Source organism: Gossypium hirsutum, chromosome A11, assembly GCF_007990345.1.
Source record: "Gossypium hirsutum isolate 1008001.06 chromosome A11, Gossypium_hirsutum_v2.1, whole genome shotgun sequence".
NCBI classification, from domain to species: domain Eukaryota; kingdom Viridiplantae; phylum Streptophyta; class Magnoliopsida; order Malvales; family Malvaceae; genus Gossypium; species Gossypium hirsutum.
In genome coordinates this window covers 82,690,810-82,762,898 of record NC_053434.1, presented here as the reverse complement: position 1 = coordinate 82,762,898, position 72,089 = coordinate 82,690,810, and the positions used below count along the sequence as shown (strand labels likewise).

Genomic DNA, 72,089 nt, shown 5'->3' with positions numbered 1-72,089 from the left:
ATGTCCCAGATAGGATCTTACATGAATCCAATATGATGCCAATGTCCCAGACATGGTCTTACACGTAACCACATATATCGATGCCAACGTCCCGACATGGTCTTACACGAAAACACATATAAAAAATCTTATGTCATGACATATGTATCCTAGCTGTTCCTAAGGTTCGTAAGGGGCTTTCAGATGTCTTAACTCGGTCAAAACGAATTCGTAAAATATCTCCCAAGCTTATTCACATTCGACAAACACATATATATTTCCACATAGTTTATTTCAGCATATAACTCGTATTTAATCAAATAAATAACATTTATTTTCTTATTAACTTACCTCGGGTGATGAAAATCGAAATGGGATGGCTAATCAATAACTTTAGTTTTTCCCCGATCCAAATCTTATTTTTTTGGTTCTTTATCTTGATTGAGCTTAACAAAATGGCTGAACCCTAAGCTTTGTTTCTTTCTTTTTTTTATATGTTTCGGTCAAAAAAAAATATGAACATTAACATGGCTTTAAATTATGTTATAACATATCATATTATTATTTACTATTTTACATATTTAACCTTTAAAATTTAATTAGAAAACCATATAAAACATGTCCAAAACTGTCCACTCATATAATCAATGGCCTTATTACAACATAAGTACTTCATATTATAAAGACAACATCAATTCGGGCCCTTTGACATTTAACCATTGAATTTTCATTTTACGCGATTTAATGCTTTTTATTAAATTAAGCACTCAAATGATAAATTAAAATATGAAAATTTCACACATATAAATTCAAACATAATAAACAAAGAAAATAAATTTAAAATATTTTTCTAACTCGAATTCGTGGTCATGAAATCGCCGTTCCGAATAGGGTCTAAATCAGGCTGTTACATTTTCTCTGCCGAGTGTTTTTCCCATATCATTTTTTCCATTTTCTTTTGCTTTTCTTCCCCACTTACTACCGTTTTTCTCCCTTAACCCCTTTGTTACTGTCAAAATTCCAATTGGTATTATTTCTTCTCCTTGCTGAAAAGTCTTTAACATTCTTCTCATCTTTTTCTCTGGCCAAATCTTATTTTTTTTCCCAAATTTCGGCTGCTACTTCTTTTCTCTGCTTGGACACCCCTTCCTGAAGTGCTGTCAAGATATTGTTCTATTTTGCTCAGTGCAAAAATTTCCCTTTTTCTTCTTTATCTTCTCCCCCTCTCGAATTTATCTCCCCATCCCACGGCAGTAGTACTTTCTGCCTTTCCTTATCGATTCTTCGCCTGGTTTCGGTAAGCAAGTTTTTGGTGTTTGGTAAAATTGTGTTCATAAGGGTTCCGATTAGTATTCTTTTATCTTGTTGGACAGCAGCAGATCTTGGAGAAAAAGATCAGTTGCGAGGGGAACCTTAGTCGAAGTGTTCGAAGTGTCGAGGGTAAGTTGGATGTTACGTAATAAGATGAATGCTTCAATTCAAATCGGTTTGAATGCATATCAAGGGATGAATCTAGTGTTTATCGATCAATTGATAGGTATTGGAGTGCTCAGGAGTACAATCGCATCGAAAATTATTCTAGTGTGTAAACACAACTCAGAAAATTAAAATCGGTGAAAAGCTAAAAAGTGTGATTGTCGATGCCACACGGGCGTGTGGGTCATCCGTGCGGTTGCCGTGTGATCGAATGGGCTTGTGATCGCTGAGGCTAGTTGTGTGAAATACACTGGCCAAGGCCATTTTGGGCTGTATGGGCCACACGGGCAGGTGGGCCCACACGGGTAAACATTATGGGCTTGTGGGTCCATTTTTACTGTTAGATTGCTAAGGTTGAACGAGTTGCCAGAGTCAATTGTGGACTTACTGTAGGGTCGGTAAGCTTACCTAGAACCCTAACTAACTGAAATAACTGTATGACTGATATGAATAAGTATGATGATGTTCCACTGATTTGATATTGTATGCCCTAATAACATTCATGATATTATGGTATAGCATGTCATATTTGTATATTGTATTGGATTGGATTGAGGGATTATATTATTCAGAGGAAGTGTACTGAAAGGCCTCGAGCCTAATTTACTGGCAGCTCACCTGCAACCTATTATTTAGTGTCGTATTCTGTACTTTTTATAGTGTAGGGATGTGTGGGTTGATTATATCCCCACATAGAGTGTAGGGTTTGACGGAGTTAGAGTGTAGAGGCTGGCTGGGTAGGATTTGATATTGCATATCTATTACTGTACTGAATATTGATACTGTAATGGGCCAAGGCCCAAATGCATGACTGCTTTTATATTGTAATGAGCTAAGGCTCTAACTGAAACTTAAACTGTTACTGAAAAGGGCTTAGGCCTAGAATATGATTTTATTCTGTTTGCTTGTTTATATGGGAAATACAGACTGAGTTTTCATAAACTCACCCTTCTATTTTATCTGTACAGGTAATCCCTAGACTTAGGCGGATCGGTCGGTGGCCACACAACCTATTTCATTCTATTTAGTACTTAATTAAGATTTTGATTCTATCTTGGGGCATTTTACTGTAACATGGCCTCTTTGGTGTTTTTATTTTAATTTGGGATTTTTATTGTTTTGGTTTATAATTGCTAGTGGTAGGAGTAGTCGAGTTTTCAAAAAAATCAATCGTTTTAACAAAATATGCACAAATACGCAAACCATTTTAATAACTTCCACATAGAATAAACGTTTTGAAACTTTCAACTGAGTAATTAACAAGACTTTAGAATTAATAAGTAATAATAAAAGGTTTTTAAGTGGAAAATGTTTTAAGCAAAGTTATAGTTTTCCAACACAAGCTACGGTTTTCAAACACACTATCATGTGACATCGTCAGATTCAGCCATAATGTCTAGGCCGGGTTTGGGGTGTTACATTTGTAGTATCAGAGCCAAGTTACAAAACTCGGCTGGGGATTTGAGTTTTTATGATCTAATTTTCTATGAACTGATTTCTAATGATTTGAAATGTTTTTACAGAATGTGTGGTACACCGAGTCTTTAGCGCTGATCCCGTAAGTTCTTTAAACTATTATCTATTTATAAACTAAAATTGCTATAGATAGTATGTACTGAAACTACTACAGACAGACTGTACTGAAAACACTTAAGTTAGTGTATACTGATACTGTAGTAAGATGGTAGACATAGATTGACACTGCAATGTACGAAACAAACTATACACTTCTGATACTGTTTTCATAAAATATCTATTAATAAACACTGGAACAGTAAACTGATGCATAAAACTGTTAATAAAAATAAAACGCGAATAGACAATGAGCACAAAATGTACTCACGGACGGGGTACAAGAGGCTGTAGAGGTGCTCGAGCTAAGTCCTCATCATCTGGCAATCTGCCTAATTTCGATATTGGTGAGACACTGACTCCACCTAGGACTGAGATGGTCTCATGATCAAGTGGCTAGGGACGAAGCACTATCCCAGGCTATGTTACGGATTCTAAAAAGTGTCACTGGGCCCAATACTGGAGCTGAAGGCCACGGGTCGGTTACGGAATGACTCCGGTCTGATGAAGTTGAGCTTTTTAGGGGTATTGTTAGAGTTGCCCCTAATGTGGCTAAGTATTGGATAGAGGCCATAGAGAGGATTATGGATGATCTGGACTGCACCCCCGAGCAGAAATTAAAGGGTGCTATATTGCTGTTGCGTGATGAGGCATATCAGTGGTGGCTCACTATTAAGGAGGGCAATCAGCCCGATCGACTGACCTGAGAGTTCTTTAAGATCGTTTTCCAGGGGAAGTATGTAGGGGCCAGTTATGCGGATGCTCACAGGAGAGAGTTCCTGAATTTGACCTAGGGTGATAGATCAGTGGCCAAGTATGAGGCCGAATTTCTGTGACTGAGCCACTATGCGCGAGGTATGTTAGTGACTGAGTATGAGTGATGTGTTCACTTTGAGGATGGCCTCAGGAATGATTTGAGCATTCTGATAGCTCCACAGAAGGAGTGAGACTTTGCTGCACTATTGATAAGGTAAAGATCGCTGAGGAAGTAAAGAGCACTGAGCGCCAGAACTGAGAGAGAGGTAAGAGCAAGATGGAGTCGGAGCCCTCAAGTTTCATTCAGAGGCCTAAGAAAAATGCCATAGTTGATGGGCCAATCGGAGTTGGGGCTCCTAATGCTGCTACTGGACAGCCGCCGTGTACTGACTGTGGTAGAAGCCATTAGGGGGAGTGTTGGAAAAGAACTAGAGCTTGTTTGAGGTGCGGTTCATTAGAGCACTGTATTAGAGAGTGTCCGTAGAGGTTCGATCAGATGCAAGCTTCTGGAATGGGTACTACACCACAACGAAGGGTAGTTCAGCAGCCACTGAGAGGCCGTGGTCAGGCCAGAGGTAGAAATGGTTTGGGCCGTAGTCAGAGAGCACCGAGCAGAGGTGCTAGACATACTGAGGTGAGGTAGCCGACTCTAGTTTATACTACACGTCGCTGAGAGGATGGAGATGCTCTAGACGTCATTACAGGTATGTTCTTTATTTATAATGTACCTTATACTACACTAATAGATATTGGATCCACTCACTCTTATATAGCTTGTACCGTATCTGAAAACTTGGGTATACTGGTTGAGAGAACTTCAAGTGAGGTCATTGTACTAAGTCTGTTAGGGTAGTTAATAAGGGTTAACAAACTGTTTAGAGATGCTCCTCTAGAGGTTCAAAGGGCTATCTTTCTGGCTGATCTGATGGAACTACTTTTTGGAGAGTTTGATCTGATACTGGGAATGGACTGGTTGATCAAGCACTGAGTGAGCTTAGATTGTGCCACAAAAAGGGTTGTACTGAGAACTGAGGAGGATAGCAAGGTAGTCGTAATTAGGAAACGTCAGAACTACTTATTGAATGTGATTTCTGCATTGAGGGCAGAAAAGTTGGTTCACAAGGGATGTGAGGCGTGTCTGGCCTACATCATTGTTTTAGATTTTGGGGATTCTTCGGTTAAGGATATTAGGACAGTTAAAAATTTTTCAGACATTTTTCCAGAAGAGCTGTAGCACCCCAAACCCGGCCCAGACGTTAAGGCCGAATCCGATGTGCCACTTTGAAGTCAAAAACCCGTGTTCCCTTTTTAGTGTTTTAAAAAAGCTGAATTTTGTCAAACTAACCAAGTGAATGGAAGCTGGGCACCAAGTAGGTATCCATAACGGAGGAGGTGAGCCATGAAGGCTGCTTAAATACCAAGCTCTCCGATTGGATCCAATCCTAGACATGTCCACATCCATTGCCACACTTGGTTATAACAAGTTGAAATTTCTTTAAGTGGTTATCTTTGGTAAATTGAATATTCGTGTCATCGTGTTATTTAAAAAAATATCGTTTTGAAATCGTGCCCTAAGTCTAGCCCATTTGAATTATTATTATCCATCAATTTAAAGTTGTTTAAAATAATATAATCCCAGAAAATCAAAGAAGAAAATAAAGTTAAAATGGCCTTATTACAACCCAAAACTTAAATAGTAATTAAAAATAACTTAAGAAAACCAGTCTCTGTTTCAAACCCAAGTCACCCAGATCAAGACTCACCTGCAAGGTTAAAGAAGGGGTGAGTTTGGGGAAACTCAGTGTGTAAGGAAAACCCATTCAAAGCCCAAGTCAGCTCAAGCCCATTGGGCCTAAGCCCATTCAAGTAACAGTGGTACTGGGCCAAGCCCTTTTCAGATTACAATAAACTGGGCCTTAGCCCCTTATTTAGATAACAGTATGGCCCATAGGCCCATTTCAAAATACATGCAACATCAGTAAACATATGCAAGCCCATTTGGGGAGACTACTCAACCCACCAACTACTACACTCCACCCGTACCAGCCATACACTCCATGTGAGGAATAGCTCAACCCACCCAGCCCAACACTCCACAGTTGCAGCCTTGCTGCTCAGTTAACAGTAAATTGAGGCAAAGCCTCCAGTACGTGGACAAGCCACTTTCAGTACTTCCTCCGTCAATATCCCAGTCCCATGCATCAGATAATAACAACATGGCATGCAGTAAATAACAACAGTCAAACATGCATTTAGGTCAATTTAATCCTAGGGGTATTTCGGTAATTTATCTCCCAGGGGTAAAACTGTAAATTTTCCACTTTTAAAGGTATTTCAATAATTTATCTATTTTAGGGTTTTTCATGCATATTCCTACCTTTCACGTACCAACAGAATCACTATCGAGGGTTCTTACTGAATTGGGCCCGTTGGCCCATCATTCCAATTTTGGCCCATTAAGCCCAAAAATATCGAGGGCACAGAAATCATGCACTTTGCAGTCCAAACATTGCAGCTTACCAAAAACATTAATCGATTTACCTCACAGGCATTCGCACACTCACAAATCTACAAAATACCGATTTTCGGCATTTCGGCTTTTCGGCTTTTGCCAATCTAGACTAAGAAAGAGGGTGTTAGTTACACACCTGTTTGCGACGATATGTTAACGAGATCCACACACGAACCGCCTACAATTGGATTACTAACACGTTAATCTAACTATTCAAATACAAACTACATATTAACCCCTTACAATATTCGGCCAACCACACCTACAGATCATAGTGAGCTTATAAGAAATTAATAAGCAACTTATTAACAAATTTTTGTCAATGTTTACCACATAATCATAATTTCACTGCAAGCTGTCTTCCTGAGCAACAGTCACTAAATCATTTATAACTCGAGCTACGAAACTCCAAATCAAGTGCCATTAATATTCCCTGAAAATAGACTCATATATCTTCTATCTATAAAATTTTCAGAATTTTTGGTTTAGCCAATAAATACCAGATTTTTCTCAAAGTTTCCCATGTTTCACTGTTTGACTAATCTGACCACTCGTCATTACGAATCAAATTTCTCACTGTACAGAATTCAAAATATGTTCTAGTTTATTTCATTTGAAACTACGCTCATTAAGATTTAATTACATAATTTATTCAGCTTCTAATTCATCTCCCACAATTTATGGTGATTTTCCAAAGTCACGTTACTGCTGCTGTGCCAAGCAGATTTATTACCAAATCACTCTTTCACACCTAACTTGCATGCTTGTTATTTAAACATGTATATCACCAATCAATCATCACATATCTATGATTTTACTTAAGTATAATCTCCATTTCATCATTTTAAAGCACAACATGTTAGCCGATTTTTCCCTTTAGCATCTAAGGCACATGCATGCTCATTTGTTTGGCTCAACTTCACCTATCTTCCATTTTTCATCAAAAGAACATGAAACAACAACCAAAAACTAAAATATGCTTCATGAGTTAGGGTAGAATCAAGAAGAACTCATGAACATCAAGATAGAAGCAAAGTACCAAGAACTTACCTTCAATTTTTCCTCCTCCTAGTGACCGAATATTCAAGGGTTTCCTCCCCTATTTGCTCTCTCTCAAATTCAGCTATGGAGAACAAAGAATGAACAACAACCTTCCTTTACTTCCTTTTGTTATTCTTGTCACTCAACATTTTATGACACATAAATGATATACTAATATTTGTGCCATACTCATGCCATAATTCCAATAAAAATATGCCCATAATGCTTATCATGCCCATCATCCATTAACTATTAAAATGCTAATGCCCATCATTCATTAACTATTAAAATGCTAATGCCCATCATCCATTAACTATTAAAATGCTAAAATGCATACATTATCAACTATCCATCACCTTGGCTGGCCACTACATTAAAAGTGGGGAATTTGACATGCAAATCCTCCTATTTTGCACTCCTATTTATTTGGCCACTACAAATTAGCCTATAGCATTTTCAAACATTTTCACATAGGTCCTATTTCATAATTTCACTCCCTTTTTCTTATGGAACAAAAATTAACTAAAATTACCAGGTTCTATCTTAAGCTTGGGCCTTCTAGAGGGCCACTAACATAATTAAACCTATGCCAACATTCACAGAATTCCCGAAAATTGGGCCTTACAAGAGCTACCTGAGTTACCTCCAAATTGTGAAGTAGAGTTTGGGATTGAGCTCCTTCTTGGGACAGATCCAGTGTCCATTGCCCCTTATAGAATGGCACCGAAGGAGCTTATGGAGCTTACGGCTCAGATTCAATAACTTTTGGATCATAGGTTCATCCATCCTAGTATGTCTCCGTAGGGAGAACCAGTTCTGTTCGTCAAAAAGAAGGATGGATCCATGCGTATGTGCATTGACTACCGACAATTGAACAAACTGACCATAAAGAATAACTAGCCCCTTGTAACACCCCGAACCCGAAACCGACACCGGAGTCGGACACGAGGTGTTAACTGACTTTAACCCCTTGTAAAATTTATTTTCCAGACACTGCCCAATCTGTGTACTAGTCGTTTTAAAAATCATATCTTGAGTTTCGTAACTTGAAAATCAGTTTCGTGATTTTTCCCAGAAACTAGACTCATTTGGCCATCTATGTCTTTTTTTCTAGAATTTTTGGTCGGGCCAATTAGTACAGTTTATTAGTCAAAGTCTCCCATGTTGCAGGGGTCGACTACACTGACCTTTGCCCATTAAGACTTGGATATCTCCCTGCACGGGGCTTCAATACTGATGCCGTTTGTTTCTATGGAAACTAGACTCAGAGAGGAATCTGTACATATATGGTACGACCCCTAATTATCTCTGGTTAATTTATAATGAATTTCCAAAGTCGGATCAGGAAATCCAGAAACCGTTCTGGCCCTGTCCGACAAAAATCTGACTATCTCTTAATATACTGTCCATATGATCTTTTCGTTACTTCCTCATGAAAACAGACTCATCGAGCTTCGATGACATAATTTATTCATCAATTAATTCCACTCCTACTATTTTTAGTGATTTTTCAATCTCATGACACTGCTGCTGCCAGCATCTGTTACGAAAGTAACTAGGTCCATTTCATGCCTACCCTTGATCCAACTCAATCGAACATTCGTGCCATTTTCGCATGGCTTAAAGTTTACATGCCAAAGTTCAAACACAACGTAATAGCTTATACATGCCAAAATGTTCTTCTAAGCCAACTAAGAAGAAAGTACCAAAACTTGCTATCCGGTGTGATGACTTCGATGACGGCCTGACCCCGCAAAAATAGATGAGTCCAAGCAACCTATAATGGGTGACAAGGAAACACCGAGTGAGTTTATAACTCAGTAAGTCATAAGCAATGCACTACCATCCATCAATAACATTATCACAAGAGGAAACAAAATGGAACGAGACAATTTACTCCATCCATACCGAACCATACCATAGTTCCTCCAACCTATCGATTCAGTTTCATATCAATTCATGCATTCACATTCCATATACTCATCAATAGGACATTGAAGCATTTTCATAAATCAATTTATTTTCGTTACAATCAAAAGACTAAACGGCCTTTCACCCATCCTACGATAAATTTTATGTACGTGACTTCAAGTATATTTGTCACATAGGTTCAAACTTACCGAGCTCAACACCAAGTATAAGCATAGCACCTATTAGCCATGTACTCAAGACACTTACCCGATCCGCTGTCCGCGATCGACTCAATAGTGTCGCACACATAGTGTCCATAATGATTCACGAATGTATATTGAGTCCGCACACTCAGTGCTATATAATCAACTCGCACACTTAGTGCTACGTAATCAAGTCGCACACTTAGTGCTACATAGTCAAACTCGCACACTTAGTGCCGCATGGTCAATTCACACACTTAGTGCATCATATTCATTTCGCACACTTAGTGCAACATAGTCAAATCGCACACTTAGTGCTGTACAATTTAATCCCGCGCACTTAGCGCCAATCTCATGGTCATAAATGGTTATACCCGCACGTTTAGTGCCGAGATCAACAACTCAGTACATCTTACCTCTTTTCTTTTCATTCAACAATTTCATCATCACATACGTACATGCATATATATATGTATATTTATTCATTCCATTCAGCATCAATACATAAACATTATGACCATTTGAAATAATACCAACTACATGCTTAATGACTTACCTTGTGTTGGGTAAGACGGTTCCAACTCGGCTACTCAGTGATCTTTTCTTTGCCTTTGCTTGATTCTCCTCCTTTAGCTCCTTGAGCTTAATCAATAATTCACTAGTTTAACCATCTTGTTAAACATTCATAATTCAATTACACATGCTTATGTATGTTTGTATATTCGGCAACCCTCCTCACTAATTACTCATGTTGATGGCCGAATGGATGTATGTGTGTACAATGTCAACTATAACATCATGTAATTCCACATATGACTACATTTCTTAAGTTCCACAACTTAATGCCCATTATACATAATCAAATTTAACATCATATATATATATTTACTCATGTGGCCGAATATACATACTCCCATATAATATCAAGTACTCACTTTAAGTATATTGCCGAATATACTTAATCATACACACACCTAACCAAAATAATTTCTAAAATCTTTATATCATTTATAACACATCTAATTATCCTTTTTCACATTATCAACTCAAATCACATACATTATTTACTATAACATCTTTACATTCGGCATTGGTGTCAACCATAGTAGCCGATTCTTCCTACTTTGTACCCATGCATCTATTAATCCTTAGTTGGTTCAAACACTTCACACACTAGGATTCATCAAATTTTTAACAAGAAATAAAATCTCTAATCCTCAAACTACCATGGTCGAACCTTCATGGAGTTGCTAAGACTCCTCATTTCTACTTCTCACACACTCTCACATCCAAACCCTTTTATTAAACACCCAAAGTCAACCATCTCCTTACCTCATCACCAAAGACATCAAAATGCCAACCAAGAACGTAACATTCATGGCCGAATGTCATCTCCATCATTTAACAAAGTTTGAACCATGGCTAGGTAGATTTTGAACTTACAACTTAAAATATACATGAATCTCAAAGAATAACATTAAACATACCTCAATCTAGTTACATGCATGGCCAAACTTCCTCCTAATCCTCTTCCTTAGGATTTTCGGTCAAAAGAGGTTGAAAAAGGATGAACAAAACCTTTCTTTTCCTTCCTTTAGCTCACGGCAATGGGGTGTATGCATGAGACCATTATTATTATTTTTTTCTTTTTTTTTCATCACCCTTCCTTTCATTATTTAATTATCATGCTTATTATTTTATTTTCCTTACCATACATCACTAACACAACATGTTGGTGACATGTTTCCACCCATAGCATGGCCGGCCACTACATATTAGGGAGGGGGAATTTGACATGCAAGTCCCCTTTTTCTTCCACATGCACTAATAGGTCCTCATGCATTGACCTATCACATTTTAAAATTTTCTCATATAAGTCCTATTGACTAAATTCACATGCAAACGACTAAATCGAAGCTTGAAATTTTCACACATTCATGATTACATATTCTAGACAATAAACATCACATTCGAACCTTTCGGTGACTCGGTTTAGCGGTCCCGAAACCACTTCCCGACTAGGGTCAATTTTGGGCTGTCACAACTCTCCCTCACTTAAGAAATTTTCGTCCTCGAAAATCTTACCGGTAAATAGGTTTGGATATCGTTCTTTCATCGAGCTCTCGGGTTCCCAGGTTGCTTCCTCGATCCCGTGTTTGAGCCACAACACCTTAACCAACGGAACCCTTTTATTTCGCAACTCTTTCACTTCACGAGCTAGGATACGAATCGGTTCTTCTTCATAGCTCAAGTTAGATTGAATTTCAACTTCTGAGGGATTAATCACATGTGACGGATCGGATCTATAACGTCGAAGCATTGAAACATGGAAGACATCGTGCATCCTTTCAAGTTCAGGGGGCAAAATCAATCTATATGCAACCGGCCCCACTCGTTCGGGAATTTCGTACGGCCCAATGAATCTCGGGCTCAACTTGCCTTTACGGCCAAATCTGAGTACCTTCTTCCAAGGTGACACTTTAAGAAACACTTTATCTCCCACCTGATATTCAATGTCCTTTCGTTTTAAATCCGCATACGATTTTTGACGATCTGTGGCTACCTTCAGACTTTCGCGGATTACCTTTACTTTTTGTTCGGCATCTTTAATCAAATCAACTCCGAAAATTTTACTTTCACCAAGCTCGGTCCAAAACAATGGCGTACGGCATTTACGACCGTACAAAGCCTCATAAGGTGCCATCTTAATACTTGATTGAAAACTATTGTTGTAAGCGAATTCAATCAAAGGTAAATACCGTTCCCATGAACTACTGAACTCGAGGATGCAACATCTCAACATATCCTCAAGTATTTGAATTATCCGCTCGGATTGACCATCGGTTTGGGGGTGAAAAACGGTGCTAAAATGCAGCTTGGTACCCAAAGCTTCTTGCAATTTCTTCCAAAATCGTGAGGTGAATCTCGGATCTCTATCCGACACGATAGAAATAGGTACTCCATGTAATCTCACAATCTGAGAGACATACAATTCGGCTAGTTTATCCAATGAAAGATCCGTACGCACGGGGATAAAGTGAGCCGACTTAGTCAGCCTATCAACAACAACCCAAATCGCATCCTTCTTACTTGCGGACAATGGCAGTCCGGACACAAAGTCCATTGTGACTCGGTCCCATTTCCACTCGGGTATCATGATCGGCTGAAGTAACCCTGAAGGCACTTGATGTTCCGCTTTCACTTGTTGACATATTAAACATCTCGAAACAAAGTCGAAGATGTCTCGTTTCATATCATGCCACCAAAATCGACGTTTCAAGTCGTTGTACATTTTCGTGCTCCCCGGGTGAATTGACATTCGGCTACAATGGGCTTCGTTCAGAATCATCGGAATGAGTTCCGAATTCCTTGGAACACACAAACGACTTCTAAACCTCAAACAACCATCATCATCAATCTGAAACTCCGATTTCTTGTTCGGAACACACTCAGCTCGTTTTGCAACCAATTCATCATCGACTTTCTGAGCTTCACGAATTTGATGAGTCAATAATGGTTTGGCTTTTAATTCAGCTACTAACACATTATCAGGTAGAACAGACAAGTGTACATTCATCGCTCGCAAAGCAAACAGTGATTTCCGGCTTAAGGCGTCCGCAACCACATTAGCCTTTCCCGGGTGGTAATCAATGACAAGCTCGTAATCTTTCAACAACTCAAGCCAACGTCTTTGTCGCAGATTCAATTCTCGTTGAGTCATCAAATATTTGAGACTTTTGTGATCCGAAAACACATGGCACTTCTCACCGAACAAATAATGTCGCCATATTTTCAATGCAAACACAATGGCGGCTAGTTCGAGATCATGGGTCGGATAATTTCTCTCGTGTGGCTTCAATTGTCTCGACGCATAGGCCACAACTCGACCTTCTTGCATCAATACGCAACCCAACCCAAGTAGGGATGTGTCACTATAAATGACAAACTCTTTACCCGATTCGGGTTACACCAAAATTGGAGCTTCAGTCAAATGAGTTTTCAGTTGATCGAAGCTTTTCTAACATTTCTCCGTCCATTCGAACTTAACATCCTTTTGAAGTAGCTTCGTCATTGGTGTGGCTATCATCGAGAAACCTTTGACAAATCGTCGGTAATAACCGGTGAGCCCTAGAAAGCTCCGGACTTCGGTAACATTTCTCGGAGGCTTCCAGTTAAGTATGGCTGAAATTTTGCTCGGGTCAACTCGAATACCCGATGCGGACACCACATGACCCAAGAAGCTAACCTCTCTTAACCAGAACTCACACTTACTGAACTTAGCATATAACTGCTTATCCCGCAAAATTTGCAGCACTAGCCTCAGATGCTCAGCATGTTCGGTCTCATCTCTTGAATATACCAAGATGTCATCAATAAACACAACTACGAACCGATCCAAATACGGCCTGAAGATCCGATTCATCAAATCCATAAACACCGCAGGGGCATTAGTGAGCCCAAACGGCATCACTAAGAACTCGTAGTGACCGTACCTCGTTCTGAAAGCAGTTTTGGGTACGTCCGAATCTCGAATCCGCAACTGATAATAATCCGATCTCAAATCTATCTTTGAAAACACCGATGCTCCCTTTAATTGATCGAACAGATCATCAATACGCGGTAACGGATACTTATTCTTTATCGTCACTTTATTCAGTTGACGATAGTCAATGCACAACCTCATGGTTCCGTCCTTCTTTTTCACGAACAATACTGGTGCACCCCAAGGTGAGAAACTCGGTCGAGCGAAACCTCTATCCGTCAATTCTTGCAACTGAGCTTTCAACTCTTTTAACTCGGTTAGTGCCATACAATACGGAGCGATCGAAATTGGCGTAGTTCCAGGTACAAGCTCAATACCAAACTCTACCTCCCGAACAGGTGGCAAACCCGGTAACTCTTCAGGAAAAACATCCGGGTATTCACAAACCACCGGCACCGATTCGGGTTTCTTTTCTAACTCCTTGTCATCAAGTACATACGCGAGGTATGCTTCGCACCCTTTCCTTATATATTTCTGGGCCAACATTGCTGATATTACAGCTGGCAACCCCCTTAAGTCCGCAGACTCAACTCGGATTATTTCGTTATTTGCGCACCTCAAATCGATAGTCTTGCTTTTGCAATTCACAACCGCATCATGCGCGGTTAACCAATCCAAACCAAGAATAACATCAAACTCGTCGAACGGCAAAAGCATCAAATCGGCCGGAAAACAGGATTCTCGGATTATTAGAGGGCATCTCTTACACACTTTATCAACAAGTACGCATTGACCCAAAGGGTTTGATACTCGAATTACGAGCTCAGTAGACTCAACAGGTAGAGTCTTACTGGTTGCTAAGGTTTCGCATACATATGAATGAGTAGAACCAGGGTCAATCAATGCAATCACATTAGTATCAAAGAGAGTGAAGGTACCAGTGATGACGTCGGGGGAGGATGCCTCCTCTCGTGCGCGAATGGCATATGCTCTAGCAGGAGTACGGTTCTCGACTCGATCGGCCGTATCAGAGGCCCCCCTCTGACTACCACCCCTGCCTCCTAAAATTCTCGGTGGTCTACCTCTAGATGTCACTCCACTAGGTCTTGCACCTTGAATCTTATTCTTCTCATCCAGCTCCGTGCAATCTCTAATAAAGTGGTCCTTCGAACCGCATCCGTAACAGGCCCTGCTAGTAGACTTGCCCCAACATTCACCTAGGTGTCGTCTTCCACATTGGGGACATTCAGGTTTCTCGTGACGATTATTGCCCACACTAGCTACCGAAGTAGCTCGGGAGCCCATCGATGGTCTTGCCCTGATGGAAATTCCCGTAGTCGCCCTCGACTTATTAATGTCCTCCCTGAACTTCTTTACAGCTGAGAACGGAGCTTTACCCGTCGATCTTTTACGATGATCTCTAGCTTCAAATTCAGCCTTCCTCTTCTCCTTTCCAAGTTCTTCCGCCTTGCAGGCTCGTTCGACTAGTGTTACAAATTCTTTTATTTCCAAAATACCCATTAGTAGCTTTAAATCTTCATTCAATCCTTCCTCGAATCTTTTGCACATAGCAACCTCATCAGCTACACACTCCCGGGCATACCTACTGAGTCTTACGAATTCATGTTCGTATTCAGATACAGTCATACGGCCTTGCTTGAGTTCCAAGAACTCCTTACGCTTCTGATCAATGAACCGTTGGCTAATAAATTTCTTTCAGAATTCCGTTTGAAAGAAGTCCCAAGTTACTCGCTCGTTCGGGACTATGGAAATCAAGGTCCTCCACCAATAGTAGGCTGAGTCTCGCAACAAAGATACAGCACATTTTAGACATTCGTCGGGTGTGCATGACAATTCATCGAACACCCGAATGGTGTTATCAAGCCAGAACTCGGCCCTTTCGGCATCATCAGTTACTATGGCCTTGAACTCCTCGGCCCCACGCTTCCTAATCAAGTCTACAGGTGGCTTACTCAGCCTCACAGGATCAGCGACTGATGGCATTACAGGCTCTTGGGGTGGATTATTCAAATTTGGGAATTGTTGGACAGCCGGGTTGGTTCGGGCATATTGCGCGACCCACTCATTCATCATGGTAAAGAAGGCTTGTTTAGCCCCCTCACCTTGATTATTCCCAGATGACTGAGGTTCAACAGGCGGCGTCCCTTGTGCAGGAGCAGCCGCTACGCTCTCAACGTCATCCGCTAGGGTTCTTTCTTCACCGGGGTCCATTTACTAATCAAAACAAAAACATTTCAACCGTCAGAAGTCATCACACATTTAAACATTAGCATTCGGCATGTATAGCTAGACTCATACGCGCTATGGTAGTCCTAGAACCGACTAAACCATAGCTCTGATACCAATCAAATGTAACACCCCGAACCCGAAACCGACACCGGAGTCGGACACGAGGTGTTAACTGACTTTAACCCCTTGTAAAATTTATTTTCCAGACATTGCCCAATCTGTGTACTAGTCGTTTTAAAAATCATATCTTGAGTTTTGTAACTCGAAAATCAGTTTCGTGATTTTTCCCAGAAACTAGACTCATGTGCCCATCTATGTATTTTTTTCTAGAATTTTTGGTCGGGCCAATTAGTACAGTTTATTAGTCAAAGTCTCCCATGTTGCAGGGGTCGACTACACTGACCTTTGCCCATTACGACTTGGATATCTCCCTGGACGGGGCTTCAATACTGATGCCGTTTGTTTCTATGAAAACTAGACTCAGAGGGGAATCTGTACATATATGGTACGACCCCTAATTATCTCTGGTTAATTTATAATGAATTTCCAAAGTCGGAGCAGGAAATCCAGAAACCGTTCTGGCCCTGTCCCACAAAAATCTGATTATCTCTTAATATACTGCCCATATGATCTTTTCGTTACTTCCTCATGAAAACAGACTCATCGAGCTTCGATTACATAATTTATTCATCAATTAATTCCACTCCTACTATTTTTAGTGATTTTTCAATCTCATGACACTGCTGCTGCCAGCATCTGTTACGAAAGTAACTAGGTCCATTTCATGCCTACCCTTGATCCAACTCAATCGAACATTCGTGCCATTTTCGCATGGCTTAAAGTTTACATGCCAAAGTTCAAACACAACGTAATAGCTTATACATGCCAAAATGTTCTTCTAAGCCAACTAAGAAGAAAGTACCAAAACTTGCTATCCGGTGTGATGACTTCGATGACGGCCTGACCCCGCAAAAATAGATGAGTCCAAGCAACCTATAATGGGTGACAAGGAAACACCGAGTGAGTTTATAACTCAGTAAGTCATAAGCAATGCACTACCATCCATCAATAACATTATCACAAGAGGAAACAAAATGGAACGAGACAATTTACTCCATCCATACCGAACCATACCATAGTTCCTCCAACCTATCGATTCAGTTTCATATCAATTCATGCATTCACATTCCATATACTCATCAATAGGACATTGAAGCATTTTCATAAATCAATTTATTTTCGTTACAATCAAACGACTAAACGGCCTTTCACCCATCCTACGATAAATTTTATGTACGTGACTTCAAGTATATTTGTCACATAGGTTCAAACTTACCGAGCTCAACACCAAGTATAAGCATAGCACCTATTAGCCATGTACTCAAGACACTTACCCGATCCGCTGTCCGCGATCGACTCAATAGTGTCGCACACATAGTGTCCATAATGATTCACGAATGTATATTGAGTCCGCACACTCAGTGCTATATAATCAACTCGCACACTTAGTGCTACGTAATCAAGTCGCACACTTAGTGCTACATAGTCAAACTCGCACACTTAGTGCCGCATGGTCAATTCGCACACTTAGTGCATCATATTCATTTCGCACACTTAGTGCAACATAGTCAAATCGCACACTTAGTGCTGTACAATTTAATCCCGCGCACTTAGCGCCAATCTCATGGTCATAAATGGTTATACCCGCACGTTTAGTGCCGAGATCAACAACTCAGTACATCTTACCTCTTTTCTTTTCATTCAACAATTTCATCATCACATACGTACATGCATATATATATATGTATATTTATTCATTCCATTCAGCATCAATACATAAACATTATGACCATTTGAAATAATACCAACTACATGCTTAATGACTTACCTTGTGTTGGGTAAGACGGTTCCAACTCGGCTACTCAGTGATCTTTTCTTTGCCTTTGCTTGATTCTCCTCCTTTAGCTCCTTGAGCTTAATCAATAATTCACTAGTTTAACCATCTTGTTAAACATTCATAATTCAATTACACATGCTTATGTATGTTTGTATATTCGGCAACCCTCCTCACTAATTACTCATGTTGATGGCCGAATGGATGTATGTGTGTACAATGTCAACTATAACATCATGTAATTCCACATATGACTACATTTCTTAAGTTCCACATCTTAATGCCCATTATACATAATCAAATTTAACATCATATATATATTTACTCATGTGGCCGAATATACATACTCCCATATAATATCAAGTACTCACTTTAAGTATATTGCCGAATATACTTAATCATACACACACCTAACCAAAATAATTTCTAAAATCTTTATATCATTTATAACACATCTAATTATCCTTTTTCACATTATCAACTCAAATCACATACATTATTTACTATAACATCTTTACATTCGGCATTGGTGTCAACCATAGTAGCCGATTCTTCCTACTTTGTACCCATGCATCTATTAATCCTTAGTTGGTTCAAACACTTCACACACTAGGATTCATCAAATTTTTAACAAGAAATAAAATCTCTAATCCTCAAACTACCATGGCCGAACCTTCATGGAGTTGCTAAGACTCCTCATTTCTACTTCTCACACACTCTCACATCCAAACCCTTTTATTAAACACCCAAAGTCAACCATCTCCTTACCTCATCACCAAAGACATCAAAATGCCAACCAAGAACGTAACATTCATGGCCGAATGTCATCTCCATCATTTAACAAAGTTTGAACCATGGCTAGGTAGATTTTGAACTTACAACTTAAAATATACATGAATCTCAAAGAATAACATTAAACATACCTCAATCTAGTTACATGCATGGCCAAACTTCCTCCTAATCCTCTTCCTTAGGATTTTCGGTCAAAAGAGGTTGAAAAAGGATGAACAAGACCTTTCTTTTCCTTCCTTTAGCTCACGGCAATGGGGTGTATGCATGAGACCATATTATTTTTTTTTTCTTTTTTTTTCATCACCCTTCCTTTCATTATTTAATTATCATGCTTATTATTTTATTTTCCTTACCATACATCACTAACACAACATGTTGGTGACATGTTTCCACCCATAGCATGGCCGGCCACTACATATTAGGGAGGGGGAATTTGACATGCAAGTCCCCTTTTTCTTCCACATGCACTAATAGGTCCTCATGCATTGACCTATCACATTTTAAAATTTTCTCATATAAGTCCTATTGACTAAATTCACATGCAAACGACTAAATCGAAGCTTGAAATTTTCACACATTCATGATTACATATTCTAGACAATAAACATCACATTCGAACCTTTCGGTGACTCGGTTTAGCGGTCCCGAAACCACTTCCCGACTAGGGTCAATTTTGGGCTATCACACCCCTACCGAGGATAGATGATCTGTTCGACCAGTTTCAAGGAGCTTCGGTTGTCTCTAATATTGATCTCCGATCAAGGTATCACTAGTTGAGAGTTAAGGAGGCTGGTGTGCATAAGATAGTGTTTAGGACTCGTTATGGTCACTACAAGTTCCTAGTAATGCCATTTGAACTGACTAATGCACTGGTAGCTTTTATGGATCTGATGAACCGAGTGTTCTAGCCCTATATAGATCGGTTCGTGGTGGTATTTATTGATGAATTTGACTAAGCTGTTACGAAAGAGTTTTCCTTTTAACTGGACTGATACACAGAAAGAAAGCTTTGTGTTCCAAAGGATACTGAATTAAGGCAATTGATATTGAGAGAGGTGCATAGTAGCCCTCATGCTATGCATCCTGGTAGAAATAAGATGTACCGTGACTTACGTGAGTTATACTGGTGGCCAGGTCTTAAACGATAACTTACCGAATTTGTGGCTGTGTCTGACATGCCAGTAGGTTAAGGTTGAGCATTGGTTACCTTCGAGTTTGTTGTAGCCAGTTAAGATTCCACTTTAGAAGTGGGAGATAGTAACTATGGACTTCGTTAGTGGGTTGGCCCTCACACTCACTAAGAAGGATTCAGTGTGGGTTATAGTAGATTGGTTGACCAAGTCCACCCACTTCATATCAGTTCGTACTGACTACTCTCTATAGAAGCTTGCTAAACTGTATGGTCTGAGATAGTGAGCTTGCATGGGGTACCGATTTTGATCATTTCTAATAGGGATCCTCACTTCACGTCTCGATTCTAGAAGAAGCTACATAAAGCTTTGGATACAAGGTTGGACTTCAGTACTGCGTTCCGTCCTCAGATTGATGGTCAATCTGAGAGAGTGATTTAGATATTGGAGGATATGTTGAGGAGCTGTGCCATTAACTTCTGAGGCAGTTGGGAGGATTACCTGTCACTAACGGAGTTCGCTTATAACAACAACTATCAGTCTAGCATTCGATGGCACCTTATGAGGCATTATATGGTCGTAGGTTCCACACACCTTCATGTTGGACTGAGTTGGCCAAGCGACGTGTTTTGGGCCCTGAACTAGTTTCTGATACTGAGAATAAAGTTAGGTTGATTTGAGATCGACTAAAAGTGGCATCAGAACAATAGAAGTCCTATGCAGATTTGAAACGACGTGAAATCGAGTATTCTGTGGGAGACTTTATTTTTTTAAGGTCTCGCCATGGAAGAAGGTTCTGAGGTTTGGTTGTAAGGGCAAGTTGAGCCCTAGATTTATTGGACCCTACCGCATACTGAAATGAGTGGGACCAGTTGCCTACCAGTTGGAGTTACCTCCAAAGTTGGATCGAATTCACGACGTGTTCCATGTCTCAATGTTGAGGTGCTACCGCTCGGATCCCACGCATATTGTTCCTATTAAAGAGATAGAGGTTAGGCTAGATCTGACCTTTGAAGAGGAGCCAGTTCAAATTTTGGATCATGATGTAAAGGTTCTAAGAAGAAAATCCATTCCACTGATTAAAGTTTTATGGTGTAATCATAGCACTGAAGAGGCCACGTGGGAGCCTGAGGATGCAATACGTCAGCAGTATCCTCATCTGTTCTAATCTAGTAAAATTTTGAGGCCAAAATTTTCTTTTAGTTGGTAGAGTTAAAACGCCCAAAAATCTCCTATATTTATTTTCGTATGTTTGTGACATAAATATCTATTTGCTTCAGTGGTTAAGTGTTCTGGGTATGTGTGGGAGGTCCCAAGTTCAAGCCATGACTTGGGAAAATTTTGGTAATTTATGAATAAAGCCTTATCTTTGATCAGTAGGCTTATAATTAAATGTGGGTAAAATATGTAAAAATAAGCCTATTGGTTTGGTGGTTAAGTGAAGAGCAAAGGAGCAGGAGGTCTGGAGTTCGAGTCCTTGCGCAAATAAGGGATTTATTTTTACTGCTTGTGCCATGTGGGTGTTGTAGTTTGACTGAAATTCTGTAGTGTTTGAGTGGGGTTTGAATTCAGTTGAGGGGATTGTGGTGAACGGTTGGGGGGAGGTGTTGGAGTGATTTGGGGAGAAAAATAAGGGATGGATGACTTTCAAATCATCCCAAATTGGGTAGTGGCAAGTTTTGGCTCTCCTCCTCTCACACTCTCAACATTCTGTCAGTTTTTCCCTTCTACTTCCTTATTTTCTCTGCCAAGTGTTTTTCCCATATCATTTTTGCCATTTTCTTTTGCTTTCCTTCCCCACTTCTTGTCGTTTTTCTCTCTCAACCCCTTTGTTGCTGCCAAAATTCCAATTAGTATTCTTTCTTCCTCTTGCTGTAAAGTCTTGAACATTTTTCTCATCTTTTTCTCTAGCCGAATCTTATTTGTTTTCTTCCCAAATTTTGATTGCTACTTCTTTTCTCTACTTGGAGACCCCTTCCTAAAGTGCTGTCGAGATATTGTTCTGTTTTACTAAGTGCAAAAATTTTCCTTTCTTTTTTTTATCTTCTCCCTCTCTCGAATTTATCTCCCCATCCCACGAAAATAGTACATTCTACCATGGTTTCAGTAAGCAAGTTTCTGGTGTTTGGTAAAATTGTATTCGTTGGGGTTCTAATTAGTATTCTTTTATCTTGTTTGGCAGCAGTAAATCTTGGAGAAAGAGATCAGTCATGAGAGGAACCTTAGTCAAAGCGTTCAAAGTGTCGAGGGTAAGTTGGATGTTGCGTAATAATATGAATGCTTTGATTCAAATCGGTTTGAATGCATATCAAGGGATTAATCTAGTGTTTTTCGATCAATTGATAGGTATTGGAGTGCTCAGGAGTGCAATCACATAGAAAACGGTTCAGGTGTGTAAACACAACTTCGAAAATGGAAATCGGTGAAAAATCAAAAAGTGTGATTGTCGATGCCACACGGACGTGTGGCTGCCCATGTAGTAGGCTGTGTGACTGAACAAAAGCTTGTGATTATCGAGGCTGGCTGTGTGCGATACATGGGCCAAGGCCATTTTGGGTTGTATGGGCTACACGGGTAGGTGGGCCCACATGGGGAAACATTATGGGCTTGTGGGTCCATTTTCACTGTTAGATTGCTAAGGTTGCATGGGTCGCTCGAGTTGACTGTGGACCTACTGTAGGGTCAGTAAGCTCTGTATGACTGATATGAATAAGTATGATGATGTTCCACTGATTCGATACTGTATGCCCTGATTACATTCACGATATTATGTTATAGCATGTCATATTTGTATATTGCATTGCATTGGGTTAGGAGCTTCTATTATTCGAAAGAATTGTACTGAAAGGCCTCGAGCCTAATTTACAGGCAGCTTAGATGCAAACTACTGTTTAGTGCCACATTCAGTACTTTTTGGAGTGTAGGGATGGGTGGCTTGATTATATCCCTACACGGAGTGTAAGGTTGGATGAAGTTGGAGTGTAGAGGCTAGTTGGGTAGGATTTGATACTGTATATATCTTACTATACTGAATATTGATACTGTAATAGGCTAAGGCCCAAATGCATGACTGCCTCTGTATTGTAATGGGCTAAGGCTCTAACTAAAACTGAAACTGTTACTGAAAATGGCTTAGGCCAAAACTATGGTTGCATTCTGTCTGCTTGTTTATATGGGAATTACACATTGAGTTTTCGTAAAATCACCCTTCTATTTTATCTGTACAGGTAATCCCCAGACTTAGGCAGATTGGTGCAGTGGAGGACTCAGCAGTGGCCACACAACCTATTTCATTCTATTTAGTACTTAATTATGATTTTGATTCTATTTTGGGGTATTTTACTGTAACATGGCCTCTTTGGAGTTTTATTTTAATTTTGGATTTTTATTGTTTTTGTTTATAACTGCTAGTAGTAGGAGTAGTCAAGTTTTCAAAAAGAATCAATCGCTTTAACAAAATACACACAAATACGCACACCGTTTTAATAGCTTCCGCGTAGAATAAACGTTTTGAAACCTTTCGACTGAGTAATTAAGACGAATTTAGAATTAGTGAGTAATAATGAAAAGTTTTTAAGTGGAAAATGTTTTAAGCAAAGTTACAGTTTTCCAACACAAGCTATGGTTTTCAAACACACTACTATGTGACATCATCAAATTCGGCGATAACGTCCAGACCGGGTTTGGGGTGTTACAAGGCATATGATGCCATGACTCGTAGTTGATAGGAAACAGATTGACATTTTGTGCTATAATTCCCAAGTATCCTACTAAAAGTCGAGCTTCTGATCCAACAGGCTAACTAAGACTATTTCTAGCTACTTTGACACGCTCGACAGAATGTAACTAGTATCAATCTTTTAGTAGCGTATGTCCTCAAGTTCTGTGCGTCCTACCGCTTTCAGCTGAAAATGGTATATTATAATATAAGAATTTGAAACATAAATGAATAATAAAAGTCAACACGCATGTAAATTAAAGTTTAACATTACTTTGAACTTCTACAGGTTATTCAACTGTATTCAGAACATTCGAAGATCTAATACCAGTTTGTTGTTCACTATTTGTTTCTTCTGGATTTGGAGGATTTTGAACAATACTTAGATCTCGCAATCTTTTTCTGGGCATTTTATCTGCAATACACATAAAATAGTTGAAATATTTAACAAGTTCAAAATTTAAATTATAATATTACATATAACTAAAAGATTGTAAAATCTTACTACATCATAATTCGTAAATACTTCATCCACATCCTGGCAAACCCATTGAAATTTTTTACTAGTATTAGGGATATTTTCATTTAAGTTTTGTTTCAGAAAAGGCAAAGTTTCTGATCTTTCTTCATTGTCATCTCTACTTCTGTAACACCCCAAACTCAGCCCAGACGTTATGGCCGAATCTGACGTGCCACATTGGAGTTGAAAACCCACGTTCCATTTTAGTGTTTTAAAACCATATATTTTTTTAAGTTAACAAAGTGTATGGAAGCTGGGCACCAGGTAGGTATCCGAGACAGAGGAGGAGAGCCATGAGGGCTGCTTAAGTACCAAGCTCTTTGATTGGATCCAATCCTAGACATGCCCACAACCATAGCCACACTTTGTTATATCGAGTTTAAATTTGTTTAAGTGGACGTCTTTGATAAATCGATTAATCGTGGTGTTGAGATATTTTGAAAACAAGCATCGCTTTGAAAACACGTCCTAAGTCTAGCCCATTTGAACAATTATCAACCAGGTTTGAAGTTATTAAAAATAAAATAATCCCGAGAAGAAATAAAAGAAAAGTTAAAATGGCCTTATTACAACCCAAAAATAAATAATAATTAAAGGAAATTTAATGAAAACCAACGCTTGTTTAAAAGCCAAAAGACGATCACCGTGGCTACTCTGAATCCCCTCCGGCTCCAAGTCCCCACATCAAGGCTCACCTGCAAGGTTAAGGAAAGGTGGTGAGTTTGGGAACTCAGTGTGCAACAAGCCCCTTTCAGAGCCCAAAACAATAACAGCCTGTTGGGTCTAAGCCCAAATCCAATCTCAAACATGTACTGGGCCATAGCCCTTTTCATATTTCATATTTCATAACACTGGGCCGAAGCCTTTTCAAATTTCATATTACTGGGCCGAAGCCTTTACTGTAAACGGTATGGCTCATAGGCCCATTTCAATATCACATATAATGTCAATGAAAGAATGCAAACCCATTTGGGGAGACCACTCAACCCACCATCCGCTACTCTCCACCCGTACCAACCAACACACCATGTGGGGATTAACTCGACCTACCCTGCCATAACTCTCTACCGGTAGCATAGCTGCTTTATCATATAACTGGAGGCCTAGCCTCTTTTAGTAACTGGGGCAGAAGCCCTTTTTATAACTGGGGCATAAGCCCTTTATCATAACTGGGGCATAAGCCCTTCATCATAACTGGGGCATAAGCCCTTTATCATAACTGGGGCATAAGCCCTTTAATAACTGGGGCATAAGCCCTTTTGCACTTCCTCCATCCATATAAAAACCCAACCCAATGCATTTATAAACATCTCATATGCATATCATACATATCATGTGCATATCATACATGTCATGTGCATATCATACATATCATGTTTATCAAAATCCCATGCATTAAGTTCATATATAAACTTTAGGGCTATAATGGTCATTTTTACCTAGGGGCAAAACGGTCATTTTCATGTTATAAGGGTACTCTTGTAATTTTAGCAAAAATTAGGGTTTCCATGTTCATTAACGATTACTAACAATTCATGGGTGCAAACAGTGATTCTGGCCCATTTTTAGCGAAATCGAGTTATTGGGCCTAAAACCCCTAATGAGCCCTACTTAGCCGATTTTGTCATCTAGGCCCATTTAGCCTATATCCATAACAGCATTAACAGTCTTAACACACAATTTAATAGATTTCCGTTTTCTACCAATTTTACCCAAATGGGCCCGAAAGCGTATTGGGCCCTATTTCAGCCCCTCGAGGCCCAACTTACCGTGAATACCAAAAACACGTCCTTACCGTTTCCATTGTTCCCGATCATCATCTCATCGATTCTAACTAACTAGTGAGCGCTCGCTTGCTCACAAGTCCTCGAAATGCCAGAATTTTGGCATTTCGGCTTTTCGGCATTTATCGCTTGAAGCTATGAAAAAGTGTTCGTTACACACCTGATTTGCGATATTCCTTGACGAGATCTCCTATGCGATTTCTCCTATAATCAACCACTTATAGATTAGACCATGTTAATATTAAACCAAATCGAAAACTACCTATTATCATCACTTACACATTCGGCCACCATCCACAATGGCCCTTGGGTTCATACCTTTGCCGAAGTTGATGACTAGATTTAGTCACTCCGATGATCCAAGCTTTTCACACACTCCTCGATCGGTAGCCTTTAATCATCACTAGCACCAACAAACAAAATAACACCAAAAACCCTTTTAGCCTTAGTCGACAGAGGGGTTTTCAGCTTTTCTTAAACCACAAGATACAAATGGAAAGAAGGTTCGAAAACTTACCAAGAGATCTACTCGTTGAAGAACGTTCCAAATACCTTCCTACCCCATATCCGTTGTGAATCCAACTTAAACGTGCGTAGAAAATAGATCTAAATATTAATTCTCGAATCACTAAAATATGCAGCTTTCGGCTTTTCAGCAAATATTAATCTAAGCTATTACGAGGGTTAGTACACACCTGTTACGGGTTGAAGTTGAAACGTTTCCAAAAGCAATCGCCTACGATAACCACCACCTGTCACTCAAACTTAACTAATCCAATATCAATATATGTAAATCCTAAGCACATCAGTCATACGGAACATAAGGGCATATTCGTCATTTTACCATATAGGGGTATTACGGTCACTTTACCCTACAGGGGCTTTACGGTCACTTTACCCTACAGGGGCTTTACGGTCTTTTTACCTAATAGGGGTATTTTAGTCATTTCATCCTATAAGGGTGTTTTGGTAAATCTACAAACCAAAGGTATTTCAGTAATTTTGTAAACCAATGGTATTTCTATAATTTTTATAAAGTCTAGGGTATTTCTGTAACTTTGTAAATCAGGGGTATTTTGGTAATTTCACAAATTGAGGGTATTTTGGTAATTTCACAAACCAAGGGTATTTTGGTAATTTTATAAACTAGGGGTATTTTGGTAATTTTACAAACCAAGGGTATTTTAGTAATTTTGTAAATCAAGGGTAAAAAAGTAATTCTGTAAATCAAGGGTAAAACAGTAATTCTATAAATCGAGGGTAAAACGGTAATTCTGTAAATCAAGGGTAAAACGGTAATTCTGTAAGTCGAGGGTAAAACAATAATTATGTAAATCGGGGGTAAAATAGTAATTATGTAAATCGGGGGTACTTTGGTAATTTTACAAGTCGAAGGTATTTCAATAATTTTACAAATCGAGGATATTTCAGTATTTTTACAAACTAAGGGTATTTCGGTAATTTTAGTAAACTAAAGTATTCTAAACAGGGATAACAATACGAATGGGCCTAAAGCCTATTCTTAACCCAAATGGGCCCACACGCTCATGTGGCCCTTTTAGCCCAAATCTAGCCACAGATATGAGATTCACCTAGCCTAGTCTAATATTTACTACACAATCAAACAACTTATCCAATTGGGCCCATAGGCCCATTGGGCCTATATGGCCCCTTTCGGCCCATCGCGGCCCGAAGTAGCCATCCTACAGCTAGAGTAGTGAGAAATACACACATGATAGGAGACTAGAGTTAATCCACGCTCCGAGCACTCTTAGCCGACGCCCAACCCAAACGAGCACGCCATACAGCGAAAGGGATCAGCCAAGAAAGGTACCTTTACTCTCCTCATGGTTCCCTCTATTTAAAGCCAGCTTTGTATCCACTCTTATGTTAGCTTCCCGATGTGGGATCCCTCCAACATCAGAGTTTAAATTCAACACCAACTCTTGCCGCCCCCTGTTAGCAAAATAAATGCTCTTTGCTTGCCATAGGATTCGAACCTATGCCTCCCCTTAAATGCTCCACACACTACTTGCCACTAAGCCACAAGGCTTTTTGTGTCATATTTTATCCCCAATTAATTATAAGGTCTAAAGGCCAAAGTCCAGGTTCCCTTAAAAAAAACGAAATAAATTGCAAGAGCCAAGACTTGAACCCATGCTCCCTTACAACCTTAATGACGCCACAACCACTAGACTACATGCTTCCTTGTGTCATTTATTTATCACAATAATTTAAAAGGCCCTCATCCAAGCATCCAGGTTTTTTTCACTTAATACCAAAAATTTTGCTAAAGCCCAAGTTTGAACCCAAGATTTCTCCAACACTTCTCAAAGCCATTAACCACTAAAGCAAACATTTAATTGTGTCATTTCATTGCACAATTAAATACCTATATAAAACCTCCTTACGGACCCACACTCAAGGCCCAATACTTCTAAGCCCAAATTCGAGGTGTTACAACTTCCATTACCCATGTTAAACAAGTCTCTAGGGGTGTTACAGAGTACAACATACCAACCTTCATCAGTTGGATCTTTCGAGTCAAAAACTTGTTTCACTTATGAAGAAAATACATACAGCTCGTCTATTTATTGTTGTCTAGTGTGAATTAATTATGAGAAGTTCACCATTATAAAACCAAATTGATCTTTTTTAATTCTACGAGCAGTATTAACATCAGCTCAATCACATTGAAATAAGACAACCTTTCGTTTGTAACAGCCCATTTTTGGGTCAAGTCAGAACAGTGGTTTTGGAACCACAAATTTGAACCAGAAATATTTATTTTTATTATTTGTTTAAGGTCTACCGTATGATTGAATGATTGTGTGAAAATTTCGTTAAGAAATATTATCGATAGAGTGTCCAATTTGACTAATAGGACTAAATTGCAATAGGTGCAAAACGTGTGTTCTAGAAGCTAGAGGTGTCTAATTGAAATGAAATTTTAAATTGGGGGTCCTTAAATGGTAATTAGACCATTATACATTAAGTTGGACAAAAATGGACATGGTTGATAAAATTTCAAAGTTTTAAGTGAAGGGCATTTTGGTCATTTGGTAAATAAAGACAAATAAAACTAATAAAAAGATGTCGTCTTCCCCAATTTAGTCCTCAAATGGTTGAATTTCTCAAGAAAGACATAGCTAGGGTTTGGCCACTTTCAAGCTCGATTGTAAGTCCGTTCTTGTCCAGTTTTTAATGATTTTTATATTTTACCTAATCAGCTATTTCAAGGGGTAATTTGAAAGAAAATCAAAGTCTAGAATTTTACCCATGTAGATATTTTTGTATATTGATGTCTAATGATAGAAAATGTATGTTTAATGTTAGTTAAACAACATTTACCAAGTGATTTTTGATGAAAATGTCAAATAGGGACCTGTTTGTAAAAGTTGTAAAATGTGTGTAAAAATGCGAATAAATGAAAAATGTGGGCTGATATAAGTACTAATAATATTTGGCTAGGCTTGGGTAATGAAGAAATCGAATGAAATTCATTTTACGAGCCTAGGGACTAAAATGTAAAAAGTTAAAATGTTAGGGGAAAAAATGTAATTTTTGCCATAAGGTGTTTTTGAGATTAAATTGAATAATGTAATAATTGAATGAGTTAACTTTGATATTATAGATCAAGAAAGAAGAGGTTCTGACCTAGACCAGGGAAAGAACAAAGCTGTGGACTAAATCGAACTATTAGTCATTTTGTACCGAGGTAAGTTCGTATGTTATAAATAAGCTTTAATATGATTGTATTTTATTGCTTTAATATTGCATGAATTGTATGTTTGATAAATGTGGATGAGATTAATCTTATGAACCAGTCCGAAGATGAATTGACAAGCGAGAAATCCTGTTGAACCTTAGGAATAGGGTAGGATACAAGTGACATGTCACTACGGTAGTTATGTGTTATGTGATTATGTGACCCAGGTGCTGGTCTTGTACGTCCTACCATTGGCTGAGTATACCAGCATATGTTGCGGATACTTGACAGCTTGTGTGAGCAGCACCGCGTAGCTACATCTTGACTGATAGCTTGTGTGAGCAGGCCCGTTGATAGCTCGAGAGCGAGCAACTATGTGATATGAGACTTGGGTAGCTTTGGATACATATGTGGAACTTAGTGTGCAAATTTCCCAAGTATCTGACATATTTATTCCGAGTGGTTCACAGGTACGTCAAAGATGAGAATATGTGTAAGTTCATTTCGAGATGGTTCAGGTATGTATGTAAAGCTCATGTTTATTAAATGCTTGAAATGATGAAAATGAGGTAAGTTTAGTGATGAAATGAATTATGATACTATGGTAAATTTACATTCAATTATGTTATATTATTTGAATGTTATATGCATGGTAAGGTTGCTTATTTCTTGCATATGAGCTTACTAAGCTATATAGCTTACTTTGTTTATTTTCCATATTTTATAGTGTCGCCAAGCTAGCTCGGATCGGATATCGTCGGAGTTTCGAATCACACTATCAAACTCTCATTTTTTGGTATTGATGATCTTAGTAATTCGAAAGTATGACATGTATAGGGACTTGGTCATTTTGTTATATGTGTCATTATGATTTTAACCAAATGAATTGGCTTGTAAATGTCAAAGGCTTGTTGTGGAAATTGGTCATGTAAATTGGCTCATCTTGGTTAATATGGTTGTAAGTCTATTTATATGCATGTATGTGCTAATTGTTGTAGTGATGTGGTTTATAATGGTTTGTTACTTGCTGATCGTAGTTTAATGCCTTGTTGTGAATTGGATTGGTTGGTTTATTTATATGCTATATCATCTTGATGAGTGACTACAAGTTGGTATTAGTCTTAGTGATGTTTTGGAAATGTGAAAATGGTATGTTTGATTTAGCCTGTTAAATGTCAAGTGCATTTTAGATGATGGTATTACATTGGTATGCATTGGCCATGATTGTGGATGTTTGGTTGCCTAAGTGTGCCATGTTTTGTTCCTTTGATTTGGTGTAAATGTATGTGTGAATAAGGGTGGCAAATGGCTTGGTAAATAGCCCTTATTTTGTCCACACGGGTAGACACACGGGCGTGTGTCTGCCCCGTGGGCATGTGTATAGGCCGTGTGTCCCCTGCACCATAATTTTGAGAAATAGAATGCTTAGAATTGAGCACATGGGCAGAGACACGGGTGTGTGTCTCAGCTGTGTGGACGGCACAACCTTGAACACGGGCGTGTGCCCTGGCTGTGTGAAGTCTGCACCTATTTTATGAAAATTAATTTTCAACACAGCCTAGCACACGGGCGTGTGACTTGGCCTTGTGATCTCAATTTATTCATGGGTTACAAGTCAAAGAGTTACACGGGGTCGAGACACGGACGTGTGTAGCCACATGGCCTGCCCACACGGGCTTGCCCCATATCCACATGGGCTTGTGACCCTGTTTAACGGAAAAATTTTCTAGGTTTGTAAAAATTTCTAAAGTTCTCGGTTTAGTCCCAGACCACTTCCAGAGTATGCTTTGGGCCTCTTAGGCTCGTGCTAGGGACTTTATGGTTGAATGTGAATGGTTTTAATTTGGACGAAAATTTATGGCTTGGAATTGTATGATTGTTTGTGTGGTAAGTCTGGTAATGCCTTGTACCCTGTTCCAGTGTCGAATACGGGTAAGAGGTGTTACACTGTTTTCTATAGTAATTCAACTCACTAATGTCAGTAAGAAGTCCGTAATACTCCACATTTCCCTCAATAGGATTACTGTCCCTAACACTATCATAACTTGTAATTGAAGAATTAACAACTATTCCACAATTTTGAGTCCTCCTCAATCTTTCGCGAGATTTTGTATGAATGTAACACCCCAAACCCGGCCTAGACGTTATGACCGGATCCAGTGTGCCACATTGATGCATACAAAACATTCCGTATTACTTAGTTTGGAAAACCTTATTGGTGATGTAAAGATACTTTTAATATAGGTTAAAGTGAATAGGAGCTGTGCACCAGGTAGGAAACCAGAAAAAGAGGAGGTGAGTCTGTCGGACTGCTTAAGTACCAAGCTCCCTTCGGATCCAATCCTAGACATGCACACCGCCATTGCCACACTCTAACATCTCGTATAATTGTGAGAAAACCATTTGGTTAAGTTCATCTTAATAACGTGATTAAGTTTGAAAATGTTTGCTTAGCGGAAGTCTCACTTGTAATCGAGTTATTTTGAAATCACTTAATGTTTTTGAAAACGTGTCCTAAAGCTAACCAATTTTCCTTAGTTATCATAGTTTTTTTTTCATCATAATAAAATAAAATAATAAAAGTAAAACAAAACCATAAAAATAATTAAGCGGCCTTATTAAACTTAAAACCCAAAACCATAAATGAAATTAAAAGGACGTCCAGTTCACCAGAAAGAAACCAGGTTCGTAGAAACATGTGGCCAGTCCGAATCCCTCACAGCTCCAAGCCCACTATGGTTGAGGATTACCTGCGAGGATGAAAATAAGGGGTGAGTTTTGGGAAACTCAGTGTGTAATTCAACCCAACCATAGCCTAAATCAGTTCAAACCACAGAGACAGAATAAGTTGGCCTCAGCCCAGAACAGATATCAGAATAAAGCGCATAGGCCCAGAACAGACCAAAACAGATATATCATGCTTATGCAGAAACCCAACCATATCCAACCACATACACCCCCATACCATTCTTTCGCCATGTGGGGAGACTACTCGACCCACCCAACCGCTACACGCCACAGAAATATGCAGCATGGCTGCCAGATACAGAAAATGTGACAGAGTCACCAGATACAGATATTTTGTGGCAGTGCCACCAGAACAGATATATGTGGCAGGGCCACCAGAATAGATAATTTGTGGCATAGCCACCAGGACGCTTCCTCCATAATATAACCCATGTCCCCATGCAACAGATATACATTCATGGCATACATCATACAGATTTAATTCATCATGCTTTTCAGACAAAATTAACCCTAGGGGTATAGAGGTCATTTTGCATACATAGGGGTATAATGGTAATTTTGCATACATAGGGGTACTCTAGTACATCTAACTATTTCTAAGGTTTTCATGCATATCGTAGCTATTACGTTTAGCCAGAAACACTTACCGAGTGTTCTTACCGAATTGGGCCCGTTGGCCCATTAACCCGTTTTGGCCCATTAAGCCCAAATATCAAAACGTACGAAATCGCGCGTACTGCAGTTTTATCACTTTCGATTACCAGTAATAATTACCCATACGTCTTACGAGCATTCGCACACTCGTAAGTTCCCAAAATACCGGCTTTTCGGCATTTTGGCTTTTCGGCTTTTGCCGATCTAGCCTATGAGAGGGTGTCCGTTACACACCTGTTTTTGGGATTTCCTCGACGAGATCTACACACGAACTGCCTACAATTGAACCACTTAATATCACTCCAAATATCGAAATAAGATTGAGTATATAGTCCCCTACCACATTCGGCCAAACATGCTTAACACCCTTATTGCTCTTACCTTACTGCCGAAAGATGGTTAACTCCAAAGATCCATCGTTCCACCTGTCCAAGCCCTTGATCAACCACCTTTAAATCACGCTATTACCAAAACAAAATAGTTATTACGACCCCTCAGGGTTACAAGTCCAAATCGACAACCTCCCTAACTTTTAGGGATTTCGGCTTTTCCTAAAATATGTAAGAATACTAAGTTTTGGAGAAGACTTACCACTGATTCCTTAGTGAATGATTCCAATGAGTTTCCCACTTGATCCCAATGTAGATCTAAGCCCTCAGATGATAACAAAAGTTGAGCTTTCAGTGACTCTAGTATTCGGCTAAGTCCCTTTTAATGTAGGGTTTTTGGCTTTTTGCAACTTGTGTTTAGAAAGGTAAAACGAGAGGGTTTTGCTATGGTCTTGTCATCAAAACTTGAGGTTTTAGAGGGCTGGTGAATCGGCCACAAATGATGAAGAGAAGAGATGTGGTTTTGGTTATAAGAAATCGGCACAAAAAGAATCAAGCTTTCGGGGTTTCGGCTTTTTATGGCCAAAGGCTATGAAGGTTTTGAAACGGTTGAAGGGAAAAATGGAGATGAACAAGATGGTAGGAAGGTTCTGCAATGGAGGAAAGAAGAAGGAAGATAGATGGAGAAAAGAAGAAAAGAAAAGAAAGGAAGAGAAGGAAGAATGGTCAGAAAAGAAAAAAAACGGCACAACACTCCCAAATGCTGAATTTATACCTAGCCTTTGACCTAGCCGAAATTTACCCCCTAAAGAAACCCTTGGCCGGCCAACTCTTGCTTCGCAAGAGTCCACTATTCGGCCAACACCATCCTCCTTGATCAGCTCCTAAATCCTCTCCCTTATCCCCTCCTTACTCAATCTCCTGAGCACTCAAACTCCTCCTGACAGACTTTTACTTCAGTTCCACTACTTACCTTTTTGTTCATAAAAATTAATCCCTTGATTTGTTGTTATTGTGACTTGAACCTGGGTCCTCCCTAGCTTCCACACGCCACTTATAGCCTTCCCTGTGGCGTCACTTGCCACTTCACCACTTACTTCCTTGTGGTCTATTTTACACAATTAATTCCTCAAAGCCCACTTTACCAGAACCCCTTTCTCTTATGGAATTAAAATTAATTAAAACTATCGGGTTATCCTAAGCTTGGGCCTTCTAGAGGCCCACTATCATAATTAAACCTACACTTAACAAGCAGAACACAGAATTTTTAATTTTACAAACTTTTTTTTTTAGAATTCCCAAAAATTTGGGGCGTTACAATGAAACCTGAATCCATTGATGAGAAAGGCACTATATCTTTTTACTACTCTATTCGGACCTTGGAAAAGCCATTTAACTTCGTCATTGACGTCCTTTCCACTCCAAACCTATTGAATCGAAATTAAATTGATTAATTATAAATGTTATGAGAAAACATTATTATTTGTTGATGAAAGATTCAGTTGCATGCCGTTTTCCCTAACCTTTAGTGAAAAGATTCTGTGAATAACTTATGAATATCTCGATGTTGTAATCTTTGGGATCATGAACGAGATCTCAAGACTTGTTTGTACTCGCTATGTTAAAAAGTGGATTACTTGGTTAGAAGATAAACAAATTAAAAAGATGAATATTTATCAAATTCTAAAACTTATTTGCATAATGGTTCAATTGAATCATGGAAAAAAATAACATATCGATGTGCTTGTACTCAAGATCTATCATCTAAGTGTGTAATTTCAACTCTACCAATTGGTTCTCCATAACCTCGAAATAAGTAAGTTTCAGCTAAGTTATGATCAGTGAGCCTAACATTTCTACTTGGTCTATTCAGTCTTGTTTCAACATCTTTTAAATATCTAGAACAGAAAGTCATACACTTTTATTCCAAGTATCCTTCAGCTATTGATCCTTCTGGATAATGCTTATTATGGAAATAAGACTTCAATTTGAATAGGAACCTAAACACAATATACAACATTATCAAAAGTTGTAACTAAAGGTATATTCATGAATGAATGAAAAACTTTACAAATAAATTAGCACCTATCTATATGATACATCCACCGATAGAAAACTGGTCCACCAAGTTTTGCTTCATGAGGGAGATGGATTACCAAGTGCACCATAATAGTGAAGAAGGAAGGTGTAAAGATCTTCTCCAAATTGCATAAAGTCAAGGCGGCTCGATCTTTTACTTTCTAAAGTTCTTCAACATTCAAAACTTTGCCAAAAATAGCTTTTATTATATTGGATAGTTCAATTATACAAGACGTCAACTTTTTTGACATACAACAACATAAAACAACTGGCAGTAAATCTTGCATCAAGATGTGATAATCATGTAATTTTAGGGAATATATTCTTCGATCTTTAAGACTCACATATCGAGATATATTTGACGCATACGCATCTGGTACCTTTATGTCCTTCAACACTGTGTAGAACACTTCTTTTTCTTTCTTCAACATTGCAAAAATAGAAGGCAGCAACCTATATTTCCCATTCGGAAGTACTTGAGGATGAAGTTCACGCTGAATTCCCATGTCAGCTAGATCAAGTCGACTTTGAAGATTGTCTTTCGATTTTCTATCGACATTCAGAATTGTCCCAATGATGTTCTCGCAAACATTCTTTTCAATATGCATGACATCAAGATTGTGTCACAAAATGTGATGCTCCCAATAAGGAAACTAAAAAAATACTTTTTTTTCCATAACTCCGCCTCATTAGGATCATCCTCCTCATCAGATTCATTATAAATCTGCTCGTCAACATCGCCAACATACGCCTCCCTTAGTTTTCTCTTTGTTTGCGTGTTGTGTGGTTGATTCATCTTCCCATAATTGAAATTGACATCTTTTAACATGAACAAGATTTCAGATCCAATGGTCTATTTAAGAGCTTCTCTAAACTCTTCAGTACCATCAAATCGAATCCTTTGAAATCTAAATCCATGATTTCTATCTAACCACCAACGATGCCCCATATAAGATAACTTCTTCCCATTATATAACCAATTCGAACATGTTTGCGTTGCAGAATAAGGACAAGCATAACGTCCTTTGGTACTCCAACCAGATAAATTTGCATAAGCCGGGAAATCATTAATAGTCCACAACAAAGCTACATGTAAATAAAAGTTCTCCTTTCTCAAGACATCATATGTTTCAACGCCCGCCCATAACTATTTCAACTCTTCAGTATGTGGCTGGATATAAATGTCAATATCATTTCCGGGACCTTTCTCTCCTGGGACAATCATAGATAAGATAAAAGAAGATTGCTTCATGCAAATCCACGAAGGCAAATTGTAAGGAAAAAGCACTATAGGCCAAGTACTGTACGAAGTACTCATGATTTTATAAGGATTAAATCCATTCGATGCTAGCCCAAGCCTCACATTCTGAGGATTAGTTGCAAAGCTTGGAAATTTATTGTCAAATGATTTCCAAGATAAAGAATCTGCAGGATGCCTTAATAATCCATCATCGATTCGTTGATCATGATGCCACCTCATAGACTCGATTTTCTTGACGACATGAAAAGCCTTTGAAGCCTTGGTATTAGTGGAAAATATTGTAAAATCTTTACTGGCTTTTTTCTTGACTATGGCTCACCTTCATCCTCATTCACATCTTCTGTACTCATATTCATCCAATGAGATTTACCATAAACTTGACAAGACTGTTGGTTTTTCCAATCATCCTAATACAACATGCATTCATTTGGGAAACTATGAATTTTTTCGTACCCAAGGCCTAAATCTTTTATCAGTTTCTTCATATCTTTACATGAATGAGAGATTTTTGCAAACAGAAACATATCTTTCAAAAACTCTAAAAGCATTGTAAAAGAGTTTCCGGTCCACTCTTCCAAACATTTTAAGTGAAATAGACAAATGTAGAAGGACATTTTTGAATATTTTGATCCCTCGTAAAGTTCTTTATTCATTCCACTCAGTAACTTGTACAACTTTGACGCTTCTCTATTTGACTCTTCATCAGGTACACTTATTCCCGTTTCGGTAGAAGCATTTCCACCAATATTACAATCATCAGATGCAAAAAAGTCAGGTGGAAATGATTGCAAACTATAACTGTGCATATTAAATACATCTCGCAACATACCTTCCTTATCATCTTCTTTAACAGACTGATGGTAAGCACTTTGAGGATAAGTCAGATTAATCGTTAAAGAGGTTCTACTAGGTGTACACTCTCCATGAAAAATCCATTTTTTACACCCCCGAATAAAGCCATAAAAAATTAGATGTTAATAGAAAACTTCAGGAAAATTCCAATTGATGTTTCCGTAATTCTTACACGGTCAAAGAATCATATTCTCTTGGCTTGCATTTTGAAATGAAAAATTTAGAAAAGTTTGTACTCCATTTCGATAGTCATTGCTTACCCTTGACAAATTCATCCAACTCTTATCCATTTCGTTGTTCTTGAAGTATAAAGTTGACAATATGATATTTATTTATGTTAGTTATGTAAATTATGTAAGTTATGTAGGTTATGACATTTATGATATGATATATATTTATGTATTATGTAAGTTATGATATGATATATATTTATATAAGTTATGTATGTTATGTGAGTATGTAAGTTATGTAATTTTAAAGAAATGAACATGAAAATAATGTAAATTGAGTAATATCTGTATGGGCATACATTTGTATTGTCAAAAGAAGATTTCACCATTTCACTAATATACACACCTCAAGTCAGTTCAACATTTTCATTGTTTTAAAACAATCATGCCCGATAAATATTTAAATTTTATTTCGCACAAGCATGCTAAAATTCAAAAGAACACTAACCTTAATAACCTTCCCAAAACAGTAGGTTCAACCCCAAGCTTCAATCCAAATGTTAAATCTAGCTTCACCCTTGTTCTCTTCTCTAGCTTCAAGCATGTACCTAACATTTTCTATGAAAAAAAGTTGCTGTAAATATTATAATTTAGATTTATTTAATTCTTTTTAATAATATAGAGACTAAATTGATACGTTTATTCATTTGAAGGAATATTATTTATTTATTTATTCATTTATTACACATGGGGATTTCTTAACACAGCATGTTCAAAATTTCCATTACTACTTTGCCAAATATTAATCCATGTATTATTATTTGATCGCAAAATATTAAATTTATTAATATATTATGAGTCATTCATTACTTAATATGCATTTTTAAAAATAATTTTATTTAAAAAATCCAAAATTTAAATGCACATAAGTTGAAAACAATTATAAATTAACATGTATACTAGTTATTAATCTATATAAGAAATGTACCTAAATCTTCTTAATTTACTTTTTTTTTATCATTCCAGAAGTTTGTTGGTTGAAAATAAAAGGATACATTACTGAAAATTTTAAAACTATACTTTAGCCCAGCCTAAACAATGTGATGAAATGAAAACAATGCAAAATTCCCATAAAAATGAATAAAATTATTAAAGTGTCCACAAGACTGGAATAGTCCTTAAAACCCATAGATTGATTAATAGAAAGAAAGCAATGGAAGATTGAAATGAAGTAATGCTATCGATAAAGGTTATAAGAAGGAATGAATAATTTTAGCCACATTTGAAGAATCATATCAATCCATCCACTTGCTTGTTTGAACGTTGATGCATTTGCATGCCCACTTTGCCTTCCATTAAAGAGGCAGACAACTACTCCCACAAAGTTTAGGCTAGCAACCCTTCAATACAAACCATAACCTTAAATATAAATTATTTAATATATCCAAAATATTCTAAATATAATTGATCGCGTGATTTCGTGATGGGTTTTAAATATTTATAATTAATCGTTCTTGAAACTAACTATTATCACGATGCAGGCAAGTGTACCTATCGAACAGTAGTAAAGTTTTAGCAAGATCAGATTGTCGAACCCAAAGGAACTAAAAGTACTAGTAATGACTGTCTTATTATTGTTTAGCCTAGGAATAAAGAGGTTTTTGTTTTAACTAACTAATTATCTAAACTAAGAATTCATAGAGAATGGAATTGGGGAATTGCTTTTGGGAAAATCGATTGAATTAAGACAATACCTAAGGAAAAATCCACCTAGACTGTACTTGTTATTTTGGCTCAGAATCGGACGATTTATTCATTTAACTTGTTCCGTAGAGATCCCTAAGTTATGTTATTATCCCTATTCAAGACTAATAACGTCTAATCCCTAGATTGAATAATTGATACCTTTCTCTAATTAACACCCTAGGGTTGCATTAGCTCGATCTATGGATCCCCTTATTAGGTTTCACCCTAATTCGGTAAAATCTTGTCACCTTATGGGTAGGCGCGCAATCAACTCCGCTTAATTATGACAAATGTACTCTTAGACAGGGTCTATTTCTCCTCTGAATAAGAACTTATCTTGAATCAATATCCTGGGATATCAAAACAAGAATTAAGAACACATAATTAAGAACAAGTTAAATATTTATAATATAATTCAGAAAATAATAACAAGATTCGTCTTAGGTTTCATTCCCCTTAGGTATTTAGGGGTTTTAGTTCATAACTAAATAAGAAAACTTCTCAAAATAATAAAGAATACAAAACATAAAGAAAACCCAAAACTCCTCAAGGAGAAATTGAGGAGAGATCTTTGATCGCGTGATTTCATGATAGGTTTTAAATATTTATAATTAATCGTTCTTGAAACTAACTATTATCACGATGTAGGCAGGTGTACCTATCGAAGAGTAGTATAGTTTTAGCAAGACCGGATTGTCGAACCCAAGGGAACTAATTATAATTAATCGTTCTTGAAACTAACTATTATAACTAAAAGTACTAGTAATGACTGTCTTATTATTGTTTAGCCTAAGAATAAAGAGGTTTTTGTTTTAACTAACTAATTATCTAAACTAAGAATTCACAGAGAATGGAATTGGGGAATTGCTTTTGGGAAAATCGATTGAATTAAGACAATACTTAAGGAAAAATCCACCTAAATTGTAATTGTTATTCTGGCTCCGAATCGGACGATTTATTCATTTAACTTGTTCCGTAGAGATCCCTAAGTTATGTTACTATCCCTATTCAAGACTAATAACGTCTAATCCCTAGATTGAATAATTGATACCTTTCTCTAATTAACACCCTAGGGTTGCATTAACTCCATCTATGGATCCCCTTATTAGGTTTCACCCTAATTCAGCAAAATCTTGTCACCTTATATGTAGGCGCGCAATCAACTCCGCTTAATTATGAAAAATGTACTCTGAGACAGGGTCTATTTCTCCTCTGAATAAGAACTTATCTTGAATCAATATCCTGGGATATCAAAAAAAGAATTAAGAACACATAATTAAGAACAAGTTAAATATTTATCATATAATTCAGAAAATAATAACAAGATTCATCTTAGGTTTCATTCCCCTTAGGTATTTAGGGGTTTTAGTTCATAACTAAATAAGAAAAGATCTCAGAATAATAAAGAATACTAAACATAAAGAAAACCCAAAACTTTTGAAGGGGAAATTGAGGAGAGATCTTCAATCTTGATGGTGAATCCGACTTTTGAGATGGATCAATCAACTTCCTTGGAGTAATTCCTTACTTCCTATTTTGTGCCCCCTCTTTCCTTTCTCCTCTAGGGTGTATTTATAGGCTTTGAGATGCCTAAGAGCCCTCAAAATTAGCCTTTTCCAAATTGAACTCAACTTGGGCTCGGCAGGGACACGTCTGTGTAACATGCCCGTGTGTGATTACTTTAGGCCGTGCTCGAGCCTGCCAAATTGACACAGCCGTGTGGTTTGCCCGTGTGAGGAGGTCCAGGTCATGTTGATTTCGTACTTTGGCCCATTTTCTCCAGTTTTGGCCCGTTTATCGTTCCTTTCGCTCTCATATGCCCTCCTAAGTATAAAACATGAAATTAAAGCATTAGGAGCATTGAATTCACCAATTCCAATTGGAAATCATCCATAAAATGCGTTAAACATGGGGTAAAAATATGTATAAATTATGGTTTATCAAATACCCCTACACTTAAGCATTTGCTTGTCCTCAAGCAAAATTCTCAACTCATAATCAAAATAAATTCTTCTCAACTTATAATTTCTATCGATAATATCTCAAAATAATCCACAGGTAATCATACATTGAGAATTCAACTAAAAGAACATAAAAGTTTCAAACATTCCAAGTTGAGTATTTAATCATGAAACATAGATGTCTGCCCTCATCTAAGTAATTGCCTTTGATTCAAAATATCATAGAGTTTCACATCCTCCCTAAAGATTCACTCAAATCACTCAAGGTGTTTTAAGGATAATAAATAAAGCACTCAATAGTCAATAATGAAAAGTCATTACCATAGGCTTGCATGAAAATCAAATCTCCACCACTGATAAATTAAGATGAAACATCAATCAAAAGGTATTTAGAGGGTTGTAATGAGGCTTGGTTAGGGGGTGTGGTCACAAGCTGAAAGAAAGGGTTAGAATCGAGATTGAATTGAAAAATTTCCTAACTAGAAAAAGATTTAATCGTCACTTGTGTACAACAGAGCTTCTTCTCAGAATTTGGAATTACTAATGTGTATACATAGTTTTTTTTTAAAAAAACAAGTTAAATAACATAGAATAACTATTAAGAACAAGACGTAGCTAAGCAATTTATTCAACTCAAATCTCGACAAATATAATGATTAATTTAGGGGATTTCAACAATAATGGGTTAAGGGTTAATATTAAGGGTAATACAAGAAATGGCTTATTAGGCTCAAGGGGGTTTACTAGCGGCCAATCGTGGAGGTAGGCTTTTCATGGCATGAGTGGGTTAATCCTAAGTGCCTTAATCATTTTGACATATCAAATCGAATGGTGTGGTCTCTACATGCATAATCAAGTAAGTTCTAGAATAACAGTTCAATACTGATGCACTCAAAGTAATAATAAAAGTAAGCATGAAAGAATTAATAGATGCTCAGAAGTCTCAAAAATCTCACAAAAATTATGGCTTTTTGATGTTTAAAACTTGTGAATTCCAACTCAAAGTAATACCTAAACTTTGGGGAAACAACCTAAGATTTTAAATTGTTAAAAATCAACTTATCATGTTGATTCTCTAATGTCTTGAGGTTTAAACAATCAATGCATAAATGCCTATGTTTTAATTCAAGATATATCAACAAAAATCATAAATCAATCAAAATTTATCCTAAATATGATATGAGAGCTTTTTAAGAGAATAAGATTGTCATTCAGGGATTTTTCTGATAATGAAATAAATACCCCCACACTTAAGATGTACATTGCCCTCAATGTACAAAGATAGATATTAGAGTATAAAAATAAAATAGAGGGAGAAGTGAAACTTCCTGTATGATAAATTCCTCGAACTAGAGTTTTGGAGAGTGATCGGTTCGAGAGTGGAGGAGGATACTTCGGCGGTCGTAGAGGTTTATTAGTCCATATGTCTATGCCAAAGGAATATTATAAATAGTGGTAGCTATTGTCGTGGTCGATCAGGACATGGCAGTCGTGAAGAACCTTTCCCGGTGGAGTTGTTAGTTCCTATGCGATGATGAGCTTAAGAGCTCTATATAATTGTGATAAAATCAGGAACGTTTTAGGGGATATTAGGAAGAATAATTACTCATAAAGAAATAACCGAAATTGATAATTAAAAATAAAATTATAAAATCTAATAAAAATAAGTAGTTTTAATAAAAATTAAAAATATAAAATAATAATTAAATGTTTTTAAACATCTTCATCGTTGGATGGTTCGCGAGGTGGGTCTGGCGATGAGATGTTGAGGTGTTGAAAAATCTGCTGTAGAGTAGCATCAATGTTGTCAAATCATTGAAAACACTACTACTCGAATCTAGTGAGGCGCTTAGAGATGTCAGCATATGAAGCCGCCGCATGAACTGGATGAGAGGGTGGTGGTGGCTAAGTCGGTGGGTCCTCGTGCTGTGGAGGGACATCATCAGGAATTTCCTCGTAGGCCTCCTCCTCGGTAGATTGGGCGAGACAATATTAGGGAGGGTAGGTTCCTCGGCGCCTCTCGATCATCTTCATGCTAAGCATGCTAGAGATGCCTTGTGGAGATATCTAGCCGATGAGGGTAAGGGATGATTCTTGGGCTGCGGTGTTGGAGAGCACGAAGTGTCGAGCCAACCAAGTAACATAGGGGCCAATGGAGATAACCCCCTTCCTATGCTGCTCCGTCTGGTGCTGATCACGAGGGCGCTGAAATAGGCAAGGTCGATGATGTGCCCGTGCGACATGCACCATAAGAAGTAGGCATCGTGAATGTTGACAACGCTAGTGTTCTCTTGCCTTCCTGTAATTGTGTGAGCCAAAATGGCATGTAGGTACCTCAGGGATGGTGGGAGAACTGATGCCTTGGAGCGGCTAAGATTGTAGGAGGCTGCGCCAGGGGCCAAAGTGTGCCAGCACTTCGAGGGAAAGAAATGTATGTGGCGAGTGAGAGCATGTAGTTCATTCTCCTCCTTGAACTCCTCCGTAAATAAGCCCAGTACATCACTGAACTCTGGGACGTTTAGCTGGCAGACTAACCCACCTAGGCGAAACTAAACTGTGCCGAGATCATCGTAATTTGTCATTACGGTTTGAAGATGAAACGTTGAGCATAGTTCCATCGTGAGCTCAAGGTATATTAGCTTGATGATCCCAAAGAACAACTCCCAAGGGTCGGTGGTTAGGAGGGCCCAAATCACATCAGCTAACCGAACTTGTTCTATGGCAGCCCAGTCGATGTAGCAGCCCACAATTAAAGGTCGGGCCCAAAGTATTTGGAAAAGCTCTTCTTGGGACCCTCGGCAGAACTACAGGAGAGGGTAACGAATTTTTGTGGTTGGACCCGCAAAAGATAACGCTCCCTTCCTCTTCTTCGAAGCAGGTACGACAGTTTGCTTTCCTCATAGAGACGACATGGTACCTGCAATCAAAAACCATTAATTCATTTTGAGGAATGATCAAAATAAAATGAAGATAATTTGTAAATAACAATCATAATTTCAGCAACTACTAAGACTAACAAGTTAATCAAAGCAATCAATTGTATGGCATAAAAATGGCAACGAATTTCATGGAATGCAATATGTGTGACGAATGAAAAATGTTAACACTAAAGGCATGAGTATATATATTGTTCTAATCATGAATATTTACTTCTAACTAATCAAATAAAGTAGAGAAATCATATAATGAGTAAGAATTTTAACGTGAGAAAGATAATAACTATTCTAGATATAACATTTGTATGATAAAAATAAGAAAGGAACATGAAAAATTTCATATTATTATGATAAATAGCCCTAGAAATTAGTAAGACTAAACGAGAAAATAGTGAACAAACGCTAGTAAGAAGAGAATGGGCGTCAAAAATTGAGTTGGAGGCGGTGCACGGGCGTGGCAAGGAGGCCGTGTGGAATTGCAGTGACTAGGGTTAGGGTTTTTGAGTGGGGAAGACAATGAATAGTGCAGGGTATTTATAGATTTTGGGGCACACGGCCCCGTGTTCCCAATTTCATCCCATGTGATTCGCGAATTTTTAATTTGGACGCGTCTAACATTTAGTACACGCCCGTATTCCGTGGGCGTGTGGGTGCACACGGCTGTGTCGCACGGCTGTGTCTGACTTTGTTCGCTTCTCCCACGCCCGTGTCAATCTAACAGGTTCGACCACGGGTGCTAGACACGGGCGTGTCACATGCCTGTGCTATTTTAACAGGTTCACCCACGGTTCTTCCACACGGGCGTGTCTTACCCTCGTGTTGTTTTGGCAGGTTCGACCACGGCCATGTTGTACGGCCGTGGTGTTTTATCATAGCCCGTGTTTGGACAAAAATTGTTGTCCTATTTTCACACGGCTCTAAGCACACCTGTGCTCTTGGCCTTGTCCCTGTGGAAAACCTGTATTCAAGAGCTCCGTTAGTAAGTTAGATGCTGAAGACTAAATTTTAAAGAAGTTAATACAGTTAGTGCTCAGGTTGCCTCTCGAGAAGCGCTTATTTATAGTCTAAGCTTGATTTACCTCTCCATTGAATGATCACGGTGGTTTGAGGAGTTTATACTCCTCATTCCTACTATTAATCTCATCAAAATAAGGTTTTAAATGGGTGTTGTTTACCTTAAAAGTGTCAAACTTGGGATGACTCACCTCGACCGTACTAAATGGAAAAATGCTGAGTACTGTAAGAGGGATTTCTTCATTTGATGTGGTAGCAACAATGTGGGGATCTGTGGCATCTAATAAGACTCTATCTCCAACCTTAAGTTGATTTGGAAAGGGATTGAGCTTGTTCTGTCGTAGATTCAGTTTGTCAGGTGTTCTCGGTTTATGCGTCTGCCATTCATCTAGCTCCTCGATTTGTAGCCTTCGATCTTCATGAATGGGTCCTCTACTATTGCTTGAGAATAACTCATGTGCTTCCTTCAGACTCATTTCCTACAAAGAAGGTTGTACCATATTGTTAGTTTCAGTAGAATGGTTTAGACGATCACCTTCAATTTCCATTCTGTTGCCAGAATTGCGAGCTTGAAGGGTGATTATTTCGTCTCCCACACGGAGTGTGAGTTCACCTGTGCCAATATCAATAATTGTTCTAGCAGTTGCTAAAAAGGGCCTTCCTAGAATTAAAGGAGTGTTGCTATCCTCCCCTATGTCTAGAACAATGAAGTCAACGGGAAATATAAATTTATCGATTTTAACTAGAACATCTTCAATAATACCCCTAGGAAATCTTATAGTTTTATCTGCTAATTGAATGCTCATCCTAGTCTGTTTGGGTTTCCCGAGAGCTAATTGTTTGAACATTTTGCAAGGCATGACGTTAATACTAGCCCCCAAATCAGCTAATGCATATTAACATCTACACTACCAATTAAGCAAGGAATTGTAAAACTCTCTAGATCTTTAAGTTTGTTGGGTAGTTTATTCTAGAGAATAGCTAAGCAATCTGCGTTTAGCTCCACATGCGATGCCTCGTCCATCTTCCACTTATTCGCTAAAAGCTCCTTTAAAAATTTCATTGCGTTTGGGATCTGCGATAGAGCTTCAATAAACGGTAGCTTAATGTGTAATTTTTTTAAGAGTTTAAGGAATTTACCAAATTGTTCATCTGAGCGGTCTTTCCTTATCGCGTTAGGGTATGGCACACGAGGTTTATATTCGACATTCACCGAATTGTTTTTATTATGATCTACCTCGCCTTGACCTTTGCTTACCACAGTTTCTGACCTCGGTTCTGGCTCAGGCTCAACAAATCCTTCTTCATCTTGAACATTATTGGGTTGAGTTGTTCCCTTGGGTTAGGTTCAGTATTACTTGGCAAGGTCCCTTGTGGTCGTTTGGAGATTAGTTTGGAAAGCTGGCCTATTTGAGTTTTGAGCCCTTGGATCGGCGCTTGTTGATTTTTAAGTGTTGTCTCGGTATTCTGGAAATGAGTTTCTAACACCGATATAAACTTTGAGAGCATCTCTTCAAGGTTTGGCTTCTTTTCCTATTGGTAGGGTGGTTGTGGTCTTTGATTTTCTTGACGGCCCCACGAGAAATTGGGGTGGTTCCTCCAACCTGCATTGTAAGTGTTACTATATGGATTGTTTTGAGGTCAAGGATTATTACCCATGTAATTTAATTGCTCGTTATCAATGTTGTGGCCATAAGGTTGGTATTCCGAATGGCTTGTTCCACCACCACTTGCTTCGCACTTTATTACTGGGTGAAACTGTGAAGAACTAAGAAAACCATCAATCTTTTTATTTAGAGGTTCTACCTGATTTGATAGCATAGTAATCGAATCGACATTATAAACGCCTGCTATTTTAGTTGGTTTTGTCCTCATAACTTGCCACTGATAGTTATTCAGTGACATCTCCTCTATAAACTCATAAGCATCTTCAGGTGTTTTATTATTGATGGTTCCGCCAGCAGCTGCGTCAACCATTTGCCGAGTTGAAGGATTCAGGCCATTATGGAACGTTTGAACCTGAAGCCAAAGTAGTAACCCATGGTGAGGGCACCTTCTCAGTAAGTCCTTGTATCTCTCCCATGCATCTTAAAGAGTTTCTAATTCCATCTACACAAACGAAGAGATATCATTACGTAATTTGGCCGTTTCAGCTGGCGAGAAATATTTTAATAGAAAATTTTCAGTCATTTGTTCCCAAGTAGTGATTGACCCTCGTGATAATGAGTTCAACCACTGTTTAGCTTTGTTCTTAAACGAAAAAAGGGAATAACCGAAGACGAAAATGTATCGCATAGTTCTAAGAAGTTGGCTAAATTAGCGTTGGGATCCTCATCCTGCAAACCATCAAAATGAACAAATTGCTGTATCATTTGAATAGTGTTAGGTTTTAGTTCAAAAGTATTTGCAGCTACAACAGGTCTAACAATGCTCATTCAGTTCCTATTAAAGAAGGTTTAGCATAATCATACATAGTTCATGGAGTAGGATTTTCATTAGCCGCAATTGCAGGAGGTAGCTGATTGTCTTTGTTTTCAGCCATCTCTTCGGTTGGGGGTTGAGTATCGTCTTCTTGCTCGTTCTCTGTGTATCTTATGCTTCACCTTATTTCTCTTTGGTTTCTATGAATTGTGCGATCGATTTCTTCATCAAAAAGTAGTGGTCGTGACAGGTTTCTTCTAGTCATAAACTATAAAAAAACCTGGCAGAAGAAAGAAAAATAAAATTAGTAAATTAGAATAAAATTAAAAATAAAATTGGATTGCAAGAAAATTAAATGGCTAAAGTAATAAAAATTGTGTTCCTAATATTTTAGTTCCCCGACAATGGCGCCAAAAACTTGATCGCGTGATTTCATGATAAGTTTTAAAAAATTATAATTAATCGTTCTTGAAACTAACTATTATCACGATGTAGGCAAGTGTACCTATCAAACAGTAGTATAGTTTTAGCAAGACCGGATTGTCGAACCCAAGGGAACTAAAAGTACTAGTAATGACTGTCTTTTTATTATCTAGCATAAATAAAGAGGTTTTTGTTTTAGCTAACTAATTATCTAAACTAAGAACTCACAGAGAATGGAATTGGGGAATTACTTTTGGGAAAATCGATTGAATTAAGACAATACCTAAGGAAAAATCCACCTAGACTGTACTTGTTATTCTGGCTCCGAATCAAGCGATTTATTCATTTAACTTGTTCCGTAGAGATCCCTAAGTTATGTTATTATCCCTATTCAGGACTAATAACGTCTAATCCCTAGATTGAATAATTGAGACCTTTCTCTAATTAACACACTAGGGTTGCATTAACTCGATCTATGGTCCCTTTATTAGGTCTCACCCTAATCCGGCAAAATCTTGTCACCCTATGTCTAGGCGCGTAATCAACTCCGCTTAATTATGACAAATGTACTCTTAGACAGGGTCTATTCCTCCTCTGAATAAGAGCTTATCTTGAATCAGTATCCTGGGATATCAAAATAAGAATTAAGAACACATAATTAAGAACAAGTTAAATATTTATCATACAATTCAGAGAATAATAACAAGATTCGTCTTAGGTTTCATTCCCCTTAGGTATTTAGGGGTTTTAGTTCATAACTAAATAAGAAAACATCTGAGAATAATAAAGAATAGAAAATATAAAGAAAACCCAAAACTCTTAAAGGGGAAATTGAGGAGAGATCTTTAGTCTTGATGGTGAATCCAGCTTCTGAGATGGATCAATCGGCTTCCTTGGAGTAATTCCTTACTCCCTATTCTGTGCCCCCCTTTTCTTCCTCCTATAGGGTGTATTTATAGGCTTTGGAATGCCTAAGAGCCCTCAAAATTAGCCTTTTTTGAATTGGACTCAACTTGGGCTCGACAGGGACACGCCTGTGTAACATGCCCGTGTGTGATTACTTCAGGCAGTGCTCGAGCCTGCCAAATTGACACGGCCGTGTGATCTGCCCGTGTGAGGAGGTCCTGGCCATGTTGATTTCATACTTTGGCCCATTTTCTCCAGTTTTGGCCCGTTTCTCGTTCCTTTCACTCTCCTATGCTCTCGTAAGTATAAAACATGAAATTAAAGCATTAGGAGCATCGAATTCACCAATTCTAATAGGAAATCATCCATAAAATGTGTTAAACATGGGGTAAAAATATGTATAAATTACGGTTTATCAATTTTTAGTGTTGAAGATGAATCTGGCTTCTGAGATGGATCAATCGGCTTCCTTGGAGTAATTCCTTACTCCCTATTCTGTGTGTCCCCTTTCTTCCTCCTCTAGGGTGTATTTATAGGCTTTAGAATGCCTAAGAGCCCTCAAAAGTGGCTTTTTTTTAATTGGACTCAACTTGGGCTCGACAGGAACACGCCAGTGTGACACGCCCGTGTGCGATTATTTCAGGCCGTGTTCAAGCCTGTTAGAATGGAACGGGGATGTGTTCTACTCGTGTGAGTCGTGCTTCGATCCTGCCAAATTGATACGGCCGTGTGGGCTGCCCGTGTGAGGAGGTCTAGGCCGTGTTGATTTCGTTCTTTGGCCCATTTTCTCCGTTTTTGGACGATTTTTGGTTCCTTTTGCTCTCCTATGCTCTCCTAAGTATAAAACATGAAATTAAAGTATTAGGAGCATCGAATTCACCAATTCTAATGAGAAATCATCCATAAAATGCGTTTAACATAGGGTAAAAAATGTATAAATTACGGTTTATCAAATACCCCCACACTTAAGCATTTGCTTGTCCTCAAGCAAAATTCTCAACTCATAATCAAAATAAATTCTTCTCAATTTATAATTCCTATCGATAATATCTCAAAATATTCCATAGGTAATCATACATTGAGAATTCAACTAAAAGAACATAAAAGTTTCAAACATTCCAAGTTGAGTATTTAATCATGCAAACATATGTGTCTCCCCTCATCTAAGTAATTACCATTGATTCAAAATATCATAGAGTTTCACATCCTCACTACAGATTCACTGAAATCACTCGAGGTGTTTAAGGACAATAAATGAAGCACTCAATAGTCAATAATGAAAAGTCATTACTGTGATAACCCAAATTAGGGCCGAATCGAAATAGTGGTTTCAGGACCACAAAATCCGAGATAAAAATAATTATTTTGAGGTCTATGATATGATTGCATGATTGTGTGAAAATTTCGTGAAGAAATTTTATGCATAAAATGTTTAATTTGAAGTTAGGGACTAAATTGAATAAGTTGCAAAACTTGCATTCCAGAAGTTTCTAGCATGAAATTTCTTTGAAATATTAATTAGGAGGTCTTAAATAGCAATTTTACCAATTTCTAAGTTTATGGACAAAAATTGGACATGGATGGAATTTTTGAAAGTTTAGTAAGGAAGGGTATTTTGGTCATTTGGATATTAAATGAAATAATATGGGAAAAATAACACAAAAATGATCATCTTCTCCATAAGTTTCTGCTGAATCTTGCTCTCCACCATAGCTAGGGTTTCAACACTTTTAAGCTTTGATTGTAAGTGATTTCTATGCCCCTTTTTAATGTTCTTTACATTTTTGAAATCCTTGTAGCTCGGTTTACCTATTTCTACCAATATTTTGAGCTAGGGTTTATATTTAAAATTTTACCCATGGATGATATGTATGAATTTTGATGTTTTATGGTAGAATATGAAGTTTGAGATTGTGTTAAACAACTTTTGCTAAGTGATTTTTCGTAAAAACGAGTAAAATGACATAATCGGTAAAAATACCTAATATTCATAAGTACATGTTAGAGTGTGAATTTGATGTTTCTATAGAAGGGAAAACTGATCAGCATGTCATAAAACATAAGAAAATAGGATGAGGTTTAATTTGCGAGCCTTGGGGCAAAAGTGTAAATATGTAAAAGTTTAGGGGCAAAATGGTAATTTTGCCAAAGTTCGTACTAGGGGCTATTTTGATGAATGTGTGTATTAAATAAATAAATTTGGTATTATAGACCAAGAGAAAAGAGATTCGAGTCGAGATTAGGGGAAAAATAAAGTTTGCGAGGAATAGGCTCGACTATTCTCATTTTGTATCGAGGTAAGTTCATATGTAAATTTTGTAATATAATCGTCATTTTAAATCATTTAATGTTATTTTTATGATATTATGATTGTTATCATGCAATTCTATGCTTTGTGGTCATTGTTGGACAACATGCAAAAATTTTATGAATTATGTGAAAAATGTGATAGATTACCGAAGTATGGTCATTGGTATTCCAAGGAGAATGGTAAAGAAGTACGAATAAGAAAATTCCCGTTGAACCTTAGGAATAGATTTAGATATTTGGGCATTTGAACTCGTTGAGTTGAGTTCGAGTTCACTTATGGATGCGAACATCCGAGCTCGTTGAGTTGAGTCCGAGTTTGCTTATGGGCGGGTTACATGGTAGCTTGGCTACATATGTGGCACTTATGTGCAAGCTTTCCATGTATCCGAGTTATATTTTGATGTGTTCAACGGGAAAAATTCTAGTGAAATGGAAGAATACTCAAGATGCAAGTGACGTATTGGTAAGTGTTGTGGAATGGGCACTTTGGAAAGGTATGTACTTAACCCTCAGGTTGAGACTTGATATGACAACAATAATATGGTAAGATGATGAATGATGAATAGAAATGTGATACATGTTTCGATGATATTATGCTAATGTTGGTTGGTATAATTGCTTTTTTAAGTTATTTGTTATTTGCATGTGGACTTACTAGGCATCTATGCTTACTCCCTCCTTTTCATTCTTTGTAGTTTTGACAAGTCAATTTGGAGATCGGGACGGTCGGAGGCACGCTCACACTATCACTGGACAATCACAGTATAATGACTTGAAATTTTTGGAAATATGGCATGTATAGCATTCCAATCATTTTGTGTGTATAATCTTACGATATGGCCATGAATGGAATGGAAATAGTTGAGAATGATTAGCTATTGGAATGACTAATCAAGTTTATATAAGATAACATGTATGCTTTATGTCTTAACTAAACCATGAAAATCCTTGGAAAGGTAAAATTTGCCACAAAACAGAATTAGACAGCAGTAGTGACATGAATTTGAAAAATCACTAAAAATAGTAGAAATGGAATTAAATGATGAATAAGTTATGGAATCGAAGCTTGGTGAGTCTATTTTCATATGGAAGAAACAAAACAGGTAAATAAGTTATATTCTATGAGATATTTAAGTTTTGGTGGAACAGAGTCAAAGTGATCTTTGAATCCCCTGTTCTGAATTTAAAAATTCACCATAAATTGTAAGAAAACAATTAGGAGTTTTAAATTACATGTATGAAATCCTTTTTGAGTCTAGTTTTATGAGAAACAAACAGTATAGTCATGGAAACTTTGTACAGGGTGATATCTGATTCATAATACACAGAGGTCAGAGTAACCAAACCTTGAAAAAGAGGAGATTTTAACTAATAAACTGTACTAATTGGCTCGACTAAAAATTCTATCAAAAAATTAGTACGTATATATGAGTCTAGTTTTAAGGAAAATTTACAGAATTGTTTAAGCTGTTTAATTAATGAATTAAGTCCGTTAACACCTCATGCTCGACTCCGGTGACGGTCTCGGGTACGGGGGCGTTACAATTACCATAGGCTTGCATGAAAATCAAATCTACACCACTATAAATTGAGATGAAACATCAATCAAAAGGTCTTTAGAAGGTTGTAACGAGGCTTGGTTAGGGGGTGTGGTCACAAGCTGAAAGAAAGGGTTAGAATTGAGATTGAATTGAAAAATTTCCTAACTAGAAAAAACGTTAATCATCACTTGCGTACAACAGGGCTTCTTCTCAGAATATGGAATTACTAATGTGCATACATTTTTTTAAGAAAAAGTTAAATAACATAGACTAACTATTAAGAACAAGATATAGCTAAGCAATTTCTTCAACTCAAATCTCGACAAAAATAGGGATTAATTTAGGGGATTTTAACAATAATGGGTTAAGGGTTAATATTAAGGGTAATACAAGAAATGGCTTGTTAGGCTCAAGGGAGTTTACTAGGGTTAATCATGGAGGTAGGTTTTTCATTGCATGAATGGGTTAATCCTAAGTGCCTTAATCATTTTGACATATCAAATCAAATGGTGTGGTCTTGACATGCATAATCAAGCAAGTTCTAGAATAACGGTTCGATATTGACACACTCAAAGCAATAATAAAAGTGAGCATGAAAGAATTAATAGATGCTCAAAAGGCTCAAAAATCTCACAAAAATTATGGCTTTTTGATGTTTAAAACTTGTGAATTCTAACTCAAAGTAATACCTAACTTTGGGGAAACAACCTAAGATTTTAAATTCTTAAAAATCAACTTATCATGCTTGATTCTCTAATGTCTTAAAGTTTAAACAATCAATGCATAAATCCTTATGTTTTAATTCAAGATATATCAATCAAAATCATAAATCAATCACAATTTATCCAAAATACGATATGAGAACTTTCCAAGAGAACAAGGCAGTCATTCAGGGATTTTTCTGATAATGAAATAAATACCCCCCACACTTAAGATGTACATTGCCCTTAATGTACAAAGATAGATATTAGAATATAAAAATAAGATAGGGATAGAAGTGAAACTTCCTGTATGATGAATTCCTCGAACTGGAGCTTTGGAGAGTACTTGGTACGAGAGTGGAGGAGGATACTCTGGCAGTGGTAGAGGTTCATTAGTCCATAAGTCCTGTGCCAAACGAATATTATATCTAGTGGTAGCTATGGTCGTGGTCGATTAGGACATGGCAGTCATGGAGAACCTTTCCTGGAGGAGTTTTTAGTTCCTATGCGATGATGAGCATAAGAGCTCTATATAACTGTGATAAAATCAGGAACTTTTTAAGGGATATTAGGAAGAATAATTACTCATAAAGAAATAACCAAAATTGATAATTAAAAATAAAATTCTAAAATCTAATAAAAATAAAAATAAAAAGTAGTTATAATAAAAATTAAAAACATAAAATAATAAAATAAATGTTTTTAAACATCTTCTCCGCTGGATTGTGCGCGAGGTGGGACTAGCGATGAGATGTGGAGGTGCTGACAAATCTGCTGTAGAGTAGCATCAATGTTGTCAAATCGTTAAAAACACTGCTGCTCGAATCGAGTGAGGCGTTCAGAGATGTCAGGATATGAAGCTGTCGCATGAGGTGGACGAGAGGGTGGTGGTGGCTGAGTTAGTGGGTCCTCGTGCTGTAGAGGGACATCATCAGGAATGTCCTCCTAGGCCTCCTCCTCGGTAGATTGGGCGAGATGATATTGTTGAAGGTAGGTTCCTCGGTGCTATTCGATTATCCTCATGCTAAGCATGCTCGAGATGCCTTGTGGAGACATCTATAAAATAAGGCCTAAGGATGATTCTTGGGCCGCGGTGTCAAGGAGCCCGAAGTGTCGAGCCAACCAAGTCATGTAGGGGCCGATGGAGATGACCCCCTTCCTATGCCACTCTATCTAGTGCTGAATCACGAGGGCGATGAAGTAGTCAAGGTCGATGACGTGCCCGTGCGACATACACCATAAAAAGTAGGCGTCGTGAGTGTTGATGACGCTAGTGCTCTCTCGTCTTCCTGTAATCGTGTGAGCCGAAATGGCGTGTAGGTACCTCAGGGATGGTGGGAGAACTGATGCCTTGGAGCGGTTAGGATTGTAGGAGGCCATGCCAAGGGCCAAAGTGTGCCAGCACTTCGAAGGATAGAAGTGTATGTGGCGAGTGAGAGCATGTAGTTCATTCTCCTCCTTGAACTCCTCCATATATAAGCCCAGCGCCATGTCGAACTCTGGGATGCTGAGCTGGTGGATTAATCCACCTAGGTGAAATTGGACCATGCCGGGATCATCGTAGTTCGTCATTACAGTTTAGAGATGGAACGTTGAGTATAGTTCTGTTGTGAGCTCGAGGTATGTTGGCTCAATGATCCCAAAGAATAGCTCCTAAAGGTCGGTGGTTAGAAGGGCCTGAATCACATCAGCCAACTGAACTTGTTCTACGGCAGCCCAGTTGATGCAGCGGCCCGTAATTAAAGGTCAGGCCCGAAGTATTTGGAAAAGTTCTTCTTGGGGCCCACAGGGGAACTTCAGGAGAGGGTGACGAATTTTCGCGGTTGGACCCGCAGAAGATGACGCTCCCTTCTATTTCTTGGAAGCTGGTACGTCCGTTTTCTTTCCTCGTGAAGACAACATGGTACCTGTAATCAAAACCATTAATTCATCTTAAGGAATGATCAAAGTAAAATGAAGACAAATTGTAACTAACTATCATAATTTCAGCAACTACTAAGACTAACAAGTTAATCAAAGCAATCAATTGTATGGCATAAAAATGGCAACGAATTTCATGGAATGCAACATGTGCGACGGATGAAAAATGTAATCCCTAAATGCATGAGTATGTCTCTTGTTCTAATCATGAATATTTACTTCTAACTAATCAAATAAAGTAGAGAAATCATATAAATAGTAAGAATTTGAACATGAAAAAGATAATAACTTGTGCTATGAATAAAATGTGAGTGACAAAAAAATGAAAATAATCATGAAAAATGCATAGTACTATGATAACTAACATGAAAAATGAGTGCAATTAAAGGGGAAAAAAGTAAACAAATGCTAGAAAAAGGAGAATGAGCGGCAAAAATAGAGTTGGATGCGGCGCACGGGCGTGGCGGAGAGGTCGTGTGGACTTGCAGTGGCTAGGGTTAGGGTTTTTGGGTGGGGAAGACAATGAATAGTGCAGGGATTTTATAGATTTTGGGGCTCACGGCCAGGTAACACGCCTGTGTTCCCCAATTTTAGCCCGTGTGATTCGCGAATTTTAAATTTGGGCGCGTCTGACATTTAGTACACGTTTGTGTTCCTTGGGTGTGTGGGTGCACACAGCCGTGTTGCATGGTCGTGTCTGGCATTGTTTGCTTCTCCCACGCCCGTCTCAATCTAATAGGTTCCACCATGGGTGCTAGACAAGGGCATGTCTCACAGCCGTGCTGTTTTAACAGGTTTGCCCACGGTTCTTCCACACAGGACCATGGCCATGTCGTACATCCGTGGCATTTTATCGTAGCCCATGTTTGGGGAAATCTTTACCCTGTTTTCATACAGCCCTAAGCACGCCCGTGTGATTCGTCGTGTCTCTATGGAAAACCTGTATTCAAGAGCTCCATTAGTAAGTTAGGTGTTGAAGACTAAATTTTAAAGAAGTTAATACAGTTAGTGCTCCGGTTACCTCCCGAGAAGTGCTTATTTATAGTCTAAGCTCGACTTACCTCTCTGGTGAGTGATCATGGTGGTTTGAGGAGTTTATACTCCTCATTCCTTCTATCAATCTCATCAAAATAAGGTTTTAAACGGGTGTTGTTTACCCTAAAAGTACCGAACTTGGGGTGACTTACCTCAACAATACCGAATGGAAAAATACTAAGTACAGTAAGAGGGATTTCTTCATCCGGTCTGGCAATGACAATGTGAGGATCTGCGGCATCTAATAAGACTTTATCGCCAACCTTAAGTTGATTTGGTAAGGTATTGAGCTCGTCCAAGTGTAGTTTTGGTTTATCGTGTGTTCTTGGTTTATGCATCCGCCATTCATCTAGCTCCTCGATTTGTAGCCCTTGTTCTTCATGAATAGGTCCTCTACTGTTGTTTGAGAATGGCTTATGTACTTCCTTCAGACTCATTTCCTGCAAAGTAGGTTGTACCATATTGTCAGTTTTAGTAGAATAGGTTAAACGATCACCTTCAATTTCTGATAGGTTGCCAGAATTACGAGCTTGAAGGGTGATTGTTTTGTCTCCCACACGGAGTGTGAGTTCACCTGTGCCAACATTAATAATTGTTTTAGCAGTTGCTAAAAAGGGCCTTCCTAGAATTAAAGGAGTGTTGCTATCCTCTTCTATGTCTAGAACAATGAAGTCGACGGGAAATATAAATTTATCGATTTTAACTAGCACATCTTCAATAATACCCCTAGGGAATCTTATAGTTTTATCTGCTAATTGAATGCTCATCCTAGTCTGTTTGGGTTTCCTGAGACCTAGTTGCTTAAACATTTTGTAAGGCATGAAGTTGATACTAGCCCCTAAATCAGCTAATGCGTTATTAACATCTAAACTACCAATTAAGCAAGGAATCGTAAAACTCCCTGGATCTTTTAGTTTGTTGGGTAGTTTATTTTGGAGAATAGCTGAGGAAACTGCGTTTAGCTCTACATGCGACGCCTCGTCCAACTTCTGCTTATTTTCTAAAAGCTCCTTTAAAAATTTCATTGCGTTTGGGATCTGCGATAGAGCTTCAATAAACGGTAGCTTAATGTGTAATTTTTTTAAGAGTTTAAGGAATTTACCAAATTGTTAATCTGAGCGGTCTTTCTTTGTCGCGTTGGGGTATGGCACACGAGGTTTATATTTGACATTCACTGATTTGTTTTTATTATGACCTACCTCACCTTGACCTTTGCTTACCACAGTTTCTTGCCTCAGTTCTGGTTCAGGCTCAACGACTCATTCGTCATCTTGAATATTAATCGCGTTGAGCTGTTCCCTTGGGTTGGGTTCAGTATTACTTGGCAAGCTACCTTGTGCTCATTCAAAGATTAGTTTGGAAAGCTGGCCTATCTGAGTTTCAAGCCCTTGGATTAATGCTTGTTGATTTTTAAGTGCCGTTCTAGTGTTCTGAAAATGGGTTTCTGATACCAAGATAAACTTTGTGAGCATCTCTTGGTTTCTTTTCCTGTTGATAGGGTAGCTGTTGGTAGCCTAGAGGTGGTCGCTGATTTCCTTGGCCTCCCTATGAGAAATTTAGGTGGTTCCTCCAATCTGCATTATAAGTGTTACTATATGGATTATTTTGAGGTCGAGAATTATTACCCTTGTAATTTAATTACTCGTTATCCATGTTGTGGCCATAAGGCTGGTATTCCGAATGGCTTGTTCCACCTCCACTTACTTCACACTGCATTACTGGGTGAACCTGTGAAGAACTAAGAAAACCATCAATTTTCTTATTCAAGAGTTCTACCTGATTAGAGAGCATGGTAACCAAATCGACGTTATAAACACTGGCTATTTTCGTTGGCTTTGTCCACTTGCCACTGATAGTTATTCAATGACATCTCCTCTATGAACTCATAAGCATCTTTAGGTGTTTTATTATTGATGGTTCCGCCAGCAGCTGCGTCAACCATTTACTGAGTGGAAGGATTCAGACCATTATGGAATGTTTGAACCTGAAGCCAAAGCGGGAACCCATGGTGAGGGCACCTTCTCAAAAGGTCCTTGTATCTCTCCTATGCATCGTAGAGTGTTTCTAAATCCATTTGCACAAAAGAAGAGATATCATTACGTAATTTAACTGTTTTAGCCGACGAAAAATATTTTAGTACAAATTTTTCGGTCATTTGTTCCCAAGTAGTAATTGACCCTCGTAGTAATGAGTTCAACCACTGTTTAGCTTTGTTCCTTAATGAGAAAGGGAATAACCAAAGACAAATGGTATCGTCAGAAACGCCATTAATTTTAAATGTGTCGCATACTTCCAAAAAGTTTGCTAAGTGAGCATTGGGATCTTCATCCTGCAAACCATCAAACTGAACAAATTGTTGTATCATTTGAATTGTGTTAGATTTCAGTTTAAAAGTATTTGCAGCTATAGCAGGTCTAACTATGCTTGATTTAGTTCCTGTTAAAGATGGTTTAGCATAATCATAGATAGTGCATGGAGTAGGATTTTGATTAGCCGCAATTGTAGGAGGTAGCTGATTGTCTTGGTTTTCAACCATCTTTTCAGTTGAGGATTGAGTATCATCTTCTTGCTCGTTCTCTGTGTATCTTAGGCTTCACCTTATTTCTTTTTGGTTTCTGATAACTGTGCGATCGATTTCTTCATCAAAAAGTAGTGGTCCTGACGGGTTTCTTCTAGTCATAAACTATAAAAACCTGCTAGAAGAAAGAAAAAGAAAATTAGTAAATTAGAATAAAATTAAAAATAAAATTAGATTGCAAGAAAAATAAATAGCTAAAGTAATAAAAATTGAGCGTTCCTAATATTTTAGCTCCCCGGCAACGGCGCCAAAAACTTGATCCCGTGATTTCGTGATAGGTTTTAAATATTTATAATTAATCGTTCTTGAAACTAACTATTATCACGATGTAGGCAAGTGTACCTATCGAACAGTAGTAAAGTTTTAGCAAGACTGGATTGTCGAACCCAAAGGAACTAAAAGTACTAGTAATGACTGTCTTTTTATTATCTAGCCTAGGAATAAAGAGGTTTTGTTTTAACTAACTAATTATCTAAACTAAGAACTTACAGAGAATAGATTTGGGGAATTGCTTTTGGGAAAATCGATTGAATTAAGACAGTACCTAAGGAAAAATCCACCTAGACTGCACTTGTTATTCTGGCTCCGAATCGGACGATTTATTCATTTAACTTGTTCCGTAGAGATCCCTAAGTTATGTTATTATCCCTATTCAAGACTAATAATGTCTGATCCCTAGATTGAATAATTGAGACCTTTCTCTAATTAACACCCTAGGGTTGCATTAACTTGATCTATGGATCCCCTTATTAGGTTTCACCCTAATTCGGCAAAATCTTGTCACCCTATGTCTAGGCGCGTAATCAACTTCGCTTAATTATGACAAATGTATTCTTAGACAAGGTCTATTCCTCCTTTGAATAAGAGCTTATCTTGAATCAGTATCCTAGGAAATCAAAACAAGAATTAAGAACACATAATTAAGAAATAGTTAAATGTTTATCATACAATTCAGAAAATAATAACAAGATTCGTCTTAGGTTTCATTCCCCTTAGGTATTTAGGGGATTTAATTCATAACTAAATAAGAAAACATCTCAGAATAATAAAGAATACAAAACATAAAGAAAACCCAAAACTCCTGAAGGGGAAATTAAGGAGAGATCTTCTGTCTTGATGATGAATTCGACTTCTGAGATGGATCAATCGGCTTCCTTGGAGTAATTCCTTACTCCCTATTCTCTGTGTCCCCCTTTCTTCCTCCTCTAGGGTGTATTTATAGGCTTTAGAATGCCTAAGAGCCCTCAAAAGTGGCCTTTTCGAAATTGGACTCAACTTGGGCTCGGCAGGAGCACACCCGTGTGACACGCCTATGTGCAATTATTTCAAGCTGTGTTCGAGCCTGTTAGAATGGCACGGGCGTGTGTTCTACCCTTGTGAGTCATGCTTGGATTCTGGCAAATTGACACGGCCGTGTGGGGTACCTGTGTGAGGAAGTCCAGGCCGTGTTGATTTCGTACTTTGGCCCATTTTCTCTGTTTCTGGCCTGTTTCTCATTTCATTCGCTCTCCTATGCTCTCCTAAGTATAAAACATGAAATTAAGGCATAGGAGCATCGAATTCACCAATTCTAATGGAAAATCATCCATAAAATGCGTTTAACATGGGGTAAAAATATGTATAAATTACGGTTTATCAATAATTATAATACAAAATAATAATATAACTGTAACACCCAAACCTGGCCTAGCCGTTACGACTGAATCTGACATGCCACATTGAAGCGCCTTCTAGAACTTGAACTTGTTGGTGAAAAACCGTTTTTAAGTTGAAACCCATTTAGTTTGTATTATGACTGAACCTAACTTATCAAAACATTTGTTATCATTGACTTCTTAATTCAATTAAAAACCGTGAAATTTTCTCCATTTGAAAACCTTAAGGTTAAAATTTCATATTTTTCTTTGAAACCGTTATTATTTCGAAAACTTGGTATTGCTACACTAGCAGTTTAAAAAAACGAAATCAAAAGCCTAATAAAAGTTAAAAATCCCTCAAATGGCCTTGTTACATAATTAAACCCAAATATAAAATCTTAAAATAAATTAAGTCAAAATCAAATCATCTTCGATCGTGTGGCCACCTCTAAGTCCCTCGCGGATCCAAATTGTCTAAAGTTGAGAATTACCTGCACAGTTAAATGAAAGGGTGAGTTTACGAAAACTCAGTGTGTAATCCCTTATCATCCAAACAGTAAGCATTGCATACAGTAACGGTCTGGGCCTGAGCCCTATTCAGTAACAATATAGTCTGGGCCTTAGCCCTATACAGTGACAGTGTGGGCCAAAGCCCAAAAACTGTAATAGTACAGTGCAGGTATGCAACCCATCCCAAACCAACCAACACACCACTAGTACCAACCAACACACCATGTGGGGATTAAATCGACCCACCCAGCCAATACATCAATATCCCAGCGAAGCTACTAACAGTAACGCAACAATGCTGCTAATAACAGTAAATGTGGCAAAGCCACTAGAGCAGTAATTACGTGGTAGAGCCACTAATACAGTACTTCCTCTAGATCAGGAACCCAACCCCATGAAGTTTGTCGTGTCATAAATATTACATGTATGCAGTATTCCATACTCAAGACCAGTTACATAAATATCAACACACATCAATTAACCTACCACTAGGGGTATAATGGTCATTTCATTAGTTAGGGGTAAAACAGTAATTTTTCCCCTTATGGGTATTTTGGCCATTTACCCAACTTTAGCGTCTCGGTACAGACAATGACCCTCCAGTAGGTCTACAGTCATCTCAAACGACCCAATTAACCAATATGGCCAAAATAATGTAAATGGGCCCAAGGCCCATTACTCGGCCCAAGTGGGCCCACACGCTCGTGTGGCCCAACCAGCCCAATTCCAGTCGCGACTATATGATCCCCATCGTCCACTCCATTTTTTGTCACTTATCGCGAACTTTATCTGTGTAGGGCCCACGAACCCAATGGGACCACACGGCCCAATGAGGCCCATAATGACCCAAGCCCATAAGAACGCTCGTGGCGGCCTCCACAGTCTTTCGCCCATGATTTTTGGGCTCAGATTGCCACACAAGCATTCGCATGCCCTTGAAGCCTCAAATGCTAATGTTTCGGCTTTTCGGCTTTTGCTGATTCACAGCAAGAAGAGGTGTGGATACACACCTGATGCGATTGGAAGCAATCCTCCCCCGAACACTCTTATGCCCTCTAAGCCTCAAAAATGGTCAACCGCCTTCGAACGCTACCTAAACAAGAGATATCACCATTCTACATCAGACTTGCACTCGAAGTATAACAACATTCCCAACCAAAACTCACTTACCACACAACCGAACAGGGTATAGACTACTGCAGTGGCGCACACCAAAACATGTAACGAGTTGATCTAAAAGGTAGATAGAAGGGGTAGTCAGCAATAAGAAAAAAGTTAGTAGATGGTTCAACAATCTAACAAATCGCAAGTCGAAAGGGGAAGCAGTGACATTGAGGGCTTACCTTACAGTATTCGGTCAACACAACACACTTGAGTAAAAGAAGAGAATCGTGCGTCTCACTCAACTGATCACCCCACTCACCAACTGAAAGAAAAACAAAGGAGAAGGTGAGAGTCAACCAAAATAAAAATACAAGAAGGGAAAGAGAGTTATGAGGCGATGATCACTTACCAAAAATTCAGCCACAGCAAATAGTTGAGAAATAGGAGAACGAGATCGAGAAAACAAGGCAAGGTTCAGCTATAGAAGAAAAGATATTCGGTTTAGACAAGAGAAGAAGAGAGTCATTTGGTAGAGAGGAAATGTGTAGAAGAAAAGAGAAAAAGGTTCAAAAGAATTTCACACACACTCACCTATATTCGGCACAAACAATTGGATGTAAGGTCAAGAGTAGGACATCCCGGATGGTTAGAAAACGCACCAAAACCAAAAAGAGGACACAACACGACTATAGAGAAAAGTTACCAAAACAAAAATGAAAAGCCCTCTTCTCACTTTACCTATTCGGCACAACCAAATGAGAAGAGAAAATTTCCCCAAAGTGTTTCCCCAAGGTGTCGAATACACACTCCAAGGAGTCCCAAATTCGGCCAACACCTTGCCATCAACATTCCACGATTTTCTCCCCTTATCTCTCCACTTTTTCCTCCTCCAAATCCCCACCAACCTTCATCCATATCCCTTTTGACCAAGTCTCCAACCACCTCTACAGAGTTTGCATCAAACTCCACTTCTCACGCCATAGAAGCATAAAATAAAATCCTTTTTGTATTACCTAGGATTCAAACCCATACCTTCTCAATTGCTCCACACACTTCTTACCACTAAGCCACAAGGCTTTTTGTGACCCAAAACAACCACAACTATTTATAAAGCCCATGTGCCAACATCTAGATTCTTTTAAGTGCAAAAACAAAAAATTCTGCAAAAGCTGCAGCTTGAACCTAGGACTTCGCAGACATCCCCAAACACACCCAATTCACTAAACCACTACACCAAACATGCTATTTGTATCAAACCATGCAAAATTGTAGACCCTATATTTTTGGGGCATTACAATAACCCAATATTTTGATTTCTTGCCAGCCAAAACACAGCAAATTCTAATTTTCTTCTTTTTTTATTTTATTTTAATACAGAAAAGAATTCTTTGTCGATGAATGAGAAAATAAGTCAAACCCAATTTTCATGAAGAATAGGAAATTTGATAGAGATTTTCTTTCATAATATAGGAGGTGAAAAATAAGGGAAAAAAATTAAAAGTCAAAACCACTTTCACTAATTTTTCACATCCCTATATCTTACCATTCAAAAGGAATCTGACATTCAACCATTCATAATTTGTAAAAAAATCATGGTAGAACGAATTACAAAAATACAATACTAAAATTCATTTTTTTAAAGACTTGAAATAAGTTGCGGAGAGTGAAATTTGCCGATTGGTTGCGGCAGCGGAGAGCGACGGTGACGCAGCAAAGGGGACAGTGGACGGCGATGAGCAGGTGGTCGGGTCGCCCCTTACCCGTATCCAAGGCTGGAACAGAGTACGAGGCGTTACCAGACTTAACAATACACATAGACGAAAATCGGGCCATAAAATTTCATTTAATTCAAAACTTTTCGAACACATGCATAACAAACAAAGCTAACTATATCATCACATCAAAACATAGGACATGGCACGATTAATTAAACTTATAAACCATAATGGATAAGGACCACATCTCATGATTTTATACGATAACTCAATGCAGACCGATACGTATGGTCAAAATCATAATAAAAATACATATCACAAACCAACTTCCTATACATGTCACTCGCTTGATATTTCTAATATTTGAATTAATTTTCCCAAAAATGATAGTTTGATAGTGTGATTTTGCCTCCAATGATCTCCAACCCCGAGCCGACCTGCCAATACTAAAGAAATGGAGAGGATGGGTAAGCTTTACGCTTAGTAAGTTCATATGAAAATAATAAGCAATTACTACCATGCTTTTCAAGATAAAACACTATAATTGTACAATTACACATATTCAGGACAGGCTGTTTTCTGGAGTCCCGGTGTTAAAAAAAATCATATCTTAAGTTACAAAAATTGAAATCCAATTACGTAAATTTTATATGAAACTAGACTCATATGTCTACTTACTAATTTTTTTCTAGATTTTTTGGTCAGGCCATTTAGTATAGTTTATTAGTTAAACTCTCCCCTGTTTTAGGGTATGACTACTCTGAACCCTGTGCACTACGAACCTAATTTCTCCCTGTACAGAATTCCAACGACCATGCCGTTTATTTCCCTTAAAATTAGATTCAATAAGGAATCCATGCATGTAAGGTATGACTCTCAATAATTTTGTACAAGTTATGGTGAATTTCTAAAGTCAGAACAGTGGATCTCGAATTCATTCAGACCCTGTTTCACAAGAATTCAAATATCACACAATATAGAATTCTTTTACTTCCTCTATTTCTTTCATGTGAAAATAGTCTCATTAAGATTTATTTTCATATATCATTTGCATTTTTATTCAACTTCCACAATTTTTAGTGAATTTTCAAAGTCATGCAACTGCTGCTATCTAACACTGTTTTACCACTAAAATTCATTCTTACATAATTCCACTTAATCCATTTTGTCTTATCGAAATTCACCCAATTATCGAGCACATTGCTCATAATTTTTCATAAACATATACCTACACTTATTCATCATATAATCATGCTCAATTGTATTTTTACATAATCGATTTTCCCGTTGAACTCTTCGGAATAATAACTGATACTCAATTGTCTGCACATATTTTTACAGTTGTAGCCAAAGCTATCTGGTACGCATAGTAGCCTGCACATAGTACTACACATGCGACCAATTATCTGGTACACGTAGTAGCCTACACTTAGTACAACACACGTGACCAATTATCCGGTACACGTAGTAGCCTGCACTTAGTACTACACACGTGATCACAATTTTCGGGTACGCATAGTAGCCTGCACTTAGTACTACACATGCGACCTCACAATAGATCATTCGTATCGTTTTTATTTCGAAGGTTCAATCGGGAAATTCCTCACTTTTCAACATTTTACTAAATTGTTCGTAATCAATTTAAATTCATAATTTACATCAAATAACCATTTGATAGGCAGCCACATTTCATATGATATCAAAATATAATAACATAAAAAGAATCGATAGATTATTTATGTACGAATTTACTCGAAGTGTCGATCTCACTATCCATAGTACCAATTGTCCATTCATAGTATAATAAGACACAACTCAAATATCAAATCAGCTTTTAAGAATTTACATAACATAATCACATATTTCATATATTACTTGTCATGTATCATCATTTTATTGCATTTCATGTAACATTCTTTCATGTCATATTTCCACATCATAAACACCATTCCATCAACTTTTCTAATATATTAAATCATAAAATATATGCAATAATAGTAAGAAATATAATTCAAACATTACATTGCATCATTATTATCATACGAACTTACCTCGATCCAGAAACAAGAATTTACATTTTATTCCACAACCTTGTATTTTCCCGATTTAAGCCCGAATCTCGATTTCCTTCATCTATAATATCACATTTAGCCTAATAACAAGTCACACTATTCATACAGGTCCAAAAATCATATTTTTAAAAATTTTCATTTTGACCCCTAAACTTTTGCATATTTTCACTTTTGCCCCAAGGTTCGGAAATTAAAATTCATCCTATTTTTTATGTTTTATGACATGCTGATCATTTTTCCCTTCTATGGGAACATCAAATTCTCACTCTAACATGTACTTATGACTATTAGGTATTTTTACCGATTAAGCCCTTTTGCTCGTTTTCACTTAAAACCGAGTAGCACAAGTTGTCTAACATAATTTAAAACCTCATATTCTATCACAAAACACCAAAATACACAAATTTCACCTATGGGTATTTTTCCAAATATGAACCCTAGGTTGAATTCTTGCTAGCATAAGCTAAATCAAGTTACCTGGACTCCAAAAACGTAAAAATCATTAAAAACGAGGCTAGAATGGACTTACAATCGAGCTTGGAAGCTTGGAAACCCTAGCCATGGAGTCTCCCTTGGTATACACGTCCATGGAGAAGAAGATGAGCAAAATTGGCTTTTAATTTTGTATTTTAATTCATTTTACCCGTAAATGACCAAAATGCCCTTACTACTAAACTTTCCAAAAATTCCATTCATGTCCAATATTTGTCCATAAACTTTGAAATTGGTCAAATTTCTATTTAAGACCTCCTAATTAATATTTCAAAGCAATTTCATACTAGAAACTTCTAGAATGCAAGTTTTGCAACTTATTCAATTTAGTCCCTAACTTCAAATTAAGCACTTTATGCATAGAATTTCTTCACGAAATTTTCACACAATCATGCAATCATATCATAGATCTTGAAATAATCATAAAATAATTATTTTTATCTCGAATTTGTGGTCACAAAACCACTAATCCGATTAGGCCCTAATTTGGGATTTTATAATTCTCCCCCCTTTAGGGATTTTCGTCCCCGAAAATCTTACCAGAAAAGTCGTCTTCACTTAGATTCCTCAATTTCATATTCAGTGTTGAAGAACTTTCACTGAGGCGGTGCCTCCAATATATCTCTTTAATTTCTCATATATTCTGAAATTCATTATCAGAAGTCGATCCTCACTCTACTCTTTTAGTTTGCTACTCACTATCACATTTTCCTCTTTCCGCTATGGAAATAATTCTGATATAACCTCGAAAATAATCCTTTCTTCTAGTTACAAAACAATTCATCATGCCATCCTTTACTATTCATTCATTACGTTAATCAAAACCGTCTCAACTGCATTAGCTCAAGTACCAAAATATCTCAATTGAAGACATTAACTATAATTAACTTCCTTGAGAGAAGTAATCCACCATACCGATTGAAACTCGCACTTTTATCACTTATACCTTTACTGTTGTCAAACCTTACACGAAAATTAGAAAAATCCCAATACTGAAATCACCACATCACCCAAATCAAATCAGAAGTATAGCCATACTTGACATGATTATCACGAGCTGAAGAATGCACTCCGAACATGAGTCATAGTTGACAAATTACGGAATAAAGATAACAAGAAAACCAAATAAAAAATCCAAGATAGAAAAACCCAGAATAAGGAAATCCAGAATAAAGAAACCCAAGATACGATACTATATCGAAAAATTGAAAACCAAACTCATAGGAAAATATAGAAGATCCTGGTAATTCCTCAGAGAAAAGAAATCCAATAGAAAACATCATTTAGTCTCACTGGAATCAAATGCAACAAGAACAATTTATCTTCCCATATATATACATATCAAATAGAGCATCAAGTAGAAGAAACAGAATCATAGTATCATACATATTCTCTCATCAATTTTTTTTATCAGGCAGAATATAATAGAATGCCCGAAGGAATAGAGCAATATAAATTATAAACCAGTCAGGCTACCAATGCTTTCATTTAACATCAGGATTAGAAAACATCCCCATATAACAAGAATTTCTTCAAAAGATCAATAACCATAGAAATATTTCTAGGAACGGATAAACACATAGAACATCTTAGAAGAAACTACTCAAATCTGTCCAACCGTAACTGTCACACTCAGATATTACATATTTCAGATATCATTTCCCCAACTATTTCTGCCATCACAAATTTCATATTACTTTTCACTAAAGAAGAATAGTTCTGAATAAATTTTTATTTGCACTTTTCTCGACCTTGTAACTTAGCAATTCGATTTATCAAAATAAATTTCTTCTCTAACTGGAATAGTGCATAACTCCAATAATCCTTATGCCAATCTGATACTTTTCTAGCTTTGATTTTACTTACCAATTCATTCTTCAATCTCTAATCATATTTATAATTATTCTAGCACTGAACTCTTTGGTTTCTCAACCGGAAACTTATTCAGTATAAATCTCATAAAATTCCATTATAAAACACCACTTTGGTAAGGGGAAAGGGGTCGTAGGGCCTCTGATTCAACTCTCATATACATATACATGTAACACACTTTTCTTCATAGCAATCATATCTCAATCATGTTATTCATTTCGAGTAACTAACATTCATATTGATTTAATGCTCACTTTCCAATTATCTCATTTAGTCAAGTATAATTATGCATGCATCCTATGTTTTCTGGATAGCTTGACTTATCCATTCATCTACTCGAACAAATCATACTCATGACATCATATAAGGGTTAAACAAACATAGATATTTATATCACAATCACAACTTTCGTTTCGTGCATCATCATATACATATAACTACAATCACATAATTCAGTCCAAACAATTTAACATAGATAAATTCATTTCATTATAATCATTTATCTCATAAAAAATATCATTGACATTCATAAACATTCAACGTTCAATCAAGGCAATGACATTTTCATTCATATCATGATATTAGGAACTTTTACTCATACTTCTACGAATTTCTATTTATCTCCTTCATCTTATCAAGTAAGCCAAGTGCACTACATCATATGAGCATCAAGCAAGTATGGATATTTATCACAACATGACATTTCATCTCACGTGTTATCACTTATATATATACATATATCATAAACTTTTATTCATACTTTTCTAAATTGAGACTCATCATAATCGTAATTTTATTCAAACACCTTCGCATCACATTGAACATGGTCAGTGCAGCTCGGTTGGAGAGTACCTCTGTCTAAGCAAGACGGTGCTCATACACGTCGGAGACATCACAGTATCACGGATCAGTGGCATGTATAGCTGGACTTTTACACATGCTAGGTTAGTCCGAGAACCGACTAAGCCATAGCTCTGATACCACTAAATATAACACCCCTTACTCGTATCCAAGGCTGGAACAGAGTACGAGGCATTACCAGACTTAACAATACACATAGACGAAAACTGGGCCATAAAATTTCATTTAATTCAAAACTTTTCAAACACATGCATAACAAACAAAGCTAACTATATCATCACATCAAAACATAGGACATGGCACGATTAATTAAACTTATAAACCATAATGGATAAGGACCATATCTCATGATTTTATACGATAACTCAATGCAGACTGATACGTATGGTCAAAATCATAATAAAAATACATATCACAAACCAACTTCCTATACATGCCACTCACTTGATATTTCTAATATTTGAATTAATTTTCCCAAAAATGATAGTTTGATAGTGTGATTTTGCCTCTGACGATCTCCAACCCCGAGTCGACCTGCCAATACTAAAGAAGTGGAGAGGATGGGTAAGCTTTACGCTTAGTAAGTTCATATGAAAATAATAAGCAATTACTACCATGCTTTTCAAGATAAAACACTATAATTGTACAATTACACATATTCAGGACAGGCTATTTTCTGGAGTCCCGGTGTTAAAAAAAATCATATCTCAAGTTACAAAAATCGAAATCCAATTCCGTAAATTTTCTATGAAACTATACTCATATTTCTACTTACTAATTTGTTTCTAGAATTTTTGGTCGGGCCATTTAGTACAGTTTATTAGTTAAAGTCTCCCCTGTTTCAGGGTATGACTACACTGACCCTTGTGCACTACGAACCTAATTTCTCCCTGTACAGAATTCCAACGACAATGCCGTTTGTTTCCCTTAAAATTAGATTCAATAAGTAATCCATGCATTAAGGTATGACTCTCAATAATTTTTTTACAATTTATGGTGAATTTCTAAAGTTAGAATAGGGGATCTCGAATTCATTCAGCCCTGTTTCACAAGAATTCAAATATCACACAATATAGAATTATTTTGCTTCCCATGTTTCTTTCATGTGAAAATAGACTCATTAAGCTTTATTTTCATATATCATTTTCATTTTTATTCAACTTCCACAATTTTTAGTGAATTTTTAAATTCATGCAACTGCTGCGGTCCAACACTATTTTACCACTAAAATTCATTCTTACATAATTCCACTTAATCCATTTTGTCTTATCGAAATTCACCCAATTATCGAGCACATTGCTCATAATTTTTCATAAACATATACCTAGACTTATTCATCATATAATCATGTTCAATTGTATTTTTACTTAATCGATTTTCCCGTCGAACTCTTCGGAATAATAACTGATACTCAATTGCCTGCACATATTTTTACATTTGTAGCCAAAGCTATTTGGTACGCATAGTAGCCTGCACATAGTACTACACTTGCGACCAATTATCCGGTACACGTAGTAGCCTGCACTTAGTACTACACACGTGACCAATTATCCGGTACATGTAGTAGCCTGCACTTAGTACTACACACGTGACCTAACCATCTGATACACGTAGTAGCCTGCACTTAGTACTACACACGTGATCACAATTTTTAGGTACGCATAGTAGCCTGCACTTAGTACTACACATGCGACCTCACAATAGATCATTCGTATCGTTTTTATTTCGAAGGTTCAATCGGGAAATTCCTCACTTTTCAACATTTTACTAAATTGTCCGTAATCAATTTAAATTCATAATTTACATCAAATAACCATTTGATAGGCAGCCACATTTCATATGATATCAAAATATAATAACATAAAAAGAATCGATAGATTATTTATGTACGAATTTACTCGAAGTGCCGATCTCACTATCCATAGTACCAATTGTCCATTCATAGTATAATAAGACACAACTCAAATATCAAATCAGCTTTTAAGAATTTACATAACATAATCACATATTTCATATATCACTTGTCATGTATCATCATTTTATTGCATTTCATGTAACATTATTTCATGTCATATTTCCACATCATAAACACCATTCCATCAACTTTTCCAATATATTAAATCATAAAATATATGCAATAATAGTAAGAAATATAATTCAAACATAACATTGCATTATTATTATCATACGAACTTACCTCGATCCAGAAACAAGAATTTACCATTTTATTCCCTAACCTTGTACTTTCCAGATTTAAGCCCGAATCTCGATTTCCTTCATCTATAATATCACATTTAGCCTAATAATTAGTCACACAATTCATACGGGTCCAAAAATCATATTTTTAAAAATTTTCATTTTGACCCCTAAACTTTTGCATATTTGCACTTTTGCCCCAAGGTTCGGAAATTAAAATTCATCCTATTTTCTTATTTTTTATGACATGCTGATCATTTTTCCCTTCTATGGCAACATCAAATTCTCACTCTAACATGTACTTATGACTATTAG

The 72,089-nt window shown here is 37.6% G+C and overlaps 1 long non-coding RNA gene and 2 other non-coding genes across 3 annotated transcripts; 2 read left to right on the top strand and 1 right to left on the bottom strand.

Moving 5' to 3' along the window:
• Positions 1 to 26,185: 26,185 nt before the first annotated feature.
• On the bottom strand, positions 26,186 to 26,599 carry LOC107892995 (uncharacterized). Its single transcript, XR_005905257.1, has 3 exons — positions 26,539 to 26,599; positions 26,301 to 26,424; positions 26,186 to 26,225 (listed from the first exon to the last, which is right to left on the bottom strand). It is a non-coding gene; the product is annotated as an uncharacterized lncRNA (long non-coding RNA).
• A 20,916-nt stretch (positions 26,600 to 47,515) lies between these two features.
• On the top strand, positions 47,516 to 47,622 carry LOC121210644 (small nucleolar RNA R71). The gene has a single exon (XR_005905758.1). It is a non-coding gene; the product is annotated as a small nucleolar RNA R71 (small nucleolar RNA).
• An 11,115-nt stretch (positions 47,623 to 58,737) lies between these two features.
• LOC121210677 (small nucleolar RNA R71) lies at positions 58,738 to 58,844 on the top strand. The gene has a single exon (XR_005905791.1). It is a non-coding gene; the product is annotated as a small nucleolar RNA R71 (small nucleolar RNA).
• The last annotated feature ends 13,245 nt before the right edge of the window (positions 58,845 to 72,089 follow it).